At 35.3% G+C, this 72,089-nt stretch overlaps 4 protein-coding genes across 5 annotated transcripts in view; all 4 read right to left on the reverse strand.

Annotated features, from left to right (window-relative positions):
• The window catches only part of LOC141716928 (putative mitochondrial protein AtMg00820), a 342-nt gene extending 323 nt beyond the window's left edge, over positions 1–19 (reverse strand). Inside the window, exon 1 of the mRNA XM_074519080.1 lies at positions 1–19. This exon is cut by the window's left edge and continues 323 nt beyond it. Within this exon, the coding sequence (XP_074375181.1) occupies positions 1–19 (19 nt within the window).
• Positions 20–15,801: 15,782 nt separating this feature from the next.
• Positions 15,802–17,016, reverse strand: LOC141716937 (protein FAR1-RELATED SEQUENCE 5-like). Its single transcript, XM_074519089.1, has one exon. The coding sequence runs from the start codon at positions 17,014–17,016 to the stop codon at positions 15,802–15,804; it is 1,215 nt and encodes a 404-aa protein (XP_074375190.1).
• Positions 17,017–35,007: 17,991 nt separating this feature from the next.
• LOC141717410 (uncharacterized) lies at positions 35,008–36,135 on the reverse strand. Its single transcript, XM_074519453.1, has one exon. It carries the CDS (start codon positions 36,008–36,010, stop codon positions 35,168–35,170), a length of 843 nt encoding a protein of 280 aa, XP_074375554.1. The 5' UTR covers positions 36,011–36,135; the 3' UTR covers positions 35,008–35,167.
• Positions 36,136–36,950: 815 nt separating this feature from the next.
• Positions 36,951–42,460, reverse strand: LOC141717411 (sialyltransferase-like protein 2). Of its 2 annotated transcripts, none has more exons than XM_074519454.1 (12): positions 42,225–42,460; positions 41,963–42,027; positions 41,074–41,163; positions 40,754–40,831; positions 40,470–40,570; positions 39,105–39,297; positions 38,916–39,006; positions 38,776–38,840; positions 38,407–38,561; positions 38,193–38,274; positions 37,738–37,847; positions 36,951–37,510 (listed from the first exon to the last, which is right to left on the reverse strand). In XM_074519454.1, exons 1-12 carry the CDS (start codon positions 42,310–42,312, stop codon positions 37,321–37,323), a joined length of 1,308 nt encoding a protein of 435 aa, XP_074375555.1. In that variant the 5' UTR covers positions 42,313–42,460; the 3' UTR covers positions 36,951–37,320. The 2 variants fall into 2 exon arrangements, with proteins under 2 accessions (XP_074375555.1, XP_074375556.1); XM_074519455.1 differs by having other exon boundaries at positions 40,754–40,815; positions 42,225–42,298.
• Positions 42,461–72,089: the final 29,629 nt, after the last annotated feature.

Raw genomic sequence — 72,089 nt, forward strand, 5'->3', positions numbered from 1 at the left:
CTTGTAACTCTAACTGCATAGCTTGAATCCATTTTGGATCCTTAACTGCTTGATGATAAAAGTTAGGCTCAACAGCAACAGTAGAAGTATTATAAGCCAGGAAGGTTTGAGTATCTAAATTAAAAAAGATCTCGTTCAAGAATTTGACAAGTTAATGCCTTAGAAGGAATGTGATAATCTGTCCACCAGCTAGGCCTTGACTTAGTCCTAACTGATTGTCTAGTGACGGGAGATGAAGTAAAAGAAGGAATGTTAGAGAAGGAAGAATGAGTAAGAGATGTGATATGAGTAGAATCATTTAGTGAGGGTAGGGGGGGGGGGGAATTATGGTCAGATGAAATTGTATCTGAAATCTCATTGTCAAGGAAAGGTAAATCATCATATGGATATAAATCAGACACATGTGGAATTGACTCTGTGTCAGATTCTCTGTAATGGTTGCTTGGATAATCAATCAACAAAGGAATAAGAATTACTAAAATGTCATATTCAGTGTAGGATGAAGATTTGTCTTGTTTATGATGATATGGAAAAATGTGCTAAATTTTTTTTACATGTCTACTTACAAAAGTAGAATGATTATCTAATCTGAGGAGTTTGTAACCCTTATGCAAATAAGGATATCCCAAGAAAATGCACTGAATAGCTCTAGCATCAAATTTATTAGTTGGATGACAAGAAGCATAACATAGACAACCAAAACACCTCAAGGCAGAATAGTTAGGAACAGTGTTAAATTAATCATGTATATTATTGATTTTCCCTAAAACAAAAAATAAATTCAAAGTAAAGATAATTTTTATATTATTGGTTCACGTTAAATTAAAATTAAAATATAACTAATTTGTAGGTAGGTATAATGTAGGATTAAAAGAGTGGGATAAATACGATCCAATCTAAATAGCAGAAATATAAAAATTTGATAGTTTATCTCTATATACAATGTTTGTACTTATATAATTATGGGTTTCTTTTATTTCTATTATGTAGATACTATTTTAATAAAATAAAAATATAGATGATTTCTTAGTGAGTATAATAAAGTCAGACTAAAATAATTAATATGTAGTATTCAAATAAATAAAAAAATTTAAACTGAAATATAACTACTTATACACTAATGTATGTATTTATAAAAATTATCAAATCATATTATTAAATTTTATATAAATATTAAAAAATATTTTCTTTCAGATTAAATTTAAAAAGTTGTTTAATATTTAAAGTAATCCGTGTATCGTACGAATTTTATGCTAATATATAAAATCAGGACCGTTGAAGCTGTAAACGGAAGGCTGGGATCTGCTACTGGCGCTATGTTTCATTGCGGTAGTCGCAATGAAACATTGTGGTTTCACCCTTTTTCTATATTACTTCATTTATCAATATTTTTTTATCTACATAAATATTAATTTAATAAGATATTATTCTTAATATTTCTGATTAAATATTGTATATTAAAAAATACTATAAAATATTTTTATAATATTATTAAATATTATATTTAATATTTAATATTTATTATTTTTAAAAGTATTGAAACATTAAAATGAAAATAATATATTCAAATATTTAATAATAAATATTAAAATAATAAATAAAAATATTTTGATATTTACTTATTTTAATTATTCAATATTTTTAATAATAAATCAAAATATTTGAATATTTAAAAATATTAATAATATTAAATATTATATCGAATAACAAATAAAAATGAATCAACGACCGCAATGAAATGCGGCATCCGCAATGATTCATTGCGGCATCCGCAATGATTCATTGCGGCAGTCGTTCTCCTTTAAACACAGACACACGCGGAAACTACCATTATACCCGACCCTAGGGCTGAGCAAAACCGAACCGAAACCGAAAAACCGAACCGAACCGTGCTAAATCGGTTCGGTTCGGTCCTAAATTTTTCAGAAATTCGGTTCGGTTCGGTTCTTTTCACAAATATTTCGGTCCGGACCGAATAGACCGAATAGACCGAATAGACCAAATCATAAATACTATAATTTTGTCTTATATATATATTTTACATATATCTTAAAAATTATAATCAAAATTTTTAATTTGTAATTATATTTATGGAGTATTAGAACTCTACATATCACATTACTTTAATTATATTTTAAAATTTATAATTTGTGATTTAATTTATAATGCAATTTTATTTTTGAAAAAAAATTCGGTCTATTCGGTCCAAAACCGGACCGAACCGAATTATTTCGGTTCGGTTCGGTCCGGTCCATAATATAACTTCGGTCCGTTTCGGTCCAAGAAAAAATGGCTATTCTGTTTTTCGGTCTATTCGGTCCGGTTTTGGACCGAACCGACCGAATGCTCAGCCCTACCCGACCCAACCCAGAAACAAACACAAAACACAGGTGATCGAAAGCGATTTCAGCGAAATCAAACAGCTCATGCTATCTTCTTTAATCAAGTAGATTTGTTCTTCCGCTTATACACACGCCTAATCGAGGTTCCATCATTCAAATCGGGTAAACCTGTTCAGCTATCACAAAATCAAGCTTTAATCAGGAATCAACCTACACTTTGGAGTCGAGTTTTAAGCTTTAATCGGCATTTTGTAGCCTCAATCAATCCATCTAAACAGGTTTGATTACTTTGTAGCCTCAATCAATCCATTTTGTAGCGAATTTGATATTATTTTGCGGTCTTTGATGTGCATTTTGATTACTGTGTAAATTAAGTAGCGTGATTGAGCTTGAAATCGTAATTTACATTTCGGCAGTTAATTAACTTGTTGAGGTAGTTAATTAAGTTGTTTCAGAAAAATATTCTGAAGCTCTGAGTAATGAAATGCCTTGGATTTAACTACATAAATCTTAATAAATACGAAATGTAAGGCTGCTCTTAAGGCATTGGATCGCTTGCGAGATTAATTTTTTGTAATGTCGGTAATTTTCTGTACTAACTCTTTTAAGTTAGATATGCAAGCAAGAATAATTGTTCCGCACTTTTAAAATTTTGCAAAGCAATATACCTAATGAATACGTGTTTTCCCGCTAAAATTCTTTTCAGGTGCGAGCTGAGATTTTATGTATGTGTTGTATGCTTGTGTATTAGATATATGTGAAATGAACTAAGCATCACTTGCACACGGAGTATGAATTGTTCAATTTGATCTACTGAAAATGTTGCCTTGTTATTAACAATAGATTTATTCGTAGAAATTATGTCTGTTGTTTTTTACTAACACTTAGAAGTAGAAGTTATTGATCTTTGATGATAGTAATGTGGATGAATATGCTTCTAAGAATAACTTTTACTCTGATTCGAAAGTCGATTTATAAATTTTAGACTTTTAAAAGAGTTGTTTTCTCAAATATTGATTCTTTTTCAAACTGAGTTGAAGCCTTTTCCGCCACCTGAATGTTCTAGGTAGTTCAAATTCAAGCTCAAAGAGCAAATCAGATGCATTACGAAACCATATTTGAAATAGATGAATCTGCTTAACTGCGGAAATATAAACTTGAATTCAATATAAAAACAAGGAGATGGATGCATAGTGATAGTGTCAATCACGGCGCACAGACAAAAACAAATGCCCAACTGCGGAAATAGAAACTTGTATTGAATATAAAAACAGGGAGACAGAGGCATAGTGATAGAATCAGTTGTCTCTATTACAAAATCGAAATTTCTATTAACCTGTCAGGCATAGTTAGGTTTTTTCCCCTTGTGTAAATTTAATTTGAATTTGCTATATTTTATATGTAATATTTTGATTTATTAAGTGAATAATTCGAATAAAAATGGAAAATATACAATAGTTTTTGTTAATTTTATGTGAATTTACGTGCAAAGTAGTACACTTAAAAAATTAGAAAACATGTGTTTTAATCATTTGATTGTGTTGAGATGATATTTTCACGCATTTGTTTGTTTTCTTTTTCTTAATTACTGTTTGTTTAGAGTTGTACTGATGTGATTTTTGGTTTAAAATATTGCAGATACTATGGACATGGAGCGTGAACCTCTTGATCGATCCTTGCTGACTATGCAGGACCGCCATATTAGCAGTCTGATATGGGAGGGCGGGGACAGGAACACCGTAGATGTTAGACAGCTGACAGCGAGGATGGGTGAGTGGCATATACTTTCAGATCAGCAGGCTCTGTTGGATGCATATGGTTTTGGGGCATTCGGCAACCCCGGGTGGTTCGGCAGAATGACATCAGACTCATTACGGCCTTGATTGAGAGGTGGAGGCCAGAGACTAACACATTCCATCTACCGTGTGGGGAGATGACTATTACTTTGGAGGATGTTTATATGATTCTGGGATTACCGGTTATTGGCCGTCCTCTCACCCACAGCGAGCTTGAGCACCCGAAGGAGTGGTTCATGAAGAACTGGGATGATCCGTCTATGTCAGAGCAGAAGCGCAAGGAGTTCTATAAGGATGGGCTGCATTTTAACCAGTTGAGGAGCCGGTACAAGGCGAGAGCTGATACCAGAGATATGAATGCTGCTCAGATTGAGGTGCAGTGCAGAGTGCATACATGGGCTTATATGTTATTTATTATTGGAGGCGTGCTTTTCCCTACATCTTCGCGGGATATGGTGCATCCCCGGTATATGCAGCTGCTGATGGAGGAGTCGAAGATTCGTGATTATGCATGGGTTGCAGCTATTTTGGCACACTTGTACAGATCACTGACTTTAGCGGCTGATAGGTCTGTTCGCACCTTTAACGGGTGTAGTCTGCTATTGATGTTGTAGGCTTACGAGAGATTGGCACCCGGGAGGCCGGAGATTGCGCTTCAGCAGGAGATTCGGTGGCCGAGGTCGCGCGCGTGGGCCGAGCCAGTGAAGGTTAGTAGAGTAAACCCCCACCACCACACACATAACTACAGGGGTGATTTGGACAGTTTACAACTACACTGGGTGACATGGCAGCCGTATGCCAGACTTTACAAGAGAGAGGCTGATCCTGATGATGTTGATGCTACTCATTTTCGGTGTGTCGTCATATGGCTCTTGGTCGTATCCCGCTGGTGACATTTGAGATCATTGAGTACCAGTATTCTGATAGGGTACTGAGACAGTTTGGGATGTGCCAGCATATACCGGATGATCCGTTTGACCACGCTTTTCAGAGGTTGGAGAGAAAGTCTTCTTTTCAGCGGCCTCACCGACTTGTTATGCATCAGCAGTATGTTGCCGAGTGGGAGAGTTATGTGGCTACGGTCGGGCCAAAGATTGTTGAGGGCGGGTTTGTATCTCTCGCCGAGTATATGCAGTGGTATAGACGGGTGAGTAAGATGAGGATCGCTCATTCTGTACCCCCTGAGGGCAATATCATACAGCCCGTGACTGGTACCCTCAGCAGATGATGGGTGATGCAGTATACTATTCTTTACTTGTTTCCAATTGCAGTCTTTACCTGTTTTCCTATAAATACTTGTAAAATGGATTAAAAATGAAAATAAGGACTTATTTAGGTTAATTTCCCGTGATTTTCATTAATTCCCTATAACTACTTGTAAAATGGATTAAAAATGAAAATAAGGACTTATTTAGGTTAATTTCCCATGAATTATCATTAATTCCCTATAACTACTTGTAAAATGGATTAAAAATGAAAATTAGGACTTATTTAGGTTAATTTCCCGTGAAATATCATTAATTCCCTATAACTACTTGTAAAATGGATTAAAAATAAAAATAAGGACTTATTTAGGTTAATTTTCCGTGAAATATCATTAATTCCCTATAACTACTTGTAAAATGGATTAAAAATGAAAATAAGGACTTATTTAGGTTAATTTCCCGTGAATTATTATTAATTCCCTATAACTACTTGTAGTTAGAGAGTGCTATGAAGATGACATACATGATCCACATGCGCGACCCTCCTAGCTGGTTCTATGATGTCATTCCCGATTTTCTCGCACACTATGATCGGGTAATGACTGAGTGGAAGGGTCTTGGATACAGTAAGCCCACTTTCGTCAGACCGAAAGATATTCAGCAGCCTCCTGTTGAGCGTCAACCTCCTGTTGGAGATGCACGTGAGGTAGACATTCATGATACAACTCCTAGTACCTCGCAACAAACAGCGCCCCCTATCTCTCAGAAGCGTCCTCGTGAGGTACTAATGACTATCATTCATGAACTTGTGATCTTTTAAATTTTGTCTATTGAATATGTAAATGACTTGTGTGTCTCTAATTTACATTAATGGCAGGATGAGACTAGTGGTCCTGAGGAGGATACCGCAGTACTTGTCCCCACTAAACGTCCACATGAGGTATAAATTTCTAACAAAAGCTTTCATTTCATGCATCGTAGAACTTCAATTAATATGTCTGTGTCGGCTGAATTGCAGGAGGTTCAGTCTACTGGCGATGTTCCAGCCACCCATGCTCCTACACATGTATCTATTCCCCCTCAGCTACAAATATTTTATAAATATTATCCTCATGTGCACTTACACATTTTCAGCTTCCTGTGTTGAATAATGTTTATGTATTGGCTTGTAATTGCAGGTTGAGGTTCAGTCTGCTGGTGATGTTCCACCCGCCACTGCTCCTACACCTGTATCCATTGTCTCTCAGGTACAAATCTTTGACAAATATTGTCCTCCTATGCACCTACACATTTTCAGCTTCCTGTGTTGAATATGTTTATGTATCAGCTTCTAATTGCAGGTTGAGGTTCAGTCTCCTGCTGATGTTCCAGCCACCACTGCTCCGACACTTGTATCCATTCCTTCTCAGGTACAAATCTTTGACAAATATTTTCGAGCACTTACACATTTTCAGCTTCGTGTGTTGAATATGTTTATGTATCAGCTTCTAATTGCAGGTTGAAGTTCAGTCTGCTGGTGTTGTTCCAGCCACCCCTGCCCCCACAGCTGTATCCATTCCTCCTCAGGTACAAATCTTTAACAAATATTGTCATTCTATGCACCTACTCATCTTTAGCTCCGTGTGTTGAATATGTTTATGTATCGGCTTCTAATTGCATGTTGAGGTTCAGTTTGCTGATGCTGTTCCAGCCATCCCTGCTCCCACAACTGTATCCATTCCCCCTCAGGTACAAATCTTTAACAAATATTGTCATTCTATGCACCTACACATTTCTAGCTTCGTGTGTTGAATATGTTTATGTATCGGCTTCTAATTGCAGGTTGATTATACTACTCTAGTACCGTTCCACAGATCTATGGCATTTCAACCTATTCCACTAAAGGTATTATTTGTTCCCTACTATGTCAACTAAATGGGATTAAAATGGATTAATTCCCTACAACTAGTTATAAATGGATTAAAAGTGAAAATAATTACATTTTTAGGTTAATTTCCCGTGAAATATCATCAATTTCATACAACTAGTTTTAAAATGGACTAATAATGAAAATAATGACTTTTTAGGTTCATTTCCCGTGAATTATCATATAATTCCCTACAACTAGTTATAAATAGATTAAAAGTGAAAATAATGACATTTTTAGGTTAATTTCCCATGAAATATCATCAATTTTATACAATTAGTTTTAAAATGGACTAATAATGAAAATAATGACTTTTTTAGGTTCATTTCCCGTGAATTATCATATAATTCCCTATAACTAGTTATAAATGGATTAAACTAAGTGTTAAATGTGTACTTAATTTATTATTTGATTGCAGATGCTTATTACTCAAGAATCTTTAAAGGCATCTTCCTCCCTTGTCACTTTATTTGTACATTTGGGCATGGGCGAGTCTTCTGCTCCTAGTGAGCTACGAGACATGTTTGATGTAATAACTCTTAATTCTTTTTTAAAGTAAATGGCCTTAGATTAACTATTTCCAAATGTGCTAATTGTGTTTTTGTTTATTTTGTAGATGGACTCAGTTGAAGATTTGGCGGAGGATGCGGAGAAACGAGGTGGTCCTGAGCGGCGTGGTGATATGACAAGGCCACTAAAAAATCAGAAAGTGAGGTGGTTGTATCAGCATTTCTGGATTTTAGAGGTTGATTACATTGGGCATGATCACAGTGAGCGGGGCGTTACTTATCCTCTTACACATAGCCAAGTAAAAACTTTGCGACCAGAGTATTGGGTGGAGGATGATGTTCTTAATGCCTATGGTGAGCTCTTGAGACTTAGAGAGGATAAACTCTGGGAAGAATGGGAAAAAATTCTCATAAATGAAAGTTTCAAGCCCAGGCGGTATTTCATTGCTCCTAGCTTTTTCATGGCGATGGCAATTGAGCATTGTCCTAACTTAAAGGTACTCTATAAACAAATACCAATGCTCCTACCTGCTTTTCTATAAACAAATATCAATTCTGCTGTATAAATGTTAACCTATTTTTTGACTTGTAATTGTAGGCTTCTCCGAGTGCCCTAAAAGGTGATGCTAAGAAGTCAATGGAGAAGTTCTTTAGAGATTATGCTGACAAGGGGGATAGCTTGCCTATTCAGTTTTGTGACTTTGCATTTTTCCCCACGTGTGATAACTCTCATTTGTTCTTGTTTGTTGTTAATCTCAACAAAATGAGAGTGCTAAACATTGATCCTCTTATGGACGACAAAGACACACCATGGAACATCGCTCACCCCTGCTAGTATTACATTATGGTAACTATATCATTCTTTAATTTCCTACCATTAGTTTTAAATAGATTAATAATGAAATAATGACTTGTTAGGTTCATTTCCCGTGAAATATCATTCTTTAATTCCCTACCACTAGTTTTAAATAGATTAATAATGAAATAATGACTTGTTAGGTTCATTTCCCGTTATATTTATCTAAATATGTGTAAAATTTTGCAGGAAAAGTTGATCCCATATATGCTCAATTATTTGCATCCATCTCGATTTCTGTTGAAATATATGGGGGTTCATGGTCTTGATGCTCGACCAAAGCAAGATGGTGGCATTGATTGTGGTGTATATGTCTCCAAGTACATGGACACTACGCTCAACGGGATCTCTTTGCCATCAGCTGTGTGGAACGCTAAAGTTGATGTACAGACTTTTCGCTATCGGATGGCACACGAGTTATCAAAAGGGGTTTCTAGACACATTTCTGAATGGGGCATTCGACAAAGAGAGGCGGGACACTAGTTTGTTATTTGATTAGTGACTTGTAGTTACTTTAGTTAGTTGTACATATTTTGCTCAATTGTACTTTATTCAGATTGGTTGTATTTATTTTGGTTGGTTATATGTATTTATTTTAGTTGATTTGTTTGTAGTTGGCATGTCAAGGCCATTTATTTTTAAGTTTAGTTTGGTTTTAGTTGGCATGTCAAGGCCTTTTATTTTTAAGTTTGGTTTGGTTTTAGTTGACATGTCAAGGCCATTTATTTTTAAGTTTAGTTTGGTTTGGTTTGTTTTTAGTTGGCATGTCAAGGTCATTCATTTTTAAGTTTAGTTTGGTTTGGTTTGAAATTTTACAGCTTTTTGGTTGGCTTAAAAATAAATAGGTCATGCCGATTTTTTTATTTTACAGGTTAAGTTTAACTTAAAAACAAAGACGTCATGCCCTTTTTTTGTTTAGCATTATTGGAATTTGTTAATATGTACTTTGAAATATTAATGAATTTTAATTAAATATTTTCAATATTGTTAATGTTAGTACTTGTTGCCATTATTAATAATCTCAAAAAAAAAAGTGACTCCAAATAAAAATTGGAAAAAAATTATTTTTGAAGAATTTTTTTTCAAAGATGGGCAGAAAGTTTTCTGTAAAACAGAAAAAGTATTATATAAAAAATAAATCATTTGCAAGTGCAGTGACCAATCTGCAAAAACTTTGTTTACCCCCGCAATGATTCATTGCGGCAACCGCAATGTTTCATTGCAGGGGTAAACAGAGTTTTGCAGAATTTTGCAGATTGGTCACTGCACTTGCAAATGATTTATTTTTTATATAATACTTTTTCTGTTTTACAGAAAACTTTCTGCCCAATTTTGGAAAAAAAGAATATCTTCAAAAATAACTTTTTTCCAAATTTTTTTTGGAGTCACTTCTTTTTTTGGTATTATTAAAAATGGCAACAAGTACTAACATTAACAACATTGAGAATATTTAATTAAAATTCATTAATATTTCAAAGTATATTATAAGAATTACAATCATTTTTTTCCTTTTTTCCCAAATAATCTCGAGGGACAATTTCTTGTATTATGGCCTTCTTCCCTCGCCCCACGAAAATTGCACTTTCGAAATTGTTTATTTGAACTTGACGTCTCGATACCACTTTTGAATCTACCCGCTTTTGGACGTCCTTTTGTTTGTGACCTTGGGGGATATAATAACGGATCATCTTCTTCATCATCACTTTCATAGTTCTCATTTTTTTTCTCTCTCTTCTCCCGGAAAAGACTTAATCACATACTCATTTTCTCTCTCGATCACGCTCATCAAGTAATTGTACCGCGGAACGGAGCAACTACCAACAACTGACAAACCTTGGAAAGCTTTACACAATCCATTATATCTTGTCGTTTGAGATTCTACAACATTACCAAGCATCCGAGGGGTACACGGTAGAGGTCCCGCAATTTTGTTTCCGTTTATTGTCCACCTCATTGTGACAAGATCTGGCTGTATCATCGTGTAACGACCGAGAATTTTGCGTCGTAATTAAGAAAGTAAAGTATGTGTTATGTGATGAGATTATGTGATTAAGTGGTGATTATTTGTCTTATCTGTATACTAGAGTTAAGGAGCGTGGATAAAAACGTTCCAATTTAAAGAGTCAGCTTAGAAGTCAAGTTGTGGTTTTGGGCCGTTAGGTAGAACGGAACCCGTCCTAAAATGGAAATTAAATAATATAAAATGTGAACTATATGTGAAGTAAATGAATGAAGTATTTCGTCTTAAGAGACGTGTTGATTGACAAAGGTAATGAGAAGCGTATTCGAAACGCTGAGCGTCGGGCCGTCAGGCTGAACGTGACCCGGTACGCGTAAAAAGGGAATAAAGATTAAAGAGGGATAGATTCTATGATCAGACCTGGGTCGTTTTGTGACTATATGCGTGTTATTGCTAGACTGTGTGCATGATTATATGTTCTGTGATAATTTATGTGAATTTTAAAGGAATTATGTGATTTATATAAGGGTTTATTTAACCTTCATGCATTTTTATAAAATCATCTGAGATAGATAAAAACATGGGATTTGTTCTGTTATCTTCGTAGAGGTCTTAAGACTTTTTAAAAATGATAAGTGAATTTAATTGTGGGTCTTTGCATTTTTAAATTGATTTTTATGTGGAAAAGGTATTTATTAAAGCGAGTTTGCGAAATTCATATAAAATCAACCGCTCGCTCAAATTCTTATTATGAGTAATGGATGAAAAGCTAATTTCGAGACCTACGCGTTAAAAATGTCATTTTCAATAATTCTCGACTTTTCGAGAGAGAAATATTTTTATTTTGAATTTTGTTACATTTGAGTAAAAAGAGAAACAAAATTCAAATTAGAAAGGGGGTTAGTAGATTACTATTTTACCCTTATTTGGTGGAGTATAAAACACTCCTTTCTTCCCCCCATTTTCTTCTTCTTGCCGTGCACTCACTCTTTTCTCTCCTCTTTTTCTTTCACTCTCTCTCTCTCACTCGAACAACTCTCTCTCGGCTCTCTCATCAATTTCTCTCGGTATCCTTCCATTTTCCTTGATCAAACTCATCAATTATCCTTAATTCTTCATGATAAACACTTATGTGTAGGTAGAAGTATGTGCATGTGTGTATTGGTGCTTGCATGCCGAAGTGTGTGTGTGTTTTGGGTTCGGTTGCAAGCCAATAACCGAGGGCTTGCTTGATTAGTTCATGTTATGTGATTAACGTGCTGAAATTAGATTGCATGTGGTGTTGTTGCATTGGTTTTGGTTAAGAAATCGGGGGCTCATGGTTGGACACCCTCGAATGAGGGCACCACCGTGAAGCCACAGCCACCGGTGATGAACTCCGGTGAACCGGTGGTGAGTTGTGATGTGAAAACTGAACTCTACACAAAATACACTTTAATTTTAGTAGATGCATGTGGTGCTTTTCTATATAACCGAATGGGTTTATGTTCTTAAAGTGATCAAGTTGGTTTTTGACCATGAAATCAATAGTGGATAGTTGTTAATAAAAAGGTTAAAATTTATAAACTTGAAATGATGCATGCATGTTAAGATTTCTTGAAAATTTGGAAAAGGGTTTTTGGCTTCTTTGATAAAAATCGAGTGGGTTTTTGATTAAATGATTCATTTGATTGTAAATGAATGTGTGCATATGATTGTGTTTAGAAAAATCAAAAATTGAGGTTGCATGTGAATCTTTGCTTCGGGTTTTGTGGACTTTTGCTTCGGCTTTTGTTAATAAAGAAGAGGGAATCAGTTTTTGCGGGTTAATCTTGTTGAATACTAAGTTTATGTGGCTTAAACGTGATTGCATGTTAGTTTTAAAAAGGATCAAGATGTGCATGTCCTTGTTTGGTTCTTGGATTGTGAATTTTGAATTTTTTTGCCGAATAGAAAATGGGTTTAAAAGAGATTGATTTGTGATTAAGTGAATGCATGCATGATGATTGAATAATTTGATTAAAGTTGAGTCATTAGGTGATGTTTGGCTTTGTGCTTCGGAAATCTTGATGAGAATGAGTTAAATGACTAAGTTAAGGTTTAAATCAAGCCGAAAATGTGATATAAGACTTTGCATGTCAAGATTGATCTTTGCATGTGTGTTTTCTTGATAAACCTGAATGGGTCTTAGGCTTAAAAAGAGAATTGAGTTGATTTTTGCTAAAAATCTTAGTGACTAATGAGAACTTGCTTGCATGACCATGATTGAGTGGTGTTTATGTTCGAAATTTGTTAATAAAGAAAATGGTGCTAGTTTAAATGTTGGATCTTGCTAGAACTAAAGTTGTATGGTGTGATTTTTGAGAAATTTGATTGTATATGTATAATTATGGTTCGGATTTCTATGATTAAAAGAAAGGAGAGTGTTCCTTTAAAGGTTGTTAATTGAGATACGTGTTTATGTGAATTAAAGTGAGTATTTGATTGATTTTATGGTGGTATTTGCAATTAGGCCGAATAGGCCATATGAACTTAAGGTCAAAACTTGGTTTTTGATAATCAAATATGAAATGATTGGATGCGTATATGTGAATATCTATGGATTGTTTAGTTGATTGTATTATGTGGTTCGAAATTAAGAAAAAAAAGGGGGAATGAAGTCGATTGATATAAGTGATAGTATGCACGTAAATGTTTGGTTGTAAATGGGTCTAGTACTCGTAAAAGAGTCGTGTTAGTTTGATTTGAGAAATAGCCTAGGTCAAGCGAGTATGCTTTGATTGCTAGGTATATAAGGATATGAAAACTATGAGACAGAATTGTGCTATGTGCTACGTGTTGTGTGCTTATTTGTATAAGCTATATTCGTATGTTCGAGAATATAATTGAGTTATCGTATAGAGTGATCGTTCCGGGAACGAGAGTTGGGAATCTCATTAAGATTTTGGTTTTTATTGTAGATTCGGAGCGTGAGGGAATTCGGGCTAGGAAAGGGAAAAGTATACTAGGTGGCAGTAGTTCAACCCTCAGGAAAGCAATTTCAGGCAAGTAACTCTGATTACTTGTGTAAATGATTATAAAGGAAATGTTGTTCATACCATGTAGAGTATTGAACTGTTAAAGTATGAAACCCTTGCTTTATGAAACCCTGATATTGATTTGAAGTACCCTTTGTTCTTGATAACCTGTTATTGATAATCCTATTGATTTCACTCGTTGATAATCTGCCTTTCTGTTCAAGTTTCCTATAATGCCATGATCATATTGAACCTTTAATTATCTTGGTTAACTCTGTTTAATGATACCCTGTTTCTCTTGATCGCCCTAATGATCCCTAAGTTATTTCTGATCCTTCAAATTTAGTACCTTATTAACCTTGATACAGAATTCTTGAGAATTGTTCCTTGCGTATCTTTGATTCACTCCCTGAACTTTGTTTCTTTAAAAATCTGAATTAAGAATGAGTTTCGACTTGAAAGAGTCCGAATGATTTCAAAGGCTTGGTAATGATAAAATGAATTTTAGAAAACCTATTGTATTCCAACTCAAGGTTTTTCAAATGAATTCCTGATGGATTGGATTGAGACGTAAGAGGCTAGTGGGACTAGTCCAGTCATGGTAAGAGGCTAGTGGGACTAGTCCAATTTAAGGCTGAAATTATGCCGAATGGTACCTTAAAGACCGGAATGGAGGTCGATACGGGCTGATCACCCGTATATAATGGAATGGAAAGATAAGTGATCCAATCAAGGGTTCTAAATGATTATTTAAGAAAAGGAACTGAAACTTTTATTCAGTAAATTGAATTTTGGAAATGAAAATGGTTTATACTGTTTTGAAAAGAGTTGATTATGTTATTGTGGAGCTTAGAGCTCAGAACCCTGATTCCTGAAATTGTTGATCATATGAATGATTCTATATCTTGAAATACTGTTGCTTTCCTCTACCGAAAGATCTATTTTGATCCTATAATGATTTGTGTTGAATATCGGCTTTCATCCTGTTTCGAGCCTTGTTTCTTGAAAGCCCAGCTATTCTTCAGATACCTTTCCTTATCTCAAAGAAAGCAAAAAAAAAAAAAAGAATATACGGAAATCTGCCACCTAGTTTAGCTAAAATAGAATGCCCTAGTTTGTTCAAAGCATATTGAGAATTGTTATTGTAGAACTGCTATTTAGTTACTTGCTGAGTTTTATACTCATTGTTTTGTCTTAATCTAACCATGGCAGTTAAGCAAGAAGATGGCCAGGCTTAGGCGCACTGCTCGTAAGAGCGTACCTGGTGGTCCCTACCGTGTTGAGGGCTTCCAGTTGCCAGAGCAGGTAGTACAGGTTATGAGTGAGCTCGCGCCTAGTAAAGAGGTGTTTAAAGATACAATGGGTTATCTGTCGGTTCCCAGCCGGAATCGATATTGATTATTTAATAATATTTTGGGTTTGTAAGTTATATTCGGTGATTGGTAGTTGTAATCTTGTCTCATACTTTATCCTGTTGATCCTGTTAGTAGTTAATCGGGGTTTATGCATATTTAATTAGTAGATTAGAGGTGTGTGAGTCCTCATTTCCTAACCCCGAGATTGAGGTCGTCACACATCGACTTTTGTTTCTTGTTAAGGTAACGGATCATGTGTCTACAAATCATCCTGGAATGTTCAAATTTTTTTTCATGTACAAGAATAACTCTCGTCGATGGAAACCTTCAAGAAAAAATTCCTTCTATTAATCTCCGGCAAGGTGGAATTTTCTACCAAATACATCTTTGAAAGATAATCTCCACAACCTTTCATGCTTTTCACAACAAAAGATTGACTTTTTTGAAGCTCTTTTTGAAATCGCTTAAACATCTCTTTTGTGTATATCTTGGAGGCATGTATCTCCATTGACGAGTTAGAGAATAGTCTCATTTCCTTGTACTCGGTGTCAAAATCGGCTTGAACCTCCCGTAAATATTGTGACTCCAAAACTTTTTGTGAATTCTCAATGAATTCTTTCAAACCAGTCGACGCTTTCACATACTCATCAAAAATGAATTCATAGACTCGCTCCTTGAGGTGGTAGTCATACCGGCGGCAAAATGTTGTTTCGTGAAAGCAAAAACCCATTGTCGTCTAATTGCATACATATCATTTAGCCAATTGTGATTTTCAAGATCATATTTCTCTTTCAAATCCTCCCACCTACCTTCAAATTCCGTTGGTGACAATGACTTGTAGATACATGCATTAAAATCCGTCTTGAACTCCGAGTATTAAGTATACAAAGTAGATAGTTTGTTGGGAAACTTGCTACTAATACGCCACGTACAATATGTATGGTTGGTGTTAGGCATAACCTCGGCAATGACATTACTTAAAGCGATGCCTTGATCCGTAATAATGGTAACAGGTGGCTTGTTATCGACCGCTTCCAACCAAGTCTTCAAAACACATCTATAAGAAGTCTCTTTCTCGTCCCTTACAAGTGCAAATCCAAACAAAATATTTTGGTAGTAGTGATTCACTCCCGTAATTGGAATAAAAGGCATGTCATACCTATTAGTCCGATATGTCGAGTCGAAAGTTACCACATCTCCAAAATTCTTGTACGCGTTAAGCGAACGAGGATCAACCCACACCAAACCCCTAACCCGATTCTCCTCATCCACATCCACTCGGTAGAAAAAAATTCCATCACTTTGTTTTTGAAAGTTTCGTAACAAAACCAATCCACACTCCGCATCACCGGAATCAAAAACCCGTCTTCGAATGTCACGTATTACATTTCGTACGTCTTGAGCGGAAAAACCAATATTTTCAATACCATCAAACGTCTCCCTAAGTAAATTCATCACTTTCGGGGTCTCGATACCCGATTTGTTGAATAACTCAATCAAAGATCGGGTAAACGGATCTATGTTGCGTGATCTTTGCATGAATTTTACCTTATCCGATGTAACCATAACATGATTGTGCTCTAGGTTAACCTTGGTTACTTCCCATTTGTTTGAGCTTACTTTGTGAGCAACACTACGAGCACGGCAACAAGTTCGAGGAATGACATCTCGAGGTCGTTTCCCTTTAACGCTATCTTCAACTTCCAAGGGTTTTGGGCCCAATCTTCCACCCTTTCGACATATATACAAATGTGACGATATACCACCATTTCTTGAATGCCTATGACTACTTCGAATAATTATCTTGAACCCAATACTTCGACCATAACCTCGATAAAAACTTTCCACTTCGTCCAACGAATCAAATATCATACCAACCCAAGGAACTACATCATTCATATTTCCAATAAAATTTTCATCATTAATTTTATCATCATCATCGTCATTAAAAAAATCATTACTATCATTGGAATCACCGTGAACATCGTGATTCTTCCAACTGAAACCAACATCATCATCACTATCAACATTTATTACTTCATAATCATTAAAAAATTTACGATAAACCCTCTTTTTGTGGGGGGGTAACATAATTAAAATCGTTATGATCACTAGATGAACTTGAATAATCAAATAAATAAGAAGTCATGAATTTTGAATACCAACCTTGATTTTCAGAAGAATAAATTTGAGTAGAATGTTAAGCAGCAGTAAAAACAGCAGTGTAAGATCAAAAATACAGACAAATTAAGGTAGGTGTGTGATAATTTAATGCACAGCCGCAATGTTCTAGACTTATTATATTTCATTTATTATGTTAAATTTTAATTTCAAAATATAAATGTTTATAAGAGTAACTTAATTATAATATGCAACTATTTTACATAGTTTTGTGAATATTTGGCACAATAGTTGTGTGAGATGATATTTCTTGACATATAAGTTATTAATTATTAATTTCAAATATCCAATTATATGAATGTTAAAATATAATTATATATTTAATATGTTAAATTTTAATTTCAAAATATAAATGTTTATAAGAGTAACTTAATTATAATATGCAACTATTTTATATAATTTTGTGAAAATTTGGCACAATAGTTATGTCAGATTATATTTCTTGACATATAAGTTATAAAATATTAATTTCAAATATCCAATTATACGGATGTTAAAATATAATTATATATTTAATATATTAAATTTTATTTTGAAAATATAAATGTTTATAAGAGTAACTTAATTATAATATGCAACTATTTTACATAGTTTTGTGAAAATTTGGCACATTAGTTGTGTCAGATGATATTTCTTGACATGTAAGTTATAAAATACAAATTTTGACGATCCAACTATACGGATGTTAAAATATAATGATTATAATCATATCAAAAAATTATGATAAGAATACATATTAAAGACACAGCTCTTAAAATATATAAATAATATTAAAATTTTATTAATATATGTTAGTATTAAATTATTAATATTAATAACTATTTAATTAATTAAATAACAAAAAATTATATTTAAATGAATTAATTTGTTTTCGATAATAACGGAGTTAAAAAGTATATAATTAATTTTAACAACCACTTGTTCTATATTGCTATGATTGTTTATTGATCGAAAGGTGTCGTCTTCCGAAGACACCTTTTGATCAATAACACATTTGTACTGTATAATGAAGTTATGATGAATTAAATATATTTTTTTATAAATAATTTTTCCATTTAAAAAGACAAATAAGAATAAAATGGTATAAAAAATCCCTCCCGTAATGTGTCAATGCGGCAGGTGGCCGAGTTATTTTTATATAGTTTGTTACCAAGAAATGTTTAACATTTTGGGGGCTAAGTTGTTTTATATTTTTTATAGATAACGAAAATTCGATAAAATTTCATCTTTTTAGTTTTTCAAATTTTCAAATTTTAGCATTATATTTGTTTATTAAAATTTAAAATTAATAAAATAAATTGGACAAGTACAAGAAAAATGAAACATTAAATAATTTATTTCATTCAAATTTAAATGGTGTACATTCAAATATTTTTTTTAAACAAAATACATAATAACTTAAATATTTTATTCCGACAAGAATGATCAAGCTTTAACGGTGTTGGAAGAACCGCTTTTATCACCCTTATCGTCGTCTTTCTTTTTCTTCAACTTTTCCGCCATCGCTTTCGCCTCATTTTTCTTTTTTTTTCTTGCGCTCAAGCGCCATTTTAATACGGCGGAGAGCTATTTCCATGTCTTCTTCTCTTTCGGGACCGTCGTAAGCCACACCATCGATAATTACCTTGTTATTGTCAAAATCATAGTAGAAAACTATTTTTCGGAAAATAGAGAAGAGATTATTGAAGAGAAAATGTAGAATGAAAAATAGAGAAGATAATGTTGAAAAGAAATGAGATTACAAGAGCTATTTATAGGTGAAAATCTGAATTTTAAAATTCAAAAATTAAATTTAGGCGCAAAAAAAAATATTGCGGAAGCTGAGGGCAAAAAATGCGGCAGGAACAACTGCCGCAATGAAACAATGCGGTGGGTCGGTCAAACTTCTCAACTGCCGCAATGAAACATTGCGGTATGTCGGTCAAACTTCCCAACTTTTGACCAGTCAATTCTTATTAATATTGGCACATAAATTGATATTGATTTAATATTTGCACAAAAAATAAGTTTGAATTCACAAAAAATTATAAAATTAATAATATAAATTTTATTATTAAAATTGATAATATTATTTTTTAAACTAAAATAACTCATATGATAATTTAAAGAAAAATTACAGAAAAAATAAAATTGATAAATTTTATTATTAAAATTGATAATATTTTAAAATATTACTTTTACTTATATTTTAATGTTAACATATTTTAAAAAATTAATTACTGTTGAATATTAATATTTGTTTTATACTTTTAATAAATAAGTGGAATATTAATATTAGGTATTTATAATATTAAGTTATATTTAATTATAAAAAGAGTGACATTTAAAGCTAAAGGGGCATTTAAAACTAAATAGAGGGGCAGTTGGGGAATTAAAAACTGTGGATCGGCCCAACAATGAAACATTGCGGAGGCCGCAATATTTACTGTGCAAGGCCACCTGTCGCAATGAATCATTGCGGAGGTCTAGGCCCGCATTGGAACATTGTACCCTCCCGCAATGAAACATTGTGGTGGGTTGGCTGCCATTCCTTCTCAACCCACGTTGGTTCCTGATTGGATCTGTCTATCTTTTTGAAGTGAATTCCATATTTCCAGTAGCGTAGTAAATATTAAAAGGACACAATTGCTCTATTACATTTCGGAAATAGAAAATGTGTGTATGGAACCGAACTCGAAATTCAATGCATGTAAAATGCATGAACATTAGTAATTTTTTTCGCAATCACCTACAAATGTTATTTATAACGTGTAATACCTAATAAAAACTTATAAAATGATTTGTTATTTGTAGTATAAGTTGCGATGCCTTTACTTGACACAGAAAAATTTCTAGAATGTATACATGGGCAGATAAATGAAGACATGTAATAGGGGTGTAGGCGGGTGATAAATCGAATGAACCTAATTAGTTGGAATTTTAAAAAATGAACCTTCAACAAAAAAATTATTTTTAACCCAAATTTATCCTTTATACATTGCTCGGGTTGGATCGGGTTGAGTTGGATTAAAATTTAAATAAAATAATTTAAATATTTTAGGAGTCGAAATTTCAGATAAATGTAATAAAAAGTTGAAGTTTACCCCGTAATTTAACAGAAGATCAATATTATTGAATACTATACGTACCGTGTACTCCTCTAGTTTAAAATTAATAACTTACGGCGTTTTATCCGGTAAATAATAATTTTATTTCGAATATAATATCTATTACAATAAATTCATAAATTAAAATTTTAAACAATAATACTATAATTATAAAATCGGGGTTAGTAAGGGTTTAAATTTTTTGAACCTTCACCCGGATTGACAAAATTAAAATAATTAAATTTCAGGTTTTGAATAGTTCGGTTTTGTGGCCAGAAATTAGGGACGGGTTAGGTCGGTTTTGCTATGTATTATGGTTTTTGTTGACCCCTACAGAGAGGAAATCTATCAAGAATAAGATGTAATACACAGTTTTGGCCTCTAGATTTGCAGTAAGCTGATGCAGACATTAAACTACTCACCTTACAAATTGTTCTTACTCACCTAACAAATTGTCTTTTATAAGTTTTGATTGTAGAGAGCGATGGCTAGCTAGGTTGCGTCCAAGTTGAAATGATACTATACATAAATACCTCACAGAAAAGAACAAAATTATTGTACATGCACATTTTTAGGGCTGGATTAAATATGCTACCAATTATAGTACGTACACTCATTAACTGTACACGTGCAGCTGCGATGGTAAAGATAACCATTTGCTTGTGGCCTGATCACATGAATTCTCATCTCATAGTCTATATAAAGAGGTGAACTATCCAACTTCAATATTCACAAACAAAATCTCTGAATGGCTTTCCTCTCTCTTATTTTTCTCCTCTTACTCACTTCTCCTTTCTCACTTACAATTAAGTCTGAGAATGCTTGTCTTACAGTTAAGTGTAAGAATGCTTTGGACCACAAGCTTCAAACCTTGTACAACACTATTACAAGGCGTCAAACAGACGCCAATATCTTAATTGAAAAGATTTATGAAGCCATGTCAGATAAAACAGTTGATACGGCAAGATTCTGTCCATAACAAAGGTTTATGGTGTTGTTCAAGATACAAAGACAGATCACGGCAAGGTTCTGTCCATAGCAAAGGTTTATGGTGTTGTTAAAGATGCAAAGACAGATTACAGCAAGGTTTCGTCCATAGTAAAGGTTTATGGTCCTGTTGAAGAGGCAAAGACAGATTACAGTAAGGTTCCATCCATAACAAACATTTATGGTGCTGTTCAAGACGCAAAGACAGATTATGACAAGGTTCCGTCCATAACAAACATTTATGGTGTTGTTCAAGACGCAAAGATAGATTATGGCAAGGTTCCGTCCATATCAAAGGTTTATGGTGTTGTTCAAGATGTAAAGACCGATTACGGCAAGGTTTCGTCCATAGCAAAGGTTTATGGTGTTGTTCAAGATTTAAAGACAGATTACGGCAAGATTCCGTCCATAGCAAAGGTTTATGGTGTTGTTCAAGATGCAAAGATCGATTACGGCAAGGTTTCGTCCATAGTAAAGGTTTATGGTGTTGTTCAAGAGGCAAAGACAAATTACGGCAAGGTTCCGTCCATAGCAAACTTTTATGGTGTTGTTCAAGACGCAAAGACAGATTACGGCAAGGTTCCGTCCATAACAAAGGTTTATGGTGCTGTTCAAGATGCAAAGACCGATTACGGCAAGGTTCCGTCCATAGCAAAGGTTTATGGTGTTGTTCAAGATGCAAAGACGGATTTCGGCAAGGTTCCGTCCATAACAAAGGTTTATGGTGCTGTTCAAGATTAAAAGACAGATTACAGCAAGGTTCCGTCCATAGCAAAGGTTTATGGTGTTGTTCAAGATGCAAAGACAGATTACGGCAAGGTTCCGTCCATAGCAAAGGTTTATGGTGATGTTCAAGATGCAAAGACAGATTACGAAAAGATTCCGTCCGCAGCAAAGGTTTATGGTGTTGTTCAAGATGCAAAGACAGATTACGACAAGGTTTTGTCCACAACAAAGGGTTACGATGATGTTGGTTCTGTTAATTATAACCTCACTTTGTATCATTTCTATGATGATGTGGATACTATCGGAAAGAAAATGACTTTGTTTTTTGCAAATCAAGGGCCTGCTGCTGCAGTTCTCCTCAAGAGACAGCAGAAGCAAAGTGAAGCATTGTATGGGTCTCATCATATTGCAGTAGTTTCAGGTGAAAAAAGAGCTTGCGTTACCTCATTCAAAAACATGTTGGAGTTTGTCTTTGGGATAATGGGAAGCGATGTTAAACCCGTATTTACATCACCCGGTAAATGGCAAGTGTATGAGGTTACTGCAAAAGCAAAGACCTTATGGAACGAAACTGTTGGTTGCCACAAGAAAAACGTTGTTGTTCCATTTGCGGTGTACTAGTGTCACCACATCGAAAACAGTGTAGTACGTGAGGTATCGTTGGTTGTGGAGGATGGAATTATGAGTAAGGTTTTTACAGTGTGCCACTTGAACACAATGAAGTCAGTCAATGTTACATTATTCCCAGTGGCCCATGGAAAAAATTGCGGTCAGATTTCTCCCTTCCCATTCATCGCCTGGGTCCTGAAATGTACTTGTAAATAATATTTTTTTAAATTTTTAATTATAAAAATATAAATTTATTTTTTGATTAAAAAATTGAAAAAAATAATTATTTACAAGTTTATCTTCCAAGTATACTTAAATGTGTACAGAAATAAATAGTTCAAATATAATGGGCAGGAAGCGTGATAGATATTAAAAAGGTTATAAACTAAAAATACCTTAATTGGACCAAATCGAATTATAGTGTTTTCCTCTATGAGAATTGTTTCATTTTTATAATCCAATAATGATTTCACAATGAGGAAATCATTTACTTCCATTAATTGACCAACTAATAAACGCGTTTACTGTGGTGCAAACACAAATTATTAGAACTCATTCAATAATTATTTTTTCCTTTATTTTTCTATCACTACACCATAAAATGCCTACTATAACACCAAAAAAACATTACATTAGGGGGTAAATATGTTGCTCTTGCCCCACTTTTAAGATAAGGTAACATTTTCTTAAAGATAGGTTTTTCCATGTTGCTTGGGGGTCTAAGATAACATCTTTGGTGCCTAAGGCACCATCGTGTTTTAACTTGTTTATATGTTGCCTTAGCTTGCTAATGCAACAGAAAGAGAGATCAGTTGTAACTTATTTTTTATGTTACCTTAGAGTTTTAAAATATTTTTAAAAAGTGGGTCCCGCCGTCTAGCTGACATGGCAAGTGTGGGACCCACAATGCTGAGTTGTCTTAATGACGTGGCAAGTGGGCCCATAGAATCTAATGTAACACTTTGAGAAGCTATTGTAACATTATAACTAGCCTAAAAAAAAAAATTAAATATAATATGCTAATAGTTTCAAAGGCTATTGTAACACTTTAGTACAAAGAAATTGAAATGCTTATTCTGTAAACTGAAGAATCCCAATTGTACAATTTCATAACTGCAAAATAATGCATCCAACCCAAACATTAAACATCCAAATATACAACCAAATTAAACGTCAAAACTAACTATAAACTAGTTCACATTTTTTACTTAACAACAGCCCGAGATTATAAATTTTAAAAAGTAATAATAGAAGCTAATGCTTAAATTTGCTTCATTTTCTCCTCGACTCCACCATTCGGGCGTTTCCCTTTTTATACACGTGAAGCTTTCTCTTGTAAGTCTTCTTTGTTCCCTGAAATATTAACAAAGTTATTTGCAAGAAAGAAATCGAACAAGCAAACATAGTTAATAACTCAGTTAATAACCAGCAAACACGAACAATTCTACCACCATCTGAAATATTACAGGAATGTTACATGAACAATGCTACCATATCAAACATATATATTCCTCTCTAGTCTGTACTACAGACCAAGTACAGGCCTCTTACTCCTATTTAGTCCAGTAAGATGGTACAAATGGTTGTTTTCCTGACATGAATTAAAAAAAACTATATATTCATATTAACACATCCTCCATGAAAACATAATGGTTAAAGAAATTTTAGTTTTTACCAGCACCTACTTAATCAATCTTTTAACAAAAAAGAACAGCATATGTTGCATATGCATGAGCCCGGTGTTATACACTACGAAGTACATTTATATTTTAATTTCAAAACCAAAAAAGATAGTACTTAATTCAACTTACAAGTGACGGAGTTCCTCGGGATATGCGTTGAAGAGCAAAAAACCATTCCACATTCCACATGTATGGTCCAGCCACAGCCTGAAGAGCAACAGAACCCACGCTTCTCGCACTGTTAAGTGAAGTAGAACCAGACTTTGTAGGAGCTGTTGATATCAGGAGAGCAATGTAAAACCCACAAGGGCATTTTATATATATCTATATGTGTGTATATATGTATGTGTGTGTTTCAATATCTGGGAGCAGACTTTTACCTTCCACTTTTGGACTCGGCAGCCAAACCTACATCGGCAAGGGCATTTTCAAGTACACTTGAAGTGTTTATGCCGGCCCTGTAAAAATGCAGAGACAAAGATTAGGTTTATCGTGATGCAAATGCCACAAGGACTAACTGACTGAGCAATGAAAATTATACTTCATCTTTCCCTTCTTCAGATTGCTGTAAAAAATAATCAAGTTGTCTTTGTTTGTACTGTATGAAATAAATAAGCTTAAATGACAGACACAATATAAAACATACAATATGATTATTGGGAAATAAGTCAATAATTAAGCTGTATATGTTTGTACTGTACTGAAGTTTTTGATATCACTAAAGATGGCTTTTCTAGAAGGCAGCACATGACAGGTCACACAGATTTAATACAATTTATACTAGCTCAGAAATAAATAAAAAAAACTAGAAAAGACAAGGTAGCTAACCTGTTAATTGTGTTCTTTAGGTGCATCTCAACTGCAAACAATTCTCTTCGACTATTATTTAGGAAACCAAGTTCCATATACACCTTGGAAAGTTCCAAAGAAGCATGTGCAAACTTTTCAAAACCGTCACCATCATTCCACAAATCAGATCCCTGCAAATAAGCAAAAACTCACCTCGGATGATTGTAATAAACTTTTTGGCTGACAAATCAACTATCAACCATTGTTGTCTGTGACTACAACAATAAAAATGCCCATGCCAATAAAAATCCCTGCAAATAAACTTTTTGTAATAATTTAGATGTACCCATACAAAACAAACAAATAAAAAGCAATAAAAATTCCCAGGCCAACAAACATTGTTTTTAAATTTACGGTTTTTAACAAGAGGGAAACACTTAGTTTTGTAAATTAGCAGTGTTACACTCACAATTGTATCAAAGACTTTGTTACTCCAGGCAAGATGCATGTCAGATGTCCATCCTCCATTGCATGCGGAAGCTGCAACATGCAGCTCAAGACACACAATAATAAGTTGCTTAAACAGAGCAGAGTTGTGTCTGATAAAGAAAATAATACGTACCATGGGTGGGTCTGCAGGTCCGAAGCTGGTGAACAATTTGAGGATAAACAATCTCAGAAACGTAAAGATCAGTTATGCAGACCTTAAAGTCAAAGTCACCACTGTATTCAAATATTAAAGATTGGCCTCTGGTAATGGATAAGTTTTACAACAATAAAAATGCCCAGGACAAAAAAACTCCCTCACATTTGTTAACAATCGATAGATCTGCTCAGTTCAATCTATTAAGTGACTACATCAAAAGCTCCAAACACTTAATAAAACAATCACCAGATATTATATAGCAATCTAACAACTTAATTTTTTAACTAGGATTGCCATTTACAGACGAGCCAAGTGATGTTGATGTAGAACTGCTATACCTTTATCATAAATAGAAACTAAAATATAAACACTTATTCTGAGACAATAAGGGTAGAGCAAACGTACCTAACAACTACAACAAACAGCCTTAGGTTTAAAACAAAGTAAGTTGTAGAATATAATAATTCATAAATGTAATAGGAGTGAGTGGAAAAATAGCAAACCATGGTCATATACCAAGTTTACTATATATTTACACATAAGAAACTGTAACTCCCGAATAAGCATCATAGAAATGTTAGGGGGAACACACACAAGTATAGAACCAAACAAACAATGCAAAACACACACTCAATATATGACGCGGAAAAACCCACGTCTCAACTTGTATTATTAATCAAAACAATTATCAATAATACAATCAATCTCACCAAACGGTATTCACTCAAGCGATACTTAAGTCAAACAATACTCAAGCATACATCAAAATAATAACATGACTATGTATATATAGCCATCACAAACTTAGCCAACAAGACATACCTAATCTGATTACAATAATAATTGTTTACCCATACAATTATTACCCATTCCCATTATAATAATAATTGTCAACACATACAATTATTACCCAACTCAATTATGATAATAATTGTCTACCCATACAATTATTACCCAATTCAATTATGTTTTCTATCACCAAGACCATACTACCTATTGGGTTTAACCCCAACAATCCTCCCCTTCAACCCAATATGATTTCATGCACAACCGAATTAACGGTCACCATCAAGCCATCGACGTCGATCGCCCAATACCTCCCCTCGAATAATAACCCCTCCTTCTAGTACAAAAAGATTTCTCTTATCTTTTCGACCTTTGAGTATCTCTAAATCTCCTTTAGTGACTTTCAACATATTGTTCTTCATCATAACAGTATATCCCAAATCAACTAATTTACCCAACGAAATCAGATTTCGATTTAACTCCGGTATGTATCTTTCTTGAGTTAACTTCTGAACACGACCGTTGTGACGTTTCATTGTTACCTCACCAATGCCAGCAACCTTTACCGTTTTACCGTTCGGTAAAGTTACAATATTTCCATCACACTTTTTATAGGACGAGAACCATTCCCTCCTACCACATATGTGATGAGAACATCCCGAGTCAAGCACCCATTCTTCTTTTGATCCCTTCTCTTCTTAAACCAAAAGAACATCTTCATCAGCTTCTACAAGCGAAACACTACCCCCTCGATTTTTCTTCAACTCTCTCAAGTCTTCTCTTGCCTTTGGACACATAAATTGTATATGACCCGATTCCTCACAATAAAAACACCTGATCTTAGGGTTATCTTTCTTAGCATACTTCTTTTCCGTGTCACGCGCACGTACCACAAATGCACTTCCATCGGATGTGTCACTCGATTCTTGTTTCATCAATCTTTCGGCCTCCAGAAGAACAACAATAGTCTCATCCAAATCTAACTTCGTTTTCCCAACCAATAAAGAAGTCATCACAGTATTATACTTCTTCGTTAGAGACACTAGTAGTAGAACAGCTTTGTCCTCATCCTTTAATTTTTCATCCAAATTATTTAGCTGGTTGATTAAGCCATTAAAACGATTCAGATGATCTCTTAAATCTCCGTCTTCTTCCATCTTGAGCCCAAACAAATCTTTCTTGAGAAACAGCTTGTTGGCCAAAGACTTTGAGTGATAAGTCTTCGTTAACTTCTCCCATAAATTCTTGGGATTGTCCTCTTCAAGAACATCATACTTGATTTCCGGTGCAAGGGCAAACCGGATCATTGATGCCGCACGTAACTTCATGTCTCCCCACTTTGTATCATTAACTTCGGTAGGCTTCTTCCCTCCGAGAGTCGCATATAACCCTCGTTGAATTAACAGATCTTTTACTGTACTTTGCCACAAGGTAAAATTGTTTCTTCCATTAAACAATTCAATTTCAAATCCCCCAACCTTCTCCATCATGAACCGTGGCTCTTGATACCAATTGTTAGGGGGAACACACAAGTATAGAACCAAACAAACAATGCAAAACACACACTCAATATATGACGCGGAAAAACCCACGTCCCAACTTGTATTATTAATCAAAACAATTATCAATAATACAATCAATCTCACCAAACGTTATTCACTCAAGCGATACTTAAGTCAAACAATACTCAAGCATACATCAAAATAATAACATGATTATGTATATATAGCCATCACAAACTTAGCCAACAAGACATACCTAATCTGATTACAATAATAATTGTTTACCCATACAATTATTTCTCATTCTCATTATAATAATAATTGTCAACACATACAATTATTACCCAACTCAATTATGATAATAATTGTCTACCCATACAATTATTACCCAATTCAATTATGTTTTCTATCACCAAGACCATACTACCTATTGGGTTTAACCCCAACAAGAAAATAATATAGAAGTAACTTTACCATCAAAATTCAATGGCCATATATGCTTAGTTAGCACCTTGTTCATTTGGAACATATTAATAGAATCCACATTGAAAAGGGCACGTAACGCATCATCGCAAATTATACTTCTCCTGTCTGATAGGTCTTGCAAATTATTTTCTCGAATATAACTCCACATTTGTTTAACAACCTGAAAGGAAGATGAAGATGTATATCAAATATCTGACACCAGCATTTTAAAATCTAAAATTCAAAATAATAAAGAAAATACATTATCAATAATACCTCAGTTCTTGCCAATTCAGGAACTCCAGTGATTTTTTGGAGTTCTGGAGTGAGACTACACACTTTTGTAAATCCGCTTCCACCCGCTTTTCCTTTCACATTTTTACTCTCTTTCTTAGACCTGATAATTACACAAGTTTAAATATTTACCATTGAAAGACCAGTCCAAACTCCGAACTGCATATGTTCATAAGCCTTACAGGCAAAAATGCAGAAGCTAAGTTTAAGATACTCATAACATGTAATCTTAATCTCATTGAACAAACTTGGGTACAAAGACATGAAAGAGGACAAAAAGAAGAAGATAGGTCATATTCATTAACGTGAACTTTGATTCCTTGAAACAACGAAAACTCAATAAACAACATCATGATTTAATCAAGTTGACAAAAATTACGTATTAATAACTGTGGATTAAGTTAATAAAGATACTTTTCAATGTTATCCAATTCCAGTATCACCCTTCTCGAATCACTTCAGTCACCATACTTTCCACTAGCAGAAAATAAAATACTCTCTTCAGCCACTACAGATACCTAAATAACTAAGACACAAGTGCACTGAAATCTGTGATGTTGGCACAGACGGTCGCAAGTTGTTGGATTTGCTTTCCTAGATGTACTACCTCAACCTGTCAATCATTTCAATAACCAATTCGATTTTATTAAATTAAAAACAAGATATAAATTAAAAAATAAACAAACAAATACTTGTTGGCATATCTCGCGAGTAAGAACAACAATAAAAGAAGCCGGAAACTTCCGAAAAAAAGATCCCGTAGAAAATAAACATAGAAATAAAGCCCAAAAATCGAAATCACATTAAATCTAAGCCTTCAAAGCCTTAAAATACAAAGCCCTAATTTAAAGAACACCAGAAATTAAAAAAGAGAAAGAGATTAGATGGGGTTAACAGAACATAAATATTAACAAAATGAAGAACCGAAACCAAAAAGTCTTCACCCCTCAAATCGCTTGAGCCCTAATTTAACCTGTAAATCAATTGAGCCCTAAATAGAAATTCAAATCCTAATTACGTACTGAGACTGAAAATGGTGTGTGAGAGAGCCAGAGTGATAGTGAGAGAGATTAGGTGGAGACAGTAGAGAGCACGAAAGACAGATGAGAGAAAGTAAAAGTGCCTCCGCCGAGAGTGAAAGTTGATTGAAAGTAAAGAGGGAGAGAAAGTGGTGGAGAGAGGTTACACGAAATTTTTTAAACCGGTTGAAAATTTGGGCGGCATTAGCCCCAAAAAGTTGCCCGCTCTAGCCCAAATTTTTTTCTGGGTTTGTCCAAAATAGCTATAAATATTTATTATTTTTTTAAAATCTTAAATTATTATTATATAATAAAATTTATTTTTTAATATATGTACAATATTATTTTATAAATTACTATATTTACATTTTTACACATCTTTATTTTTGTAAGTTTTTTTTATCATTTTGCTCATATTAATATGAGGATTTGTACTATTTATATTTGTTATTAGTTTTAATATTTTATTTTAAATTTTAAATTTATTATTTTTTATAATTATTTTATTTTATTTTTTATTTTGTTATGTATAAAGTTCTTATTTCATCATGTATCTTATGTATTTCATTAGTAAGTTACCTTAGATTCATGAAAAAAGAATTTAAATTAAAATTTAATCACAAAAAATATTATATTTGAATTTTAATACTCTAATGTAACATTTTGACAAGAATGTTGCAAGCTGTAACATTTTCTACCTAATGCAACATCATATTTTTGGCTAACGTAACACAAAAAACACAATGTTAAATTAGCTCATGACTACTATATCTAAGGTAACATATTAGGTAATATTCTTTAGGAGGGGCGTTGTGATAGGCCATATATGGTGTAGTGTATGTTAACCTGCAAGGAGTTTCAAGTTTTAAAACTTCACCCATTTTCATATAATATTTTGAGTAGTTATATAATAATGCCATGAAAATTCATTATGCTAATACGAGGACAAGTAAGATAAAAGGATACTCATGTTGGAAAATGTGGGTATTGAGCCCCACATTGTCAAGTCATTTTGAGCCGTTCTTGAGTGGGTGTCGCTTGGAGTATGTTCTCCTCCGTGAGAGCTTTCCGAGGCACTTTGAAACACTCAAAATGGTTAAGAGATAAATGAGATACGATCATTCAAAGTTGGTCCCTTGAAGGTGGAATTGTAGATGTGAAAACTTGTATCCCACATTGAAATGGAAAAGGGGTTTCCATTACTTTATATAGCACAACACTTTAGTAGTGTTTAAAAGTGTTAGTAAGGTGCTGCTCCATCTCTTACGTGTGCGCGCAGGGGGGTGCAAATTGTGGAATTTCGAGGGGTAATCTGAGGCTTGCGAAGCCTTCGGGCTTGCCCGATTTGAGGGGTAATCCGAGGCTTGCGAAGCCTTCGGGCTTGCCCGATTTCGAGGGGTAATCCGAGGCTTGCGAAGCCTTCGGGCTTGCCCGCGTGTGCGACATGCGGACACGAATGTAGCAGAAAATTGGCCCGAATAATCACGGACTAGTTTTGCTAATTTATTTTTTCCATTGGGTTTAGACTCTTAAATAAATATTCATTATTCATACTAACTCAGAATACACAGCCGTCCTCCTAAACACAAACCCTACCTCTCTCTCTCGGTGATAGTTTCGTACCCATTCAAACTCGCTGAAGGTGCTCGTTATCCGTAACGCCGCTGCTGCCTCGTTTTATCATGGGAAGCTATCGACTCGCACATACGGTGAGAGGCGAAATAGCTTTAAGGAGAGAGTTTCAACTGGACTCGAGGATCTCCCTTTGTTTATATCCTTTCTTTCTCTGTTTGATTTCATTTACTCACGCACACACTTATTTGATTTATTTGTATTAATCGTGGATTGTATTCACAACTCATTCGCATGTGGCATGTTTTTGAGATGGTTTATCAGAACTCCATATCTTGTTATTATGTGAGAAGAGTGACTATTCTCGTAATGCTCAAGAGCGTCTCCAAAAGTCCATGTCTAGTATTTTTGATAATTTATCTTTATTTTAATACATCATATTAGAAAGCAATTGTGCTTTCAATTATATTTAAAATTAAAAAGATTTATTTTAACACTGAATCAAACATATTATATCAGGAATCATTTCTCAACCATATACCAAACTAACTTGATTCATGATTCCAAACACATACCGCTTTCAATTATATTAGCTAAATTATGCATATTGGTAACGTTTTATAAATAAATGATACCCCTTGATAATTCATCAACTTATATTAGCTACACATGAAATATTATACAATTTTATTGATTAATTCATAATAAAAAATGATATAATTACCTGTTGTACAAAAATATTCTAGAAATGAACCGTAATTCACACAGGTTATTATTCAATTATAAATTTGTAAGACAAATTATTACTTTTTTGTCACTTTAAAACAAAAAGCAAGCCAGTACAATCACGTTCATTCTGATCCCAATGTCCTTAATTCTTTTTTGTATTTCATTGAGATTAGTTTTTCATAGGTTAGTTACCGTGAAAAAATATCCAAAACACATTATTTTTCGGTTTTAAATGTCTAAATTATCCGTATACTACAAGTTCTATCTTAAATATTCACTGAATACGTATCTTCCAAATGTCCAAACTTTTTAATTTTTATTATGAACACCTTTTTTATATTGAAGGCCACACATCTTTTTATTATGAATACCTTTTTTATATTGAAGGCCACACATTTTAATGGTTCGTATATGTATAAAGTCAAAAGTCGATACTCATCGGCATGATGCTTATTGTTTATAAAATTTAGAATTCGCATCATCCATGTGCGTATTCAATGGGTATTTTGGACAATTCTCACTCTCTCCGGATATTTTTTATTTTCCGAGGAGAATAATGGGTGTTTTACTATTAAAATACAAGTAAAATAACAGTTTAATAAAAATTAGAGTTAATAAACACATGTGACACAAAGATAAATTCATAAATGAAATGGATATCCGATTCAAAAATTTGTGATCTGAAATTTGGTAGGGCTGAGTGAAAGTGATTCGATTGATGGAATTTGGTATGATACCGACCATAAAAGACAATAATATCGTCAGCTTTCACTCACTTAACACTAACTTAATCCTTCACCTATTATCACACGGACGGGAAATATAATATTGCTTCCTACTTGAGAAAGACAGCCTACGGATGTGAAAGATGGAAACAATGATGCTGTATGAACCTCGCTTCATCAGAGTGATGATAGCTCAGGCTCCGGATATGGAACAGCCAATAAAAAAAATTCGGGACCGAGCCGATCCAATCCGAAAAAAATAAATGAATATGAATATAAATTTAGGTCGATCCAACCAAACCCGATCCAGGACTACTTGTGAGTACTGAACTATAGTCACTGCAGGTTATCACAATGAGGTGCAGGTTAGATATTTTGTTTCTCTAGGTAGATTGTAACAAAATTTGCCATAGGTAGATTGTAATAAAGTTTGCCAAGGTCATTTTCATTCATACTATTGCTGCCCAACATTTTAATTCGAAGGCTGGATATTCTGGAATTCGCATTTGTTTAAGAGAACCCTCCAGCAAAAGGGTTTAAGTGGTTTCTATTGAAGTACTTAGCACAAATTTACTCAACATGGTTCCATAAAGAGGGCTTCCACAAAATTGAAAGCAACAATTTTAGTCTGGATATGAAAAAAAAATGTTTTTCCAGACTATTTTCTAGACATGATCTGATGGTTGTAACAACTGACAAGACAAAGACACCAAATCAGTAACAAATAAACTTGTCAATTGGTGAAATATTTCATATGCATTCTTTTTACAAAGGAAACAAAAGTCATTGTCCATTGTAAATTATTTCTAGACATAATCTTATAGCCGTAAATGATTCACGCAATTATACAGAGTCAAAACAAGTAAAAGTTTTTTCATCTATGCTTTCACGAAAATAAAAACATGGTTACCATTACCACATTACATATGACCTGAAGCAACAAAGAAATGTTCCAGATAAATTTGCAACTAAGAGCAATCTCAAGTACTCGATTGTATGATAGAGAAATAAATAGAAAATATGTACTTCTGAATATCAAATAATCAGAATTATCGGTCACAACAACAAACTAGACCATGTGCTAGTTGAAGGGTCTAACTAGATGTCTGGGAATCAAGGTATAGTTTGCGAATACACTCTACCACCAATAAAGTAACAACACATTAGCCAAATGAAAAGGCTAATGCATAAGTTTAGTAGGCTAATTAATGTGAGTCCTATACTGAATTCGATATGGAACTTGTCCCTCACGAAATACTATACCTATAAAGGAGATAACAATAAAATGCATAGCAAAGTTTAGTAAAAATGATATAGCAAGTAAAGATTATCCACATTGCGCAATGCGCACAGTGAAATAATAAATAAAAAATGACCTAAATCACATTCTTGACATACTAAAAACGGCTTTCACTCACATTCTTGATGTACATGATAGCGGACTTTGACTACATTTCACTCGTCCATGTCCTGGACAAGTCTGTCCATCTCATTAATGTGAATACTATTGCGGGTGTCCAAATTCTGCTTTTTTAAACTCCTTCCCCTCCCAAGTCTACTCCCAAATTCCCACCAAATTCCCAAGTCCTACTGTCATACCCTACTTCTGAGTGTCAAACTAATTAATGTGAGTCCTATACTGAATTCGATATGGAACTTGTCCCTCACGAAATACTATACGTATAAAGGAGATAACGTTAAAATGCATAGCAAAGTTTAGGGAAAATGAGATAGCAAGTAAAGATTATCCACATTGCGCAATGCGCACAGTGAAATTATAAATAAAAAATGACCTAAATCACATTCTTGACATACTAAAAACGGCTTTCACTCACATTCTTGATGCACATGACAACGGACTTTGACTACATTTCACTCGTCCATGTCCTGGACACGTCTGTCCATCTCATTAATGTGAATACTATTGCGGGTGTCCAAATTCTGCTTTTTTAAACTCCTTCCCCTCCCACTCTACTCCCAAATTAACTCTACCACCAAATTCCCACCAAGTTCCCAAATCCTACCGTCATACCCTACTTCTGAGTGTCAAACTAAGTACCCAAACAACATTAACTATGGACTTTAACAATATAATGCAATCCACATTGCCCATCAAACAACAATGATAAATGACTACAACAATTATAATCAAACATCACAGAACAAGTCATAATCAATTCTAACCACCTAGCAACCCTCAAAACTGTTTTAAACATTCTCTTATCAAGTAATAAACCTCTAAACAGACAAGTAACAAGCAATTAAAGAACAAACAAAATCCATAAAACCTCCAAGTTACCAATGTGCATTAGGAAACTAAAACACGCAACAAATTAGTTCAGACATTCTGTCTTCACTTCACAGCTAAATATTCCTCATCCTCCCCTGTCTACATATAGAAAGAAAAACAACTAAAGAACTCGAGAACTCAAGAGAAAACTTCCCTATTCCCTAAGCTTCTGAATATAAGCAAAAATCTTCCGCCTCGAGCCAACAGCATTGATCCCCATATCCTTCAAATCCTCCAATGTCAACAAAGGCAAAACCTCCTCATCCACCTCATGAACATCAAAAACCGGCCCGTACCGCCCCAATCCCAACTGATCCAACCATCCCTTCACTCCATTCCCCTCACCATTCTCCGACGGCTCCTCCAAAACCCTAACCCCTTTCCTCACTCCATTCCCCGCATTCCCATCATCACCATTCTCAATTCCCAAATCCTCCTCACTATTATCCGAATCAGAAACCCTAAACCCCTCATTACCCTCATTACCCTCATCCCTATCAGTCCTAATCCTTTTGGTAGTTTTCTTAGTTTTTGACTTCTCCTGCTTCTCAATTTCCAAATTCTCAGAATCAGGATTATCCGTATCCGAATCCGAAACACGAAACTCATCACCTCCATCCTTCCCAGCCTTCCCATCCACATTCATCAAATTAGACCTAATTCGCTTCGTATTCGAAACTAAACTCTTTTTCGACTTCACAGGCTCCAATCTCCCCTCTTTCTCTCCACCTAGGGTTTCAATTTCATTAACCTCCGAGTTTTTCGCATTCTTAGAGTCCTTGTTTTTTATTTGTTTTCCACTGTTTTGATTCTTATTAGAGACTTTTCGATTCGAATCGGACGATACATAGCCGCCGATCTCGCCGAATCGGACGCTCGGCCGGCGCTGGCGCTTTCCGGCCGGAGGTTCGTCGGCGTTTGTGTGTTTCTCCGGTTGGTTGGATTTGGTCATCTTCGAGTGTGTGGATTCGGCTGCTTTGTTGGAAGATGGAGACATATATGATTTGTGTGTGTGTATATGTATGTGAGAGAGAGAGAGAGAGATGAGAGCGAGAGAGATGAACGAGGTGAAGGCATCAGCAGCTTATATAGTGTTTGTTTCGTATACCACGTGGATCTCCTTTCTTGATACACGTTCTTCTTCCAATATAATTCCTTTTTTTTATTTAAATAAATATTTTTTTTTTAAATACTCCTTCCGTCCCCCTCAATTCTTTATGTTGAGGGACAGAAACTCGACACGCATTTTAATACTTTTATTAAATGTAGTTACATAAATCTTTTTTATTTTTTTTTAGATAAAACTATAATGTTCAATTTTTTATATAAAAAAAAAATTAAAAATAAATTACGGAAATATACTTTATAGTTGTCTTAAAATGCGTGTTAAGTATGTGAAAAATCTTTAAAGAAATGAGGGGATGGAGGTAATAATTATTTAGGTAATTTAATAAATACAAAATTAAGAGAGGATGATTTTAATAAAATAACGAATAAGTCTGAAAGGGAATTTATAAAAAACACCCATGTTTTTGAACTTGTTTAAAAAAATAGTGTAAAAGTTGCAGTCTTGCAGAGGATGCATAGCAGTTTTCACGAAGTTTCGGTTGCAAATATTGCATTTCATGTTTTATATAAGGTTGCAATGTATTATTGAAGAAAAATTCAGTGGCTATTTTTGAAAAAAACCCTAATATTAATTATGTTTAACTTTTCGTGGAGAGAAAATAAGTTGATTTTTTGAATGATAATAATGGTAGAAGGATTCTGTTACATGAAGAAACAAAATCGCACAATTGTAGTGAAGTTCGAATTTTGAAGATTAGTTTGTTACGGCTGGTAGTTGAATCTGGCTCAAACTGCAATTTACTTCTTGGATCAAGAAATGAAGAGTTTAAAAAAAAATTAGAGTACTTAAATAAGATACATAATAAGCATTTGTGATGAGCAAGAACAACAGATGAATATGATTTCCAAAAACTTTACATCTATAGTATCCACAAAGGGATAGTGTCGAACCTGTGTGACAGCGAGTTCTCGACAAAAAGTTACAAAAATATAATTAAATCATTAACATGCCGGTTATAACTGAACACAAACCAAAATGGTTATCAGATGATTAGAGGTTGCTCAATTATGGTCAAAATTTACATTTTCAGATATGAAGAGAATTGCTGCCGGGATGTGGAAACTCGCTTTATGATATTTGATGTCGTATACCTGTGTCTGCCTCCGATGTCCAAAGCATTTGAACATGTATTGATGGCAATCTATGAAACTTTTTTACAAACAGTCTGAACTTTGCTGTTAGGGCACCGTGCAGAGTTGGCCATGTCCGGGATTATGTTCCAGAGGGTACAAGGTTGCGCCCTGAACAAACTTTTGATGTTGCACGGCTGGTTTTCTAAGGTCTGACATGCTTTCAGGTTTTCTTTTTATCTGTTTCTTCGTGATGGAACAAGCAGCCAGTGGATCACTAGATCCTGCTCCAACCCTCCTGTTCAAACACAAGAACACCTCAATAAGTCCGCAACTCACATGACATGGCACACATGATTGAATGCACGCACGACTTTTAGATGAAGCACGAGTCATTTTGACTGTAATTACTAATTGCCATGCATTTATCATCCGTAAAACTATATTTAAGAGAACGACAATACATATACAGTTTCTGCAGTCTTACATTTCCAAGTAGAAGGATATGATTTTAAGATAAATTACCTTAACAATTTCTCCGATGCTGTTCTGGCAGCAAAAAGTGTACTGTGGCTAGGTAACCACTTCACAATACGCTTGGGATCAGCTCGCATCGGGGAATGGATCTTAATAAGCTTTACAAAGAGGAAACATTATTGTGTGAGAAATATTGAAAACAGAAAGAAGAATTAATGCGGTATACACATTATATGTAGGAAAACATCGCTCCAAGGGAATAATAAAGTCATAATTGACTTCAATTATTATCCTATGGATATAAAGATTAACACATTAATTTCTATGAGAAAGGGACAGTATATTTTCTAAATAGAAATTACTCTTTTAGATTTGACGAATCAAAAAAATTCAGGTCCCTTCCAGTACGGAAAAAGGCGTTGCCGCCAGCACCAACTCCTAGCAATATTTATGACCCAAACTGACTTCTGCAGTATTAAGAAAAACAGCAACAGTAGACTTACTCCCAAGCACTCCATCATCTGATAATAAGCTCTACCATGCAGAGGGGTATGACCTTTTCGAGACTCTGAGAAATATCTAGTCCTAAAAACACCAGAAACTTCAGTAAGGAGATTTGCCTCATAATTGTCTATAGCAATTCAGCATGGGATACAAGTTTCAATTAAAAGATAAGACTTGAGAGGTAATAGCATTTATGGACTCTATATCACATACCATTCTTTGTAACCTGGATCCACAGTAAAACCATACATGTCAACAGTGTCACAGATAGAGAGAGCAAATTCTAAGGCCTTGAGTCCGGTTCCTTTTGCTGCAGAACCAAAAGATGCACCTAACATGAGATATACAGGATTGAGTATTGGAATTTCCTGCAAGATGCAAACAAAGCTTAATAACTATGGAATAAAATAGGATAAAGAGCACCATGCTATCTGTTTAGTTCTCTATAATATACAATCTTCAGAATTTCAGGAACAAGGGAATAACATGATAATAAAATTGGAAGCTGTAATATTGACTAAAACAATCACAAGTACATTGCAATCATTTTTTTAAACTCTACATAGAGATAAATTTACCAACCCTTATCATTTTGCTCATTATATCATGTATTGTCGTCTTCACCAGCAAAACCTCCTTTCCTGTTTCTGTTTTATAAAAAACCCTCAGTATTTCCCTCATAAGGTAGACCATCTGGGAAAAATGAAGTGTAAAGATAATACCATATAGTTCTGCAACTTTATCTAGAGCTTTAGCAGAACCTCTGTTAAGGAGGCGAAATGTACTTTTCTTTCCCACAAAGTCTGTGTAGTTCTGTAAGGTCCAGAAAACGACAGAAAGTATGATCACAAAGTCTAAATACCAAAAATCAAGATAAAAAATTATAATATCAATATATAAATTCTTCAGACCTGGATTGGTGCACCATTTTCCCTGACAACAACATCGTATTCATCTATCTCATTCCCAAATCTTGTTTTCAAAAGATCTCCAGAATTACCAATAACAGCGCAGCGGGAAAACTGACGTGGAACATATGGTGGTGTTTCAGGAAGTACCAGAGAAAGCTTTTCTACGCAGAGAGTCTTATTTTTACATCGGTTGCTGTAGCAGAGAGCCATAAAATCAGACAGTAATTATGAAAGTGGATTCCTTTAAAGACTAATAACAGAGAGAACAAAATCATATACACATGTAATAACAAAACAGTTAATGCTCCAGAAAATCACACAAATCCTTAAGAACTTTGCAGAAGCATTGATTCAATGGCAGTCAAACATTTGATTGATTTATTTATTCTATAAATTGCATGATGAGATATTTGAAAGATTTATTCCTTTTTTTGTGTGATGGAATAGACTATAGAGTTGCCAACTAAAACAGTACCAGCAATTTCAAGATTCTCGTAATAGTCTTGTGTATATGGTTCTATTTAAATATACATATATGATAAGATAACATTAGGAAATTCTCTTCAAGTAATGGCAGTTGTATCAAAAGCCATTGCAAGGTTGTGACACATATACCCATGACATGCACCAATTTTTTTACAAAAATATGGTAAAGAATATTGTCAGTAAAAGTTCTCCTTTGGCTAGATGAATGTAATGAAATTTGTACTATTTTCGTTAGAAGACATTCATATTTTTTCCCTCTCCTTTGCATTTTATAAAGTTATACGATAGCTCAATCCCACCATCTAAAAAAAATGCTCATTCCTACATCCTACTCATCCTTCATGAACCACATAATAGAAAATTTGCACTTTCTTACCTTCTTCACTCTTTCAACTTTAATCTTTTTCACAATATTTCATACAATTCACACTCTATCTCACACCTCTCAACCAAACAGAGCACAAGTATCATTTGACTTCCCAAATGATTCTTACATCCCAGTTTAACCATTTACACATTAAATCACCAATAAACTTTTTAAGACAGAAAGGGTAAACCCAGTGGATACTTAAAACAATAGATTATGGTTGAACTTTAGGAAGCTATAAATAGAGCAAACTCAACAGTATAAGCACACAAATATTAATTCAACTTGTTTGCAACCATAAAGGTGATTCTCTTTGCTCTCTAGGTGACTGAGTGAACAATAAATAGCTTAAAGTATCATCCCCTTATTTGCTCCTGCCTACCCCTCCCTCAAAATCCCAGCAACGTCAAAGGCCATCTGTCATTAATATTTCATCCACTAGGCCATTGGAGGAAATTACGTACACAGTGATTTTTTTATATAAAAGATTAGTAACAGGCAAAAGTACTTACAGTGATACTCCCTTGTTAATCCTTTGCCAGGCATATTCCTCCCATCCATTGGGCAAACCATCAATGAACTCTCTGGTAAGTATTGTGGTACTATTACGAACCTGAGAAGATCAGCTGACTAAATAACAAATCAATAGTAGCAACAAAGATATTATAAAAGCAACAGCTCTGTCCATTTTTTTTTATACTTAACCAGAAGGTCACACGCCTAGATATAAGGATTTCTTCAATGAGACAATGATGGCTTTAAAAAACAGCAAAGTAATACAAGTAAAGATGATAACCTGCTCCCATGTAGCCACCGCTTCACATAAATTGAAACTGTATGATAAGCCTTCAACTTCTCCTGTTTTTGGATCTTTCTGTTAAACAAGGGATCCGAAGTGAAATCATATAAAGGCTATACAACCATGATTATATAACTATTTAATTTCCATCGACAACATCAACAATCATGACCACATGTAAGCCTTTCTAAGATCAACAAGACAACCATATTACTTGACAATGATTATGCGGAGAAAAAAATTGATGACTAAAAATATTGTGCTGTATCAGGAAAAGATATGAGGGAAGAAACATCGGAATATAGAGGGAAACATACCCATTTTGGAATAGTATCGGCAGGAAACTGTATCGTAACTTCGCAATAATCTTTTCCACTTACAGCTTTCAATCCCAATCCATTTGACGCCTGTCACCGTATGCATTTAAGTAGATAGAAAAGTCATAAAAAGAATTACATCAAAACAACGAAGAACTTAGATACAATTATTTTCAAGGACTATAATGGCTTCAATATTTATAATTCACACTCATTTACCAATACTTCATCTCATATAACAATCTCATTAACAAGTTTGATCACTTTCTACTTTATTGTCGCGGATCACTCAATCACACCCTCTCAAGTCTTATAAATTTTAATCGTGCAGTACATGTACTAACAAATTATTTTCAATTAAGTCTCGATAACTTAAAGGTGAATACAATATACTACAGTAGGGAGCTAATCCTATATCGTTCATTCGAGTATGGATTAGTCACAATAACAAATCACACACAATTGAAGGGTGAATACAATACACTGTAGTAGGGAGCTAATACTATCTCAAGAATTCGAGTATCGATTAGTCAAAATAACAATCACACACGGTTGAAATGTGAATACAATGTAGTGTAGTAGGGAGCTAATCCTATATCCTATATCGTGAATTCGAGTATTCATTAGTCACAGCAACAAATCACACACGGTTGAAATGTGAATACAATGTACTGTAGTAGGGAGCTAATCCTGTATCATGAATTCGAGTATCGATTAGTCACAACAACAAATCACACATGGTTGTAATGCGAATACAATGTACTGTAGTAGGGAGCTAGTCCTATATCGTGAATTTGAGTATCGATTAGTCACAATAACAAATCACACGCAGTTGAAAATCGACAACGAGCAGTAAAATCTAACATCGCAAACAAAGCATTAAACTGACCACGCATTTTTGAAATCCATACTGCAATGTGTGTAATGCTTCTAAATCTTCGTCCGATAAGTCATCTGTGTATCATTAGCCACAAATTAATACAGCTTGCATTCAATTATATTACATGTTCAAGCGAGAGAGAGAGAGAGAGAGGAGAGTACTTATATACATAAACAAGAGCAGGAGAGAAAGAGAGGGAGAGAGAGAGAGATGGGGAGAGAGAGAGAGAGATGGGTAGAGAGAGAGATGGGGAGAGAGAGAGAGAGAGTACATAAATAGTTAACACCGGTGATGTAAATGATGAGAGCTGCGAGTCCAGATGCTAAAGCAACGGCAAAAGCCAACTGCAACAACCGCATTTAGCCAACAAATTAAATTCCCTTTTACTCGAATTTTGCAGATTTTTGATCAACTGCCAATATACAGATCTGTATACAGCTACAACGCCGATCTTACACTGCCGCGTACAAGTCACTCCCGCTTGTTCGCTTCCTTAACTTGTTAACACTTGAATTGAAGTAATTTTAAATTATTTCGCAAAAAAAAGTAATAATTTAAATTATTTTTTATATGTAAATTTTTAATAATTTAAAAATTTTGCAATTTTATTAAAATAGTAATTTTTTTACAGAAATATTTTTGAATTTAGTTATTTTTCAAAAAAACCCCTATTTTAACGAGATCTTAGCAGGTAGACCTCGCGACTATTCTTGTTTGGTCTTCTGTTTTTATACTTTTACTAGTAAAACCCGTGCGATACAGAAATTGGTTTAATATTATATATATTTTTAAAAAAAAAATTGAAATGGAAATTTAGTTATGAAATTAATTTATTTGAATTTTTAATAATATGATTTAGATTCAGGCCGGTTATATCAACTTAATTCAACTAATTATACTTAATTTTTTATTTAATTTTATTTTAGCCTGCGGTAAATGTTATTTTGTTATAGACCGAATGGATATTATATACTCCCTCTGTCCTCATAGATTATATACATTGGGGGACGGGGGCTCGACACGCATTTTAATATTCCGTAAATAGTTTTTAATGTTATGGAGGTATATTTTATATTCACCTTAAAGTGTGTGTCGAGTTTTGAAAAAAAAACTGTATACTATTAGATGGGACATAGGGGGTACTATTTAGACCGGTGACATTATCTCGACCAAACGAATTTTCTTACAATTTTTTATTTTATTTTAGCCTGGTTCAATAATATAATATTTTTAGCGAAATCAATAATCTTTATTATTTTGTTTTAGTCTGAACCTGCAAATTCAACTAACTATACGTGGTTCATTTTATTTTTTATTTACGATTGGATGAATAGTATTATTTCGTTTCGCCCGACCCGGGTGAATATTATATATTATTTTGTTTGTACCAAAATCATTACACAGATTATATAGCGTGAATATTTATCTGTTTATGAGAGTTTTTTTTTGTTTCAAATATTACTATAATTACGGTGGCCAGACCGACTATCAATCAAACTTTCATTATTTCTCCAATAGAGATTGCAAAGGGGTTGACAAATCTTATGTGGCATGACACCATTGGTTGCCAACTCATTGGAGTTGTATGGTTGCCAAGAGACTCCCTACCAAGGTTGTCAAGAGGTTCCCTACCAAGGTTGCCAAAACCTGACAACTTCGTAAAATGGTTAAAATACATATACAAATGCAAAATGTTTATATCAATAATGCCTTTTTTTAATTTATGAGTCATTTATAATTTAATTTAAGGGACCACATAGACAATAATTAAAGGTTGCTAACTATTGAAATAGAATATTGCCAAGTAGATATAAAATTGAGTGAAAATAAAATATTAATATATATGATAATTTGGCAAACCCCTTATTGGAGATGCTCTAATATAATATTATAGATATTGATGCATATTTTATGATATAATTATTATATATGTGCCATGTTTATAAACCAATATATTTTAATTTATTTTTTAAAATAAAATATATAAATAATCGTAATAATATTAATGTTCTGATTAATAAAAAAATAACACAATTAATAAAAAAAATATTTTTTTAAAGAAAAATTGAAGTTTTTTTAAAAATAATAATTAACATTTAACAATCAATAATGATGAATTTGTGTTTGATGACGATTAGGAAGGCTACTAAATTATATTAGCAGCTCATAACACAAATTTATATAGTAGTAGTAGTAGTAGAAAGTAGGTAGTAATTTTGTATTTACAAGTAGTGACTAGTGAGTAGTTGTTATGGATTAAAAATTAGGGCGTATTTATTGTTAGGGTTCGTGAGTTTCGAGACTCGATTTGACTGCTCTTGTGTCTCGTGACTCAATCTGCCTTAACAAGATACCTGTGTACCTTGCTGTTCGCCAAGGATTAAGTCAAAACGTAGTTCTGATTTGTGGGGTGGGATCCCTTATATAGGCATGAGATGTCTTTGAATTGGGTTAGGAGACTTGGTGGACAAGTCTCAGTTTTAAAGTGGACTTTGGAGTCATATAATGCAGGAAATTGATTCCTTGTTCCATGGGGTTTCTTGGAGGTCAATCTCCAAGGAATTATATCCCTATTTGGATTCCACTTATCAGCTGTTCTTACCTTTATTAATTAATTACAAAATTAATTAATATTCAGGGTTTTGGGCCCCTTTACAATGGACTTTAGTGTTGGCCCAAACCGAGCATAATTAATGCGACATTAATTACGCAACCAGAGTTTATTTTACACCCTATCATTTGCCCCCCAACTTCTGGAAAATCGTAAAAGATTTCACAGAAGTTAAGTTTGTTTAATCCCTTACAAGGTATCGTTTTCTGCGTAAAGTATGGAGCGACCTACACATTTACAACGATTTGTCTTATACGTGGCTTCAGGATATTTTTTGAAACTTTCCTATTATTTTTTACCTTATTCCTATTTTTTATAAATTTTATGGTATTTTTCCTTAATTTCCAGGATTTTTTCTTAATTTCTGGAATTTTCCTTTAATTTCTGAAATTTTCCCCTAAAGTCTGGAATTTTCCCTTAATTTTGGAATTTTCCCCTAATTTTTGGAATTTTCCCTTAATTTCTGAAATTTTCCTTTAATTTATTGAATTCTTCTGGAATTTATTTCAGAAATTCTTATTTTTTTGAATTTTCCAGAAAATTTTCCATTTCTCTCATCTTCCTTTTTTTTATATATCAATTTTCGACCAGGAATCCCCTTCGACCAGGATCCTGGTCGAAATAGGGGCCAATTGCTTCTGGTCATGACCATTTCGGTAAGGATGTATTTCGGTCAGGATCTTGGCTTGACTTGCAATCCTAATCGAATTATACTTCATAAAATCCTGATCGCGGTTATTTCGGTCGGGAAAAGTTTCTGTTAGAATCCTGACCAAATTTCGGTCAGGATCTTGGCCGGACTTGCAATCCTGATCGAATTACCCTCCATAAAATTCTGGTCGTGACCATTTCGATCAGAGTCCGGACCGAATTTAAGTCAGGTGTTTTGTGTGACTATCGATCTTGATCGAAATATGCCCCTCTCTTTCCTAATCGTGATAATTTCGGTCAGCAAGGCTTTCCGTCAGGATTTTTGACCGAATTATGGTCTAATTTCTTTTGGTCGTGCATATTTCTATCAGAATGATTTTCGATGAGAATCCTGACCGAATTGGGTCAGGACTTATTCAAATTTAATTTTCAACCTAATTTGGTTTTCCCAGGGCCTATTTGGGCTGGTCAAATCGGGCCTTTACTTGGGCCGACTGGATTGGGCCTTTGGGATATAAACCTCTGAACTGGGCCTATTTATTTGGGCCTTTGCTACAGGGTTCTTTTCTTAAACTTATTTATTCTGTCCTTTTAGATTGGGCCTTACAATCTGGGCCTTTTAGGAATGGGCCTCTTTATCCACTTTTCCAGAATATTATGGAATTTTTCTTATTTGTTATTTTTATACTTCTTATAAAATCCTAGAAACTTCTAAAATTGGGCCTTTACTTTTTGGGCTGGGCTTTTGACCTGTTATAACCGGTTGGGATGCCCTTTTACCGGCCCAGTGACCGGTTGGGGAGTCCTACATAAGAGTGGGGGGAGTGAAGTGAATTCTCAAACTTCACTTCCTCATTTCTAAACTTTCTCCTCTCAAAATCTCTCTCCCTAACCCTTAAAGATGTTGGATTTTTAACGCAGCGGGGTCATGGTAAAACACTTTTACACATACAAAATCCAAATAAAAGCATATAAATCGTGAATAAAAATTCGAGGGATCGAATCTAACCTTTTAAAATAATTCGGAGACAACGATCAGAGATCCTTAGCAGTTGCTCCTCAAGTGTGAAGCACTCCACCGGTATCCACCAAGAAAACGATGTTAAGGAGGAAGAAGGAGGTGGAGAGAATTGAGTTTTCCAAACTTTTTGGGTTTTCGGGTTTGATGTGGGTTCAAAATAAAAATAGGGTCTATAATAGTGTATTTATAGGCAAAATTTTCAGCTGAAATTTTCCCATAAATATTATTATTATTATCCCATTTATTATTCTCAAATAATAATTAAAACACCTTTTAATTATTAATCCTTTTTCTAAACACTTTAGAAATAATTCTCTCTCTTGATTTAATTTCCAAAAATTAAATCCTTTAATTAATAATATTAAGAACTTTTCTTTATTAATTTATAATCAATTAAATCTCATTTAATCAATTATTAAATTTGCCAATTAATTATTTATTTCACAAATAAATAATTATTAGACATTATTAATTAATTCCTCCACCATTAAATCATTCTCTTTTTATGGTGTGACCCTGTAGGTTCAATATTAAGCCGGTAGTAGAAATAAATAATAATAAAACTATTTTATCATTATTTATATAAATTCTCTAATTTATTAAATATGATTAATTAATTAATCACATTTATTCTACATCGTGAGTGATGCTTCTCAACATATCGCGACTATCCGGATAATATGAATTCACTGCTTAGAATACCAAGAACCTGTCAGTGAATAGTTACCGTACAATAAACTCCTTCTACCCTACAATGTCCCGATTAAATACAAGGCATGAATCTCGTGTCAAGCCTATCTAATTCAATCACTTGCTTACCATTTACTATGCGTAGTTCTATACAAATTAGAAACTCCTTTCTAATTTCATTCACTCTGGCCAGAGATTCCTGAACTAGCATAAGTGGATCAGCCTTGAACATTCGCTTCCTTCACTGGAAGGGGTAGATCCTTTATTGATCATACACTATCTTCGTGTACAAATTCCTATACCCAGAAGAGCCCTAATAATTGTCCCTGGAGACTAAGAACTAAACCAAAGCATAGTTCAGTGTACAAAAGATGACTATGACGACCTCAAGTCTAAGGATACTTGTACAACTATCACTATGTGAACAACTGCTGACACGTGAGTGAACTCCATCAGTTGTTCAGCTGTGCGAGTCATGTTCAGTGAACTTATTCCATAATAAGCACCTACATACTAGCTATAGTGTCACCACACAAATATCTATGAGAACAGACATCCTTCATAATGAAGCAAACATAGTATGTACCGATCTCTGCGGATTATTAATTACCAGTTATTAATCCTATGACCAGGAACTATTTAAGTTTAGAGTTATCATCTTTTTAGGTCTCACTATTATGATCTCATCATAATCCATAAAAAGCTTTACTCTAAACTATGGTATATCTTATTTAAACACTTAAATAGATAGAGCCCGTAATAAAAACAAAACAAATCTTTTATTAATATCAATGAAATCAAAACAGATTACATAAAGAGTTATTCATAAATCCTAATACCTGATTGGACTTAGGACATATTCCTTTCAATCTCCCACTTGTACTAAAGCCAATCACTCTGGTATCTAATACCCATCTCATCTTTATGACGATCAAAGTGACTTTCAAAAAGTAGCTTTGTGAGTGGGTCTGCTATGTTGTTATGTGTGTCAACTCTATTTCAATACAATATAAGAAATGTTACCGCGCTCCCACTAACCCTTTTGTAGACGCATGGTTCATCTACGTTTTTGATAAAATCAAACTCTTTGATTGTCTCATCAAAACGAATGTTTCATCTCTTTGATTGTCTCATCAAAACGAATGTTTCATCTACGAGAAGCTTGCTTTAAACCACATATGGTTCGCAGTAGCTTACACACTAGGTTTTCATTTCCTTTGGAAAGAAAACCATCTGGCTATATGCCAGATCACATAGTCGTAGTAAGCACCAATCGCAAGCAAAATCCGAACTGATTTTAACAGGGCTACAGGTAAAAGACTTCATCAAAGTCAATCCATTGCCTTTGTTTGAATTCTTTTGCCACAAGCCTGGCCTTATAGGTCTCCACCTGGCCATCTGCTATAATCTATCTTTTGTATACCATATACATAGATTCCATTCTGGATTTCATGGTACTATGCCATTTCTCTGAGTCAACACTACTCATAGCCTCATTATAGGTCACAGGGTCGTCATCATCAAATGATTGACAACTCATTGTCATTCTCAATGACAAGGCCATATTACCTCTCAGGTTGGCGAGACACTCTCCCTGACCTACGAATGGGCTGTTCCACAAAAGGTTGTTCAGTCAGAACAGGTGTTTCCACTTGATCCGTAGTAGTTTGTGCTTCTTGAACTTTATCAAGTTCAATTTTGCTCCCACTGTTTCCTTCAAGGATAAACTCCTTTTCCAAGAAGGTAGCATGTCTGGAGACAAACACCCGATGATCGGTGCAAAAGTAATACCCTAAAGTCTCTTTAGGATATCCCACAAAATTACATTTTACGGATCGATATTCCAGCTTATCTGGGTCAACTTACTTGACATAAGCTGGACATCCCCAAATCTTAACGTGTTTAAGACTTGGTTTCCTTTCTTTCCATATCTCATACGGAGTTTGAGGAACAGATTTGGAAAGCACCTTATTCAGTATGCTGAGCTTTCCAATGCATTACCCCATAGGAATACTGGAAGATTTGCATAGCTCATCATGGACCGAACTATGTCTAACAAAGTTCGATTTCTCCTTTCAGATACCAATCTGGAGGAGTCCACTGGGAGACTATACCATTTACTTTGAGATAATCTAGAAACACTCCATTAAAGTATTCACCATCTCGATCTAATCGAAGAATTATAATACTATGTTTGGTTTGTTTCTCCACTTCATACTTATATTCTTTGAACCTTTCAAAGGCCTCAGACTTGTGTTTCATCAAACACATATCCGAATCCAGATCTATCATCTATGAAAGTAATGAAGTATGAAAATCCACCCATGGCTTGCGTAGACATTGGTCCACATACATTTGTGGGTACCATTTCTAGCAAATCTGCAGCCCTCTCTCCATGTCCACTAAATGGAGACTGCAGTGCCACTATAAAGTGAGATTTTTATCATCCCTTTTCTTTTATTAGTTTGTTCAATCTGAAGTAAATTATGTCACATATATACATACCATTATTTAAAGTACCACGTCCATAAAGAATATTATCTCTAAGAATAGAACATTCATTATTCTCAATAATAAATGAAAATCCAGCCAAGTCTAACATGGGAATAATATTCCTCACAATCGAGGGAACAAAATAACAATTATTTCAAACAATAGTCTTGCCCGTAGGCATATGTAAATGAAATGATTCTACATCTTCAGCAGCAACTCTTGCTCCATTTCCATCAGTAGAATCACCTCCTCTTCCTCAAGAGTCCTACTTCTCCTTGGTCCCTGCAACAAATTGCAGATATGAGAACCACATGCGGTATCTAATACCCAAGTAGAAATGACATATTCACTTCTATCATGAACATACCTGAATCAGAAGCGATAGTCTCACTACCCTTCTTCTTCAATTCTGCAAGGTAAACCTTGCAGTTCCTCTTCCAGTGCCCCACCTTGTTACAGTGAAAGCAAACAACTTTGCTCTCGGGGTCTTCAGCTTTTGGTGGAACCGGCGTTTTCTCACCTACTTTCTTCTTCTTGGAAGAGTTCCTCTTCCTTTTCTTAGGATTGGAACCTTCACCAATTAGAAGAACGGAACTCTTCTTAGGGGGAAAATTCGATTCCGCAGTCTTCAACATGTTGTGGAGTTCAGGCAGGCTGACATCCAACTTATTCATGTGAAAGTTCACAACAAACTGCGAGAACGAACTCGAAAGCGATTGCAAGACCAAGTCTTGGCTCAGCTCCCCATCCATGGCAAAACCAAGTTGTCCAAGACGTTCAATCAAATTGATCATCTTAAGTACATGGTCATTCACAGATGATCCCTCAGACATCCTACAACCGAACAACTCCTTTGATATCTCATATCGAGTTGTCCTCCCTGCCACATCATACAACTCTTGTAGATGCATGAGGATAGTGTGAGCATCCATATGCTCATGTTGCTTCTGTAGCTCAATGTTCATGGAAGCTAGCATGATACATTGAGCAACATTTGCATCATCTATCCACTTACGATACACAACATGTTCATCATTATGTGAATCACTAGCAGGTTCAGTAGGCTTAGGTGAGTCAATCACGTATTCCAGCTTCTCAATCCTGAGAACAATTCTCAAGTTTCGAAGCCAGTCAGCATAATTAGGACCAGTCAATTTAGTGATAGTGCAGAAGACATAACGTACAAAGTAAATCTGTAAATGATAAACACATAACAACACTTAGCAAATATTCAATTTCATTTCAAAACACTATATGAATCGGGTCTTTATTCATAAGTGGCTCCCACTAGTTTTCCTAATTTATTCAACCCCCTATGTGAAAAATTAAGCATTCATAATGCTAGTGGGAATAGGGATCCTACATTCCATTACACAACCCCGGCTGTAGCACGAACCGCCATGCAATGTTCAATAGGCAGACAACTCTTGTCAATTACATCTCATGTTATTCCCTAATCAAACTTTAGCCTCTTGAATAATTGAGTCTCGGCTGTAGCACGACAAACTCAATATTCTAAGTCAAGTCTAACCCAACATTCCGTACAGTTGAATCAATCCCCAAAGGCCCACGGCTGTAGCACGTACCGACCTTTAGATTCTTATTCAATGTACACATCTCTATGTAATAGACAAGTATTTCTTATTTCGAAATCAAAGCCCTCGGGTGTAGCACGAACCGGCAATGATTCAAAAATAAGAACTACTTTTCTATCATATTGGAAGGCTATGACCGACACAAGCCCGTTGTGTCATTGGCCAATTACTACTTGATATTATTTAATTTTAGAGGGATTATATTACGTTACAATCATAATCATATTATAAATAGATTCTTCCTTTTAAATTAAATATTTCAAATCAATAATCAATAATCAGACGATTCCCAGATCGGGTGGAGTATTGTCAAGAGGCGTCACTTAATAACCCTTTCTTACAGATAGAAATCTGTTGTTGACAGAATCATCCTTTCTCTCATATCGAAAATTCATATTCAATTACGTGTTTCATAAACGCAAGAATCTCATGATTGTATTCATAATATTATTATTAAGGTTATGAAACAATTTCACTATACCAGGTTGTCTAACAAACGCCTTATGTTTATTTAAGTTCACCTAAATCTATCATCGCATGATAAACTAAGCATATATCACATATATCAACATGAATAAACATCAAGGTAGGCATGTTACATCATCTAACACATTAGTCTAAGCATTATACATCTCTATGTATCACATGAAACATTTAAAATCAATTCAAACGATCAAAAATAGCTTTAAAACACTTCATAGAATATAAACAGTTCAAAACTTTTATATAAACTAAAATTGATCACTCCATTAGATCCGTCTCGAAAAAACGAATCCAACGGTTTATTGCACGCCTAAAACGGAGTTACGAAACTCCCAGAAAATCAATTTTAAAATCAACAGAGGACTATAACGCATTACAGGAACGCGTTACAAGCCCTGTAACGCATTCCGGTGAATGCGCCACAGGTGTGTAACGCATTCCCGGAATGCGTTACATCCCTATATATTTTTTTTTGCAGCCGCCTTTTCCCTCCTCGAACTGCGTGCATGTCAGACCTACATGTTCTGTGCTTTTCTTGTTTCTTCCGTGCAGATATATATAGATGTTGTACAGATATATATACATACTTATAAATAATTTATATATATATATGATTTATTTAATTACGAATTTTAATTGAAACAATTTCAAAAATTCATAATAAAAAATCTATACATCATAAAATTATGAAAAAAATACCCAGACGATCTACAACACTTGTAGAATCCAGATCAACAATCAAAATTATTCTGAGAAACGATTTCTCATCAGACAAAATTAATCCATGATATAACTTGTAAAAATCATAATTACTTCATACAAGCACATAAAATTCTGAAATTTTTACCACAGATCTATATGCATACAACCTGGCTCTGATACCAATGTTGGATTTTTAACGTAGCGGGGTCATGGTAAAACACTTTTACACATACAAAATCCAAATAAAAGCATATAAATCGTGAATAAAAATTCGAGGGATCGAATCTAACCTTTTAAAATAATTCGGAGACAACGATCAGAAATCCTTAGCAGTTGCTCCTCAAGTGTGAAGCACTCCACCGGTATCCACCAAGAAAACGATGTTAAGGAGGAAGAAGGAGGTGGAGAGAATTGAGTTTTCCAAACTTTTTGGGTTTTCGGGTTTGATGTGGGTTCAAAATAAAAAATAGGGTCTATAATAGTGTATTTATAGGCAAAATTTTCAGCTGAAATTTTTCCATAAATATTATTATTATTATCCCATTTATTATTCTCATTAATAATTAAAACACCTTTTAATTATTAATCCTTTTTCTAAACACTTTAGAAATAATTCTCTCTCTTGATTTAAATTCCAAAAATTAAATCCTTTAATTAATAATATTAAGAACTTTTCTTAATTAATTTATAATCAACTAAATTTCATTTAATCAATTATTATATTTGCCAATTAATTATTTATTTCACAAATAAATAATTATTAGCCATTATTAATTAATTCCTCCACCATTAAATCATTCTTTTTTATGGTGTGACCCTGTAGGTTCAATATTAAGCCGGTAGTAGAAATAAATAATAATAAAACTATTTTATCATTATTTATATAAATTCTCTAATTTATTAAATATGATTAATTAATTAATCACATTTATTCTACATCGTGAGTGATGCTTCTCAACATATCGCGACTATCCGGATAATATGAATTCACTGCTTAGAATACCAAGAACCTGTCAGTGAATAGTTACCGTACAATAAACTCCTTCTACCCTACAATGTTCCGATTAAATACAAGGCATGGATCTCGTGTCAAGCCTATCTAATTCAATCACTTGCTTACCATTTACTATGCGTAGTTCTATACAAATTAGAAACTCCTTTCTAATTTCATTCACTCTGGCCAGAGATTCCTGAACTAGCATAAGTGGATCAGCCTTGAACATTCGCTTCCTTCACTGGAAGGGGTAGATCCTTTATTGATCATACACTATCTTCGTGTACAAATTCATATACCCAGAAGAGCCCTAATAATTGTCCCTGGAGACTAAGAACTAAACCAAAGCATAGTTCAGTGTACACAAGATGACTATGACGACCTCAAGTCTAAGGATACTTGTACAACTATCACTATGTGAACAACTGCTGACACGTGAGTGAACTCCATCAGTTGTTCAGCTGTGCGAGTCATGTTCAGTGAACTTATTCCATAATAAGCACCTACATACTAGCTATAGTGTCACCACACAAATGTCTATGAGAACAGACATCCTTCATAATGAAGCAAGCATAGTATGTACCGATCTCTGCGGATTATTAATTACCAGTTAGTAATCCTATGACCAGGAACTATTTAAGTTTAGAGTTATCATCTTTTTAGGTCTCACTATTATGATCTCATCATAATCCATAAAAAGCTTTACTCTAAACTATGGTATATCTTATTTAAACACTTAAATAGATAGAGCCCGTAATAAAAACTGTTAGGAATATATGTGCATTAGTTTGATGATATGTTTAACAAAACACTTAAGTAGAAGTTTAGAGTTTGCAGCCTCAACGGATAAGACCACTTTGGCTATCCGTTGATGGTACAGCTTTACTTAGAAATAAGTCTAGTGTTGTAGCATATTTCAGTCTCTGTATTTAAGATATAATTCTTAGAAGTTGAGAGAAAATATAAGTCATGTTGACTACTAGAAGATATGCAAATAGGAAGGCCAATTGTAAATATTTCATGCCTTGTAATTTTGTATAAATGAAGTGGTATCAACGGATGTCTTAAAGACCTTCAACGGATGAGAAACAAAGCTTCAACGGATGTCTCTAAAGCTTCAACGGATAGAGCTTCAACTGCTAACACATCAACGGATAAAGCCATCAACGGATGAAGGCTTCAACGGATGTTCTGTTAAATAGCAGTTGATAAGTGGTAGTTGTAACAGCAGACAGAGGCACATGGGTTGACAGGGATAACTGAAATGTGGAAGCCTAATTTTAGGAACATCAGAAAAAGCAGCCGTTCTACTCTAGTACAAAGAGGCAATAGTCAACAAAGTACTTGAGTGATATGGAGAAGAAACAAGTGGAGAACTTATTTTATTATTGTATTTTTATCTTTGTCTTCACTTGTACACTTGGTGATATATAAACCAAGTAGTAGCTAGTAATTAGATAAGAATTTTTTCCAGTGCTGTTTAGAAAAATCTTGAGAGAAAAATTATCTAGTTTGTACTAGGACGCAACTGTGATCAACATCTTGAATCACAGATTTTCTGAAATACCATCTCTGGTGGAACAACAAATCCACCAGAAAAGTTTTTAAGGTCTGTTGTGTTCTTTACATTAGTGCTTGAATATATATTTGTCTGTATTAGCTTAAAGCAATTCACACACTTGTTTATCTTGAACACAAAACCTTTAAAACTGCTCAAAACTTGAAAAAGTTTTGAGATTTACATTCAACCCCCCCTTCTGTAAATCTCATTGTTAGTCCACTAGGAATAACAATCGGTATCAGAGCAAGCTCTTGACACACAAAGAGTTTAAAGATCTTGGAAACTAACAAAGATGAGTAAGAAGGATATTGGAGTAAAAATCTCAGTTCTTGACAAAGACAGTTATCACCATTGGAAGGTGAAAATGCACCTTCATCTACTCTCCCAAGATGAAGGTTATGTAAATTGCATTGAGAATGGTCCTCACATTCCCCACAAAGTAGCCACAGTTGCTACAGCCACAATTGTTGTTGGTCAATCCATTCCAAAACCTAGGGCAGAATGGACAATGGAAGACACAGAAGAAGTCCACAAGGATAAGAAGGCTATGAACATTTTGTTTAATGGTCTTGACAAGGATATGTTTGATAATGTGATAAATTGCACAACTGCCAAAGAGGTTTGGGACACAGTTCAGCTACTGTGTGAAGGTACAGAACAAGTAAAAGAAAACAAAATGCAGCTTCTCATTCAACAGTATGAGTATTTTCATTTTGAAGAAAATGAATCTTTAAATGACACATTCAATAGATTCCAAAAGCTGTTGAATGGACTGAAGCTGTATGGTAGAGTGTACCAGGTGAAGGATTCAAATCTTAAATTTTTAAGATCCTTGCCAAAGGAATGGAAACCCATGACTGTCTCCTTGAGAAACTCTCAAGATTATAAGGACTTCACTCTTGAAAGATTATATGGAATCTTGAAGACTTATGAACTAGAGCTGGAACAGGATGAGGTATTGGAGAAGGGAAGAAAGAAAGGAGGTTCAGTTGCCTTGGTAGCTGAAAATGAGAAAGAATGCAGACAAGAAACTGTGAGATCTACATCAAACTCCAAAGATGGCACAAGCAAATCAGAATCAAGCAAGGGTAAGGAGCAAGTTGCTGAGAATGAAGATAACTCCAACCAAGATGACTCTGATGGTATTGATGAGCATCTTGCATTTCTGTCCAGGAGATTTGCAAAGATGAAATTTAGGAAAAACACTAGAGCCACTAAACCTCATAAGAACATGGTGGACAAATCCAAGTTCAAGTGTTTCAATTGTGGTATAAGTGGATACTTTGCAAGTGAGTGTAGAAAGCCAACTTCTGAAAAGAAGAAATTTGACCAAGTAGATTATAAAAATAAATATTTTGATCTGCTCAAGCAAAAGGAGAGGGCTTTCATTACTCAAGAAAAAGACTGGGCAGCTGATGGAGAAGAAGAGGATGAAGATGTGGAATATGTCAACTTGGCTCTCATGGCTGATTCTGAGGAAAATGAAGTTAGTTCATCAAGCAACCAGGTAATCACTACTGATTTAACACAGCTTACTAAAGAAGAGTGCAATGATGCTTTTAATGACATGTCTACTGAATTGTATCATTTGCGTGTGTCTCTTAAATCTCTTGCTAAAGAAAATAGTAGGATTAAAGAGAACAATCTGTTTTTAAGTAATAGAAATGCTGTGTTAGAAGATAAGTTGATTGATCTAGAGAAAACTAAGCTACATTGTATATCTGTTGAAAATGAACTAGCTGAATCTGTTAAGAAAGTAGAAATACTTTCCAATCAATTAGAGAGAGAGCAAGAGGTGATTAAAGCCTGGAAGACATCTAGGGATGTTAATGCTCAAATTTCCAAGGTCCAAGGAATTGAATCATTCTGTGAGACTGCCTGGGATAAAAACAAAAAGAAACTGGAATTAATTGATGGGCTGTCAACGGATGTGGAATCGACGGATGATGAAAGTTATCCGTTGAAGGAAGAAAAGGAACATCCGTTGAAGGTTCCTCAATTAAAACAGGCAGATGTTTCTAAAAGTGAAAATCTAAAGAAACTCAACAAAATATTTGGTTCAACTTCCAAGAACTTTGTCAAAGGAGAAGCAAGCACATCCAAAGATTTCAGTAAGGTGAATATAGGGCACATGACCTTAGAACAGTTAAAGAATAGGCTCAAAGTGGTTGAGGATAAAAAGGAAACTAAAAGGAAATCTAATAGAAATGGGAAGGTAGGGGTTAACAAACATAACAATTACACACCTGATAAGTATGCTCCTAGAAAAAGCTGTGTGCATTGTAGTAGTGTTAATCATCTATCTGCTAATTGCAAATCTATTAAGAAAACTCCCATACCTGTACCCTCTTCCATGCCTAATATGTCTGCATCACCTCTGCATGCTATGCCTGTTATGTCTCAACAGAATCCTTATGCACATTTTGCAAACATGCCATATTTTAACAATCCTTATCTTGCTGCATTTAGTATGCCTCAAATGCCATACAATATGCCAATGTGGAATAACATGCTTGCATAATCCATGCCTTATCAAATTCCAAATGTGCTAAATGATTCTGTGACTAACCCTACACCTCAACCAACTACATCTAAGATCAAGGTTGACTCAAAGTTACCTAAGTCTAAAGATGCAGGAGGAATGAAGTCTAGGAGAAAGGCTAACAGGAATGGACCCAAGGAAACTTGGGTACCAAAATCAACTTGATTGATTTTATGGTGTGCAGGAAAAAAGAAGAAATCTATGGTACTTGGACAGTGGCTGTTCAAGACACATGACAGGAGATTTCTCCCTGCTCACTGAGTTTAAGGAGAGAGCTGGCCCTAGCATAACCTTTGGAGATGACAGCAAAGGGTTTACTATGGGATATGGCTTGATTTCAACAAGGAATGTCATCATTGATGAAGTTGCATTAGTTGATGGTCTCAAGCACAACTTACTGAGTATCAGTCAACTATGTGATAGAGGGAATACAATTTCCTTCAATTCAGAAGCCTGTGTTGTCACCAGCAAGAAAGACAACAAAGTGGTTCTAACTGGAGTTAGAAAAGGGAATGTGTACTTAGCTGACTTCAACTCTACAGATGCAGAATCTATTACTTATCTCTTCAGCAAAGCAAGTTCAGTTGAGAGTTGGCTATGGCACAAGAAGCTATCCCATTTGAATTTCAAGACAATGAATGATCTAGTCAAAAAGGACTTAGTTAGAGGAATTCCTCTAGTTGAATTCTCAAGGGATGGTTTGTGTGATGCTTGTCAGAAAGGAAAACAAAGGAAAGCATCATTTAAAAAGAAGCTTGAAACAACAATTGATGAACCATTACAGCTGCTGCATATGGATTTGTTTGGACCAGTCAATGTATTGTCAATTGCAAGAAAAAGATATTGCTTAGTGATTGTAGATGATTTCTCAAAGTTTTCATGGGTCTATTTTCTTGGATCAAAGGATGAAGCAAGTGAAATCATTATCAATCACATCAGGCAAGTCAATAATCATCCTGACTTGAAGGTTAGGAATATCAGGAGTGACAATGGAACTGAGTTCAAGAATTTGTCAATAAGGCTGTTCTGTGAAGAAAATGGAATCATGCATGAGTTCTCAGCTCCAAGAACACCTCAGCAAAATGGGGTAGTTGAAAAAAAGAACAGATCTTTGATTGAGGCTGCCAGAACAATGCTTGAAGAATCAAAGTTACCAACATATTTCTGGGCTGAAGCTGTTAATTGTGCCTGCTACACTCAGAATATTTCTTTGATCAATCAAGCTAAAGGCATGACTCCTTATCAGTTTGTTCAAGAGAAGAAAACCAACTCTAAACTTTCTTCATGTCTTTGGATGTAAATGCTTTATACTGAGGAATCAATCTGACCATAAAGGGAAGTTTGATGCAAAGGCTGATGAAGGGATATTTGTTGGTTACTCAGCTGGAAAATCTTATAGGGTCTACAATCTAAGAACCAACATTGTTATGGAATCTGTGCATGTTGTGTTTGATGATAAAAAGATTGATGGACTAACAGATGAGGGACACAATGAGAGACTCAAATTTGACAACATTGAGATATATTGTGATGATAGTGAAGAGGAGATTGATGGAGATGACACTTCAAAAGGGATTCAAAATATGCCCTTGGATAATGCACAAAATTATGCACCCTTTGATAGAGGCAATGCAGTATCCGTTGAAAGATATAGTGCATCATCCATTGAAGTACAAAATGAAGCATCCGTTGATCATAGTTCATCAACGGATAATCGATTTACATCATCAGTTGATAGAACTCCAAATTCCCTGCAAAGAACCAACAACTCAGGGGGAGTTTCAACTAATCAACACTCTGTCTCACATCATGACAATACTGAGGCCACCTCATCTAGAGCACATCTTCCACCTCAAAGGAAATGGACCAAGAATCATCCCTTTGAACTGATCATTGGTGATGCATCATCTAAAGTGCAAACAAGAAAAGCTACTCAAGATGAATGTCTGTATAGTAGTTTTCTATCTCAGGAGGAACCTAAGAAAGTGGAAGAAGCTTTATTGGATCCAGATTGGATATTAGCTATGCAGGAAGAGCTGAACCAATTTGAGAGAAACAAAGTTTGGAAGCTGGTACCCAAACCAAAGAACAAGAGTCCTATTGACACAAAATGGGTATTCAGAAACAAGATGGATGAAAATGACATTGTCATAAGGAATAAAGCCAGATTGGTTGCTAAAGGCTATTCTCAACAAGAGGGAATAGATTTTGATGAAACATATGCTCCTGTTGCAAGACTTGAAGCCATCAGAATTTTTCTAGCATATGCAGCCCATGCCAATTTCAAAGTCTATCAAATGGATGTCAAGAGTGCATTTCTAAATGGGAAATTGGAGGAAGAAGTCTATGTAAGTCAACCTCCAGGGTTTGAAGATCCAAATTTTCCAGACTATGTGTATTATCTGTTGAAAGCACTCTATGGACTGAAGCAAGCACCTAGAGCCTGGTATGAAACCCTATCAAAATTCCTTTTGGATAATCACTTCACTAGAGGTACAGTTGATAAAACTCTCTTCTTTAGGAATGTTAATGACTCTAGTATACTTGTTCAAATTTATGTAGATGACATAATTTTTGGTTCTAAAGATAATAAACTTTGCAAAAAGTTTGCTAAGCTAATGCAAAGTAATTATGAAATGAGCCTGATGGGAGAACTAACCTATTTTCTTGGTTTACAAGTTAAACAAGTTAGTGATGGAATTTTCATTAGTCAAACTAAATATATTCATGATCTTTTAAAGAAGTTTGACTTAATGGAATGTTCATCTGCAAAAACTCCCATGGCCACTGTCACCAAACTTGAATTAAATAAGACTGAAAGGTCTGTGGACATTACAAGTTATAGAGGCATGGTTGGTTCACTTTTATATTTAACTGCTAGCAAACCAGATATAATGTTTGTTACATGTCTGTGTGCTAGATTTCAAGCTGATCCTAGGGAGTCTCACTTAATTGCTATCAAGAGGATTTTCAGATATCTCAAAGGTACACCAAATTTAGGTATTTAGTATCCTAGAGAATCTGGCTTTGATCTAATTGGTTATTCAGATGCAGACTATGCAGGTTTCAAAATATACAGGAAAAGTACAACAGGCTCCTGCCAATTCCTGGGAAACAAGCTTGTATCATGGTTTAGCAAAAAGCAAAATTCAGTCTCTACTTCTACAGCTGAGGCTGAATACATTGCTGCTGGAAGTTGCTGCTCTCAAGTGTTATGGATGAGGAATCAACTCCTTGATTATGGACTTCATGTTGACAAAATTCCTATCTTTTGTGACAACACAAGTGCCATAGCCATAACAGAGAATCCTGTGCAACACTCAAGGACCAAGCACATTGATATCAAGTACCACTTCATCAGGGAGCATGTCATGAATGGTACAGTGGAACTACATTTTGTTCCAAGTGAACAACAAATTGCAGACATATTTACCAAGCCACTTGATGAATCAACATTCACAAGATTGGTAAGTGAGCTAGGTATGCTTAATTACTCATAAAATTTATGTCCTTATTGCAATTTGAATTGAAGCCTGAAATGTATTAGTTGCTAGAACAAATTTGACTTTTTAACACAGATTATTCCATCAACGGATATTTCCTATCCGTTGAAAGTCAAAATTGTTCTGTCAACGGATGTTCATTATCCGTTGAAAGACATATACATTTCTGGAATTTTTATCCGTCAACGGATAAAACTGAAGTACCTTTCAACGGATGACAGTTTACTTTATCCGTTGAAATGTCACATCAGTCGATTCAGGTGTTTCACAACCGTTGATTCTATTTTCTTAACCGTTGATACTCATACATACAGCTGTATGTATTTGTTTTAAAAGTAGTTTTTAGAATACTTACAGTTTATTCTTAAACGGCTGAAATTCACTAACATATATTTATTATTTAATCTTTTATTTATACTTTTTAATTTGAGAAAGTATATAAGCCCTTCTGATTTTTCATTTTTACTTTACGCTTTCTTGAAATTTCAAAGCTTTTACCATTTTCTCTCTGCAAATCCTTCAAGTTATTCTCTGCAACTTCTACTTACAACAATGACACCTATAGTAAAAATTATGTCTCAATCTGGGTTCATCTATGAGAAGAACAATTTCATAGCTTTGGTAGCAAAGAATGAAGCCCACTCAGATTATCACAAAATGATGGACTTCATCAAAAACTGTAAACTTAGCTATGCAATGCTGGAAGCCCCAACAATTTACTGTGAAGTAGTTGAGGAGATTTGGACAACTGCTGAGTTCAACTCCATAGATATGACCATCTCTTTCACTCTCAAAGGTAAAAATCACTGTGTTAACTGTGATGATTTACTAGCATGTTTTAAATTGCCTGAGAACAATGCCATGACACCACACACTGATAATGATGTATCCAGCATGTTAGATTCCATAGGTTATTCTCTCAACTCTGCTAGTTTAGGGAGTATTAAAAGAAAAGGCCTTAGGAAAGAATGGAGTTTTCTTGGGGATGCCTTTATCAAGGTTTTCTCTGGGAAAATTAGTAATTTTGATGCCATAACTTCATCTCTTGTTAATATGCTCTATATGCTTGTTTCTGATAGGTATTTTAACTTTAGCAATTATGTTATGCTAGAATTGGGTACTAGATTAGGTAACAAAGCTAATAGACCTAATAACATCTATTATGCTAGATTCTTTATGTTATTGGCTAACCATGTTGCTGAAGGTTTGGTCATAACCAATGAGAATAATAAACTCAAGTGCTGGGCACAAGAGAAAAGAGTTCTTGCAGATTTATTGAGAATGGATCTCAACAGCAGTGTACCATTGGTATATTTACCAATCATGGATGCACCTCAGGTAAATGAGGTAATTGTTTCTACAACTCCTACTTCTTCCAACCCCTCTATGTCTTTATCTTCTAGTGTGCCCATAGAATCTGTGACAATGCCCCAACAGATTCCTACCAAGGCCACCAAAACTAAAATTTCAAAATCAAAGACAAAGAAAACCACCTCTGTTGTTTCTCAAAAGACAATAGTTGTAACACCTACCCTTAACCCTGAGGGGAGTGAACAGGGTGTGAGTGGTGAGGGGAGGGGTGAACATCAAAGAAACCCCCAGGATAAGGAAGGAGAGATAAGTGCTTCCCAAGCTAGCCAAGCCACAGTTTCTCAAAAAGCTGTGGTGGTTGAAAAGGTCTCTAGCATATCCCTAGCTGCATCCTCCCAAAAGGATGTAACTATTGAAAATAGTTCCCAACCAGGAACACAGAACAAATGAGGGAGGGACATTGAAGCCAAACACTCGCCAACAAAAGCTTTTATTAGAAGAAAGAGGGCTAGAACCCAATCTTCTACACAGGGGGCACACACTGCACAGATACATCCATCTGTATCTATGCCTTCTCAAACTCAGTTTGATGTGGCTCCAACAAATGTGGAGTCACAGCCCCATTCTCTCACAATTCACACACATCAATCACCACACACTTCATCACCATCTCTGGATGTGGATATGTTATTCCCATTAATTCCTGATTCTCCCTCTTTACAACTCAGGGAGGAGCCCCACTCAAATACAGGTGATCATCATCTTTTAGATGATTTGTTGGATCACCCGCAAATTCTTTCAGATGTAATTGAAGGATCTGTGTCACCAAAACTCAAATCAATCCACACAGATTCAACAGTTATATCACTTTCAATCTCTACTTCTTTTCCTTCTTCAACGGATATCACTCATCCGTTGACAAGTGGTTGTTCTTCAACGGATAAGCTTAACAGCAGTTATCCGTTGATACCATCAGTGTCACCTTCAACGGCTATTCCATATCCGTTGATAGTCTCTACACACTCAACTGAAACAATTCCAAGTGTAGAAGACATGATTACTGTACAATCACTTTTAGGACTGAGGGAAGGGAGTGACAATTTGAGTGAGAGGCTGGGTTGCTCCCAGGTAAAAGGAGAGATTGAGAGCTCAAATAAGCATGCTATTTCTTCCATCATGGCAAAAGTAAGTGAGAGGAGTACCACCTTAGTAGGTGAAGGTGAGGGTGTGAGGAGTGTGAGCCAGGGGGAGCCCCTGATGCAAGAATATAGAGAAAAAGAGAGAAAGGCATGTACAGCAGATATAAGGGTGGATCCAGCCATTGCTAGTGAGTCAATGATTGTGGATGATGCTGAAAAGGAAAGACAATTTCAGCAACATTACAAAGCTGTAATTGATAACATTTCCTTGGATGCTGACACTTTTACTCATCCTGTGTCAGCCTATCAGTTGTTGGCTGCTCAGGGCAATGAGGAGGCAGAAAAGACACTACATCTAGTACATACAACAGAATCTCTTCAAAGAGATAAAGCTGCTATTAACAAGATGCCTTCTACAGCTGGTGAGTCATCTGAGGAATTTGGAGTAAATTCTGATGATGATGACTCTGTTTCTTTTGATGGAAGCATGAACTTAGGGGGAGATGAAGGCCCTAGTTCTATTCCAAATTTACCTGAATGGGCCTTGACAAAGGAGTCTATATCAGGGCAATTCAATGTCTCCTTAGTCAAACAAATCAGTACTATCCAACAGGCCATTCAGAAAACTTCACATGCTGGTACCAAGGCAATCCTTACAGCTCACCTGGACTCACTGCATCTCATGAAGTTGCAGCAAGTAAGACAGAATCTGAGTGTGGATGAACTCAAGAAGGATATTGCTGACTTGAAATCCTACAATTCTGAAAAATTGGATTCAGTCATGCCCTATGGTATAATGAAGGACTTATTGTTGAGATTGAAAAAGGATTCAAATACTGAAAAGAGGCTGGCTAAGTTAGAAGACAGAGTCCAAGTTATTGAAAATTCTGTGGCCAGCATTCTTCACAACCAACAATCTCAAACAAGTCTACTTATGCAGCTGGCAAAGGCACAAGGCTTGACCCCTCTCCTTGATGATAACAAAAAGGGGGAGAGAAAAAGGGAAGGGGAAGGAGAGCCATCTACAAAAATCCAGATATCTAAAGTGCTAGTTCCTGCCATCACTACTTCTCCAATTATACAAATCAAAGGAAAGCCTGATGGAATTGACCTAATCCAGCTAGCAGCAGCTGAAATTCAAGTGAAAGAGCAAAGGAGGAGAATTGATGAAAGGGTGCAACAAGTGTTTGGCTCAACACAAGATAAATCAATATCTGTGAAACATAGCACAAAGGTTGAACCAATCATTATGGAGCACAAGCTAGAAAGGAGGAATAAGGTTGGAGAGACTTCTTTCAAGAATCTAAAATCTATGGTTCTCAAGCCCAACACTAGATCCAGCAAGGACTCCACAAAGAACCCCCTAGACTTTGCTCAGATGAAAGAAGTGGACTTTCCTCTTCCAAAGCCTGATGAAGACAAAGTTTTGGGTGCTAACATCATAAAGTACAAGGAGACCAAGGACATAGTTGAAAGAATGAAAATGGCCATTATCTTTAGAGAGGGAAAGAGTATCTGTGTGATGCAAGGACATCCCAAATTTCCAAAGGCCAAGAGGGAAGAAACCAAAAGGTTGAAGAAAGAAGCTGAAAAACTCAAGGCTGACAAAAGAGCACAAGCAAAGCTTGAACAACAGCTAAAGTCAAGTCAAGTTGAAGGAGAGAAAGGAATTGAAGTCAGGGGTGAAGACAAGATTGCAAACCTAGATGAGGTTTTTGGGAGTATATTTGGTGAGAGTATGGAGGAAAGAGAGGAATGGCAGAAGGGAAACAGAAGAAAGGCCAAGGCACATAGAAGGAGTGAAGATAACACTGAAGAAAGTAAATCAATATCTAAACCACTACCTTCCATACCTGAACCTTGTGTTGCTGATCCCACTATAAACATCCATGGTGAACTAATCATCCCAAAAGAGGAACCTATTGATTGGGACACCATCAAATTGCCTACCTTTTTAACCACTCTTCCACTACCAAAGAAACAGAAAAGAAAATCCAAATCTACACCTCCCCTAACCTCTAAGAAATTCACTCAAAAACAAAAACCTAAGCCTAAGCCACCCATTTCTAAAGATGATTATGTTCACATCTGTGACATAAAAGAAATTTCAGACATTGAACTCTATCTGGATGAGCTGGAGGATGTAAGGGGAATAGCTGCCTACAGACAGCTACCAGAAAGATTGGTGTTCAGATACAAAGGAGCTGGGGAAAGAACATGGCCTCTCTACAGGATTCTGAATGAAGGCTACTCTACCTTGATCAGAGTCTTTTCAGCCATACAAAAGGATTCTGGCTTTACCAGGACTGCCAAGACTGAAATTCTCAACAAGATTGCCAACATAAGGAAAACTTGGAGGGAGCCCAATGCTTTGCCCAGAACTTTACTTATTCAAGAAAGGGGAATTACAATCCACAAATCACCTCATTGGTTGATGGAATTTAGAGATGATAAAGGAGTCAGAAGATTTTTCAGACTTGAAGACCAACTCAAGATTGCCAGCAATGAAACTCTCAAGGAAATGCAATCTAAGTTGGATATCAGTGATGAAGATGAAGCTGAATTCTACAGACAACTCCAACTCCAAATTGAGGAAAATGACAAAGGGCTAGGAAAGAAAATAAGGGAACAAAGAAGAAAAAGATGATTTGCTCAGAGTAAAGGAGCACCTTTGGAAATTCTGTAAATCTTCAATTACCTCCTAGTACATACACTTTTGCAGCACTTTTAAATTTCTACTTAGTTTCAATTCATATATTTGTTAAGTGTTTTGTTATCATCAAGTTAACCCTGAATTTATGTCTACAATTCTTATAGACATAAATAGGGGGAGATTGTTAGGAATATATGTGCATTAGTTTGATGATATGTTTAATAAAACACTTAAGTAGAAGTTTAGAGTTTGCAGCCTCAACGGATAAGACCACTTTGGCTATCCGTTGATGGTGCAGCTTTACTTAGAAATAAGTCTAGTGTTGTAGCATATTTCAGTCTCTGTATTTAAGATATAATTCTTAGAAGTTGAGAAAAAATATATGTCATGTTGACTACTAGAAGATATGCAAATAGGAAGGCCAATTGTAAATATTTCATGCCTTGTAATTTTGTATAAATGAAGTGGTATCAACGGATGTCTTAAAGACCTTCAACGGATGAGAAACAAAGCTTCAACGGATGTCTCTAAAGCTTCAACGGATAGAGCTTCAACTGCTAACACATCAACGGATAAAGCCATCAACGGATGAAGGCTTCAACGGATGTTCTGTTAAATAGCAGTTGATAAGTGGTAGTTGTAACAGCAGACAGAGGCACATGGGTTGACAGAGATAACTGAAATGTGGAAGCCTAATTTCAGGAACATCAGAAAAAGCAGTCGTTCTACTCTAGTACAAAGAGGCAATAGTCAACAAAGTACTTGAGTGATATGGAGAAGAAACAAGTGGAGAACTTATTTTATTATTGTATTTTTATCTTTGTCTTCACTTGTACACTTGGTGATATATAAATCAAGTAGCAGCTAGTAATTAGATAAGAATTTTTTCCAGTGCTGTTTAGAAAAATCTTGAGAGAAAAATTATCTAGTTTGTACTAGGACGCAGCTGTGATCAACATCTTGAATCACAGATTTTCTGAAATACCATCTCTGGTGGAACAACAAATCCACCAGAAAAGTTTTTAAGGTCTGTTGTGTTCTTTACATTAGTGCTTGAATATATATCTGTCTGTATTAGCTTAAAGCAATTCATACACTTGTTTATCTTGAACACAAAACCTTTAAAACTGCTCAAAACTTGAAAAAGTTTTGAGATTTACATTCACCCCCCCTTCTATAAATCTCATTGTTAGTCCACTAGGAATAACAAAAACAAAACAAGTCTTTTATTAATATCAATGAAATCAAAACAAATTACATAAAGAGTTATTCCTAAATCCTAATACCTGATTGGACTTAGGACATATTCCTTTCAAAAGATTTTCCTGTTGTGAGCAAGGTTTCTCCGGTCAAGTTTCAGGGTAAGGTCTCCTTCTCTTCCTCCCATTCCAACTTCAAGCTCATCTTTCTCCTTCCATTAATGGCGAACAAAAGCTCAGAGAGGGCAGCCAAGATTGCTTCAACTTCAAAAAGAGGTGATGAGATTCACATTCGTTCTTCTTACATGTCATTGATAGAAATGATCAACTATAGGGGAGACGAATACTCATCCACAACTCATTTAGATTCTTTTGATTATTGTAATAAATGTTATAATGCAATTAGTATCGACCTCCTTATTATCACTTAAACGTTCGTCCTCCCCTTAAAATAATTCATGTTGACGGTGGTGATCGTACATGCCACTGGAAACCATATACTCTCTTGATTTATGAAGATGGCCTTTATGCGGGGCTTAGGTTTCCCTTCCACGAATTTATTCCTAGATTATTAGCTGATTTGTAAATTAATCCTTGTAAAATTCTCCCAAATGCCTGGAGGAATATCCTTTGTTTTATGGTTTTATGCCTTAGGCAAGGTTTCCCCTTTCAGTAGCTGTTTTTAGGAAAATTTTCCAATGCTATAATAGTTCGGTTTTATGCCTTAGGCAAGGTTTCCCCTTTCAGTAGCTGTTTTTAGGAAAATTTTCCAATGCTATAATAGTTCCCAATCCACTTGTGGTTGGGTTTACATTAGGCAGAAGCCCAAATGCCCACATATTTTCAATAGTTCCTCTATCCCTTATAACAACCAGAACTGGAGAAGTAGTTTTGTTGGTTTAAAATGGGAGAATGGTGATTGGGGCACCCTTTTTCGATCTTCCTTCGGCAAAGTTAACGATGGAAGCCCCAAGACCATTCGCCTAACAGAATAGGAGAATATTATTGTTAGGAATATATGTGCATTAGTTTGATGATATGTTTAACAAAACACTTAAGTAGAAATTCAGTGTCTGTAGCCTCAACGGATAAGACCACTTTGGCTATCCGTTGATGGTGTAGCTTTACTTAGAAATAAGTCTAGTGTTGTAGCATATTTCAGTCTCTGTATTTAAGATGTAATTCTTAGAAGTTGAGAGAAACTATGAGTCATGTTGACTACTAGAAGATATGCAGATAGGAAGGCCAATTGTAAATATTTCATGCCTTGTAATTTTGTATAAATGAAGTGGTATCAACGGATGACTTAAAGACCTTCAACGGATGAGAAGCTAAGCTTCAACGGATGTCTCTAAAGCTTCAACGGATGAGTGCATCAATGGATGAAAGCTTCAACGGATGTTCTGTTGATTAACCGTTGATAAGTGGTAGTTGTACCTACAAACAGAGGCACGTGGGTGAACAGAGATAACTGAAATGTGGCAGCCTAATTTCAGGATCATCAGAAAAAGCAGCCGTTCTACTCTAGTATAAAGAGACATTAAGTCAACAAAGTACTGGAGTGAACTGGAGAAGAAACAAGTGGAGATCTTACTTTATTATTTTATATATCCTTGTCTTCACTTGTAAACTTGGTAATATAAAAACCAAGTAGTAGCTAGTAATTAGTTAAGAATTTTTCCAGAGCTGTTTAGAAAAATCTTGAGAGAAAAATTATCTAGTTTGTACTAGGATGCAGCTGTGATCAAATTCTTAGATCACAGAATTTCTGAAATACCATCTCTGGTGGAACAACAAATCCACCAAAAAAGTTTTTAAAGGTTTATTGTGTTCTTTACATTCGTGTTTGAATATATATCTGTCTGTATCAGCTTGAAGCAATTCACACACTTGTTCATCTTGAACACACAGTCTTTATAAACTGCTCAAAACTTGAAAAAGTTTTGAGATTTACATTCAACTCCCCTTCTGTAAATCTCATTGTTAGTTCTCTAGAAATAACAATTATATATATATAGCTTATTAAAAATGAGGGTCAGACTACCAGTTGGACTCTATTGGAAGAGTTCTCCCTGATTTATGTGGGACTTTCTTCGGTCACTCAAAAGGGTATTTCTCACTCTCTACAATGTCTTCCCTTTTTTAGACATTATTAACATAACTTGTTGTCTATTTCTATTTCCATTTCAGCGGCTCAGGAGATAAACAATGTTGTCGTGTCGGTTGTTGAGGAAACAACCAGGATGAAAAAGGCCCGGCTTGCAGGGTTGGATACTCGTGGTAAGGCTACGGAGCCTAGCTACCTGAAGAAGCACAAAGAGCCTATGGTGGAGGCTTCTTCATGGGCAACTGAAACTCCTGCCACTCCTGTTCCTATTCCTACGGGCTCATTTCAGCCTCTATGGGGTTTTCACCGTGGGGATACCGTGGTTGGTTCCACGAAGCACGCTTGGGATTGGTCCTATCATTCCATCACTCCTAAGGACTTCACCGATGTTGTGGCTGGCCAGGACTTGAAGCGTGTGAAGCTCATGGGAGCCCAATCCATTGCCTCAGTATGTTTTTCGCTTTCTAACCTATATTTTTCTTTTTTTAAGTATGAAGCTCGTCATGCCTTATCTCATGATTTCTTTTCTTATTTCAGACTAACGCTCACTTTCAAGCGGCAGTGAGGCATGTCGAGTCTTGGAAGAAGGCTTCGGAGAAATCCGACAGAGCCTTGAGAAAGCGGAAGGTCAAGCATACGACCTTATAGATGAAGATGAAGCGTAAAGAGGAGGAGCTATCCGAAGCCAATGTTGAGTCAGTGAAGCTTAAAACTGAGAAGGACAGAATCATTGATGCTTACTTGGACACGAATGAGTTTACTCAGAGTATGCGGATTAGGGATAACTCGGTTTTTCCAAGATTTTTCAGGATTGGCTGGGACACGGCCCTTGGGACCGTGAACGACGCTTGTCCGGATATTAACCAGGTAAACTATCCATGTCCAGATGACGAGACTTTACTACAGAGGTTCCGTACCCGCGTAGTTATCTCTGAGGATATCCCTGATACCCAGTCACTTCCGGCCCCAGAGTCATCTTCTAGGCCTACCGCAGAGGACCTCAGTTCTTCTTCCTCCGAGACCGGTACTGCTGAGACGTCGAGTGAGAGCGGAGGGGATGATATGGACGCAGAGGACACTTCCGCTTCTTAGAGTTCTTATTGGCCCTGCGTGGCTTTGTTATTTATGCTCAGGACATGTAATAGTCTCTTTATTTATTGAACTCTATGTTTTTTTATTCGAATTCATGCACTTCGTTTATTTATTATAATTTTTTGTGTTGTAGGAACTTAATACCACATATCATAAACTTTATAAATTCCATAAACTCTTGGGATTCATCCCTTACATAAGTCTTGGTAAAACTAAACTTGTAATAATAGTCTTATAGAACATAAAATCCTAAGCAAACAAAGCTTTAAGGTGTTTTTCAACCTATTTGCCACTTTGACAAGTGAACATCTTTTCCATCAGACTTATACATAATAGACTTTCAGGTTTTGAGCGTACCAAGTCCTTGGGACTTCAAAACCGTCTATAGTTTCCAGCTTGTAGGATCCTCTTCCTTGAACACTTTTGATCTTGTATGGTCCTTCCCAATTTGGGGCAAATTTTCCCTTCTGCCCTACACCAGAAGCTTCCACCTTCCTTAGAACCAAGTCACCTTGCTTGAAGATACTTTCTTTCACCCTTAATTTATAGTAGAAAGAAGCTTTTTTCTGATGTTCCACTATCTTGGCATGCGCCTCATCTCATACTTCATCAATCAAATCCAAGGATAACCTTTGCCCCTCTTCCTTTTCTTCAGCATTGTACGCTTGGATTTTGGGAGACGAGTGCGATATTTCCACAAGAACGACCGCCTTCGCCCCATATGCTAACATGAAGGGCGTTGCTCCGGTAGTGACTCTACAAGTAGTCATGTAAGCCCAAAGTATTGGAAGTATCTCATCCACCCAATTTTTTCTGGATTTTTCAACCCTTTTCTTCAGTCCATCTAGAATAATGCGATTTGCCACCTCCGCTTGTCCATTGGCTTGTGGATGAGCTACGGAGGTAAACCTTAACTCAATCTCGTTTTCCTCACAGTATTTCCTGAACTCTTCATTATTGAATTGTGTTCCATTATCGGTGACTAGAATATGAGGGATTCCATATTTGCACATGATGTTTTCCCACAAGAATTGCGCAACTTGTTTGGTTGTGATCTTAGCTAAAGGTTTAGCTTCAATCCACTTAGTAAACACAGTCTATAGCTACAATCAGAAACTTCCTTTGTGCGGTGGCCATGGGAAAAGGCCCAAATATATCCATTCCCCACATAGTAAAGGGAATCGGAGAATTGATGGAAGTTAACATCTCGGGGGGGTGTCGAACAACCGGTGCATGTTTCTGACAACGATCACATTTCTTCACATATTCTCTGGCACCAGCCATCATTTCTGGCCAATAAAAGCCTAAACGAGTTATCTTGTGTGTCAGAACCCTGCCACCCAAATGTTGCCCACAAATACCTTCGTGTACTTCTTTGAGAGCTAAACACGCCTCATCAGGCCTGAGATATCTTAAGTAAGGAAATACATAGGATCTTTTTTACAAAATTCCGTCGATCAAGGAATACCTCAGTGCTCGTACGACCAACTTTCGTGCTTCAGTCACATCATTCAAGAGCCACCCAGTTTGAATATGGATCTTGATGGGGTCTATCCATGATGTCCCCAACCCTATAGGGGCTATAAGCTTAACATCAATGCTTCGTGTTTTCAAAATACGGAAGTATACACTTCCTGAACTTTTCTTTATCTCTGATGAGGCAAACTTAGATAGTGCATATGCCTTAGCATTTTCCTCTCTTGGAATGTGCTCTACATGACACTCATCGAACTAAGTGATCACAACCCTCACTAGACGTACGTACTTCGCCATAGTCTCGTCTCTTGCT

This window comes from Apium graveolens, chromosome 4 (assembly GCF_009905375.1).
Source record: "Apium graveolens cultivar Ventura chromosome 4, ASM990537v1, whole genome shotgun sequence".
Classification (NCBI taxonomy): Eukaryota; Viridiplantae; Streptophyta; class Magnoliopsida; order Apiales; family Apiaceae; genus Apium; species Apium graveolens.

Bases quoted from the DNA above. Each gene is read 5' to 3' on its own strand.
- LOC141716937 (XM_074519089.1), bottom strand. From the start codon at position 17,016: ATGTTACCCCCCCACAAAAAGAGGGTTTATCGTAAATTTTTTAATGAT.
- LOC141717410 (XM_074519453.1), bottom strand. From the start codon at position 36,010: ATGTCTCCATCTTCCAACAAAGCAGCCGAATCCACACACTCGAAGATG.
- LOC141717411 (XM_074519454.1), bottom strand. From the start codon at position 42,312: ATGCGGTTGTTGCAGTTGGCTTTTGCCGTTGCTTTAGCATCTGGACTC. The intron at 40,832-41,073 runs GTATGTTTCCCT...CTTGTTTAACAG, and splicing joins CCGATACTATTCCAAAATGG to AAAGATCCAAAAACAGGAGA. The intron at 37,848-38,192 runs GTAAGTCTACTG...CTCTTTGTAAAG, and splicing joins AGATGATGGAGTGCTTGGGA to CTTATTAAGATCCATTCCCC.